Source organism: Quercus lobata, chromosome 5, assembly GCF_001633185.2.
Source record: "Quercus lobata isolate SW786 chromosome 5, ValleyOak3.0 Primary Assembly, whole genome shotgun sequence".
Classification (NCBI taxonomy): domain Eukaryota; kingdom Viridiplantae; phylum Streptophyta; class Magnoliopsida; order Fagales; family Fagaceae; genus Quercus; species Quercus lobata.
Window position 1 is genome coordinate 12701957 of NC_044908.1, and position 71924 is coordinate 12773880.

A 71924-nucleotide genomic window follows, 5' to 3' on the forward strand; every position below is an offset into this window, starting at 1 on the left:
GTTGAACTTGAGTTGATCATCTTCTTCCTCTACTCAAGTTATGAACTATATCTCCTTTCAAATCATATCATTTGTTGGGGAACTTTCTGTGCCAGGCAAGGACAAGTCTGTAGTTTTGTGGAGTATTCACGATCATATCTCGACTTTAGCAGCAGACACAGGGGCTACAAAGTCTCCGGGGTCTGGTGGCAGCAGCGCTAAGCATGCCTCTAAGGCTGGTGGGACTAATGATAAACCTGCAGACAGCCCTTCTATTGGTCCACGGGGTGTCTACCAAGGGCATGGGGATACCGTAGAAGATGTGCAGTTCTGCCCATCAAGGTAGCTTTCATCAATCATAGTCAAATGCATTGATTATGTATGGTTTTGTGGTTCTATATTCGTGATTTTTCCACATGGTCTATAACTTATTATCTGTCACATATTTGCAATTATGCATTTAATTTAGTGATTAACATGTTATTTGTTTCTTGTCATTTGACATCAAGTAGTGCTCTGGAATTACTTGGGAATTACCCCCATGTAGATATTTCAAGAGAAAACAAAGCTCTTCCCTATTTCCTGAATCTCATGTCTTTTTTATACTTATATTGCACAGGAACTGTAGGTGCTGTTTTTCCCTGATTTTCTGATACGCATTTATTATTTGTTATTTGTGTTAAAAGTGCACAGGAGTTCTGTAGCGTAGGCGATGATTCTTGCCTTATATTATGGGATGCAAGAGTGGGATCTTCTCCAGTTGTCAAGGTTGCAATTCTTCCTCTTTTGTCTATCAGTTTACTGTGCCATGGCAAGCTGTGGTACAATACCAAAGAATTTCTAAGTATGAATTACTGACATATAAAATCTAAATATTCATTTGATTATTCTAATAGGAATTTTATTTATTTTCCCGTCTTGATTGTTTTAGGGATCCTTTTTCCTTCTCTACAGTGCTCTTTATTATGCAAGTTTTGTGTTGTAGAATTGAAAATGCTGCTGCCTTCTCTTCTCATGGCTTTGCATTAAATGTTTGATGCAACTCAGTTATTTGGTTGTCATTTGGGCAGGTTGAGAAAGCTCATGATGCTGATCTTCATTGTGTTGATTGGAATCCTCATGATGTAAATTTCATTCTGACAGGGTATTTATTTCTCTCAGGCTTTGCATAATGAAATTGATCTCTTGGATGCTTCACAATGCAGAATGTGTCATGATCTGTGTGCTTTTGTTTCAATGTCTTCTGTTTCTGGACCTATTTGAATTGTCATTTTTTTTAAACAGTTCATACTATTATTTGGTTTACTTAAATTTGCTTTGCTTTTCCTTTAGGTCTGCTGATGCTACTGTTCGCATGTTTGATCGCCGTAATCTCACCTCTGGGGGTGTTGGATCACATGTTCATAAATTTGAGGGTCACAATGCAGCTGTCCTTTGTGTACAGGTGATAGAAAAGTTTTGGGACTATTTTCTTGGCTTTATGTTACATCATGCCTTTTGTTATATATTCAGGAATAGGACTTATTTAGTTATTTTTAACAAAAATATGCATTTGTTTTCAGTGGTCTCCTGACAAGTCATCTGTCTTTGGAAGTTCTGCTGAGGATGGCATTTTGAACATTTGGGATCATGAGAAGGTATGAAGCTATAATTTTTCTCTATACAGCCTTGCTCTCTCTCTGTCTCTCACTCACACACACATGATCATAAGACAACATATAGATCATATCAAAAAAAGAACCAACAATGCTGTGATGGTAAGAGATGGAAACTGATAAATATATGGTGAACTGACAGTAGATAAGGAAAGTTATTATTCCTATAATGATCAAATGCAGTGTATAAGATGGTTCTACATATGTATGGGTTGATTTGTTGGGGGGTGGAATATATGTAAAGCCTTCAAGCAGATTTCCAGCGTCACAATTTGCCTGTTATAAATGTGCCTTGCATTCACTATTTTATTAGCGAGCAAACTGATTTCCAGAGGTAGTTTTGATTATTGATATGTATTGAGGGTATTTTATTATTTTTTATTGTTCCAAGTGCTGTTTTTTGCTAATCTCAAGCTTCTCAGGAAGTTTTAGAAGTAATCTGGTTTTGTTCACTGGTATTATTCTTTAGTAGTGAGGATATCAAATTATCAATCCAATGGTCCCTACTACTATGACTGATTATAAGTATTATTCTGTATCACTTTATAATTTTTTACTTGTTGCGTGGATGATTTTAGTCATACATGGGTTTGGACTTTGAAGTATTTCTACTTCAGCGTTACACCAAAGCGATTCAGAGTGGTTAAGTGAGATTTAATTACGTCAACTAGATTTTCCCTGCTTTCACATCACTCTTGTACCCATTTTTCCCCTTTTAAGTTTTTTTTTTTTTTTTTTGGGGTGGGTGGGATGGACGATAGTTGTGTTCCCTTTTCTTTTTATAATTTTTAGTTGTATTTCTGTTGAATCTGGCTACAGGAAATTATCAATTTTGTTTATTAGGGTTCATCCCAATCTGAAACTCATTGCTCAATTCTTGCTTAGTTATTGTGGCATTTATGTTTCTTGTGTTATGCATGTAACTGATCCTATTGCCTTTCAGGTTGGTAATGTTGGATCCAAAATGCAAAATGTTCCTCCAGGCTTATTCTTCCGACATGCAGGCCATAGGTATGAATTTGTGTATCTTACGTGTGTGTGATTTGCTATACAAACAGGTTTTTTTTGGGGGCTGAATTTGGTGTTTGTTACTACTTGTTTATTGGATGTTAATGCACTTATATGCTTTCTGGATGCTTTTTTCTGAAGATTTTGTACACAATACTTTATTTCTATTTTATGCATGTAGGGACAAGGTTGTGGACTTCCATTGGAATGCATCTGATCCGTGGACAATTGTCAGTGTGTCCGATGATTGTGAAAGTACTGGAGGAGGTGGTACACTGCAGGTAATCAATATATATATTAACCCTGGTATCTTATCATTTAGAATGTGCATTTTTTTTCCTTCACTAGTTTAATAGTGAAAAATATCAGAGGGATAGCATTTTGCTTGAATAATAATCAACTTGCATGTAAAAATAAAATGTACTTCAAGATATGATAATATTTTGGGTTTATGCTGCTGTACGTTCCTTGATGAAAAAGTGATGGTTCTGGTGCAGATATGGCGGATGATTGATTTGATATACAGGCCCGAGGAAGAAGTTCTAGCCGAATTGGATTCATTCAAGTCCCACATTTTAACATGTTCCTCTTGATGCCTATTTAAAAAGTTGTTAAACTTTCGTTTTCTAGTGTGCTCAAGCTAAATGACTTCCACCTAAAGTTTCCAAACCTTGGTAGTTCAATATTTTGTTGGTTCCGAATTTGACTATTAAAATATCCTCTCTTTGTCTCTCTCTGTTCATTAAGAGCAAAACTGAGCTCCTTTTGTGTCATTTGGTAACTGGTACAGTTTAGTCATTTAGCTGGACCTTCGTTTCAAATACTAGTACTACCCCTGTGTGGGAGTTTTAAACAAATGACATAGCAATTAATCTAAACTGTTTTAACTCCGTTCATTAACAATATGTCTATGGATACAATACTTTTAAGAAGAAAAATTCACAACAAATTAAAAGTGGTGACTGGTGCATAATAAAAGTAGTATCAGTAGTGGACATGGATGAAAGTGATCTTCAATTACAATAGGCTATGTCAATAATTGTGAAAATATTATGTCCTTATTGCATTCATAACATTACTAATTGGTCAATGGGAAATGAGTACCAGTAACAAACATTAGGCCTTGGAGGGGGGTTTTGCATAGGAAATAAGACGTCAACCCTCTTTGGCCTAGTTATATGTATTCCATCTTTTGTTACCAAAATGAACATTTGATCTTCGTTATTTGCTTTCTAGACAACAATGGAATTTAAGTTATGAGTTCATCTCCTGTGCCCTTTGAATGGAACACAAAATGCAAAGGCCTAGTACATAAGAAAGAGTTCTAAGAAACTAAGGGAACTTGGGCAACTTAAACCATGATATGTACTTAAAAATCTTAAAAGTTTTGTTTAATCTCTCACCTCTTAGCATTTTTCAAGGTTAAGATTACAACTTTCATCGAGGTGGAAAGTATACCAAGAAATAAAATCCCCTCCCCATTTTATTTTAAATGTAAGACATCTCACGACTAGTTAAAAATAGGAGGAAGTATTTTTTTCTCTGTATTGCCAGATGCGAGGCACATGACATTTATTTGATTTTTAAATGTCATATGTCTTACATCTAAATAAAAATTTGAGTTATTTAAAGGATTCAATGATAGGGGGTCTTATCCCAATCCAATCTCAACTTTTGCTAAAGGTTGAAAGTGGATTAACTTAATCATTTTTGTAATGCATAAATCACATCTAATATTTATTGGAAATAGAACAAAATCCTTGTGGTCACATTTGGATATTTCATGCCCTGCAAGTGCCATTAGAATTCCTCGCATAGGGATAACTTGGGGTTGAAATCTTATCTTCCGAATTTTTTTGGGAGGCAAAAAAAAAACACCCTCCCCTTTCTCTCTTTTTGTTAAAAAAACATATCTAAAAATTAAAGACCAAAAAATAAGAAGATAAAAGAGGGAAAGGAAAAATGAGGATAGCATATTCCTTAATCCTTTACCATCTTGCAATAGAAGTATGAAATTAACGGTTGTTTAGCACATGAAAAAATTTATGTAAATCTCACATAAATAATATTAATTTTATTCAATACTTAAAATATAGTTGTGGGGTGTTCGAGGACCGAGAAGAGTAAGCTGTGGGATGTCCTGTACCCATTTATTTGTAAAATGCATACCCGAGAAGTTGGTCTACCCGAGAAGAAGATGGGGAAGGTGCAAAGTATCTAATGAGCGCCTGAATGAGAGAAATAGCATTCTAGGAGAGGATTAGCGCGGTGGGAGGAAGCTTCCTGAAAGGGTATACCTTCCACCCTTGCATTGAATGCTCTGTAATAATCTTATCAGCTGCTTTAATATAGAAGTAACCCCTAAACAGTGTCTTCATAGCTAGCAACCCCTTCTACCACCTTTAGCAGAACCTTGATGGGACAAGTATCCAAGAAAGAGCTATGGGGCGTACATGTGGAGGATATATAAGGGGAAAGAAGCTCTATAAGGAAAGAGGGGATTTTTCTTGAAGTGTAAAAATAAACTATAGAATGAACAGTGAAGGTTTGGTGTAGAATCTGTATCACCCATCTTTAAGAACAAGTCCTTGGATTCTTCTGAAGACAGTAAAATCCTGAATTATTACTCGAATTGTCTATCTCTAGAGCTTCTAGTTCCTCAGATTGGACCAGAACTTAGTTCCAAAATTATGCTTGAACTTTTTTTCCACTCTCTTTAAAAATTCTATTGTTTGGGCTTGAGTTGAGCGTACGAGGGACAAGGCATCACTGTTTTTAGTGGACTTGGGCCCCCAATTTCCCAGTACCTACAATAGTTCTAGAGGATGTTCTTTTATTAAATGGTTATCACATAATTGATATTATTTTAGTTAAAAAGAGGCTGAATAAAAAGACACTCTTTGAATTATCTCATCTATATATATATATATAAAACCGAAGCCTTTACTAGCTCCACAATTTTCCTTCACGTCTATGTGTTTCTTTTTTTTTCTTTTTTCTTTTTTTAAAATTCTTCTTAACGTTTTATTAGTATTATTTTATATTAGAATTATCAATTTAGAACCCTAATCCAAGTTACAACTCTTTCTTTAGCCTTCACGTCTAAACCCTACAGCCTCTCTGTTTTCTAATATACACTGGCACGCCAAAACTCGATCCCCCCACCGCCACCGCCACCATGGATCACTGCCATTGCATCGATTTCTCTTTGCCTCTCCATTGTCACTCAATCCAGCCTATCATGTTTTATTTTGAGGTAATTAAAACATGTTTTTTATTCTCCTTAATTTCTATATATTGCTCTCTCTTTATCCGCTTCAATTGTTCATGGAATTTTGTTAGTTTGTGGTTGTGGGTTGCTATGGATTTAAGTTTTTTTGTTTTTGTTTTCATGGAATTTTGTTGGTTTGTGGTTGTGGGTTGCTCTGGATTTAAGTTTTTCTTTTTTTTTTCTTTGCAGATTTCCACGTTTTCTTCTTCTTACTTTGTTGTCAAATCTATGGCAAAGAAGAATCACGAAATTTTTGTAATTAGATTTTCTTTTTCCCTTTTTTTTTGTATGCAATTTTTATTGGATTTTTGGTTTCTTGGGATTCTTCTATTTGGTTTTAATTCTGGGTTTGTTTTAGTTGATATATAGTGTTTTTCTCATCTTCATTTTACATTGGTTTGGATTTTCTTTTTCCCTTTTTTTGGTTATGCAATTTTTATTGGATTTTTGTTTCCTGGGATTCTTCTATTTGATTTCAATTTTGGGTTTGTTTTGGTTTGATATATAGTGTTACCGTCGTCTTCATTTACATTGGTTTTTCCTTTTTATAAATTATTATAATCTCTGGGTTGTCTTATATGATAGCCTACGGAATGTTATGTTAGGGCTACCGCTATTTTGAATTCTTTGGAAATTTTTTTTGAAGGTCGGGGTTGGTGAGTATAGTTGCTTGAGAGTTATATAACTCATTTATAGATGATTATGCAAGATGGACATGGTATTAGATATTATAAATTTGAGGCAGAGATTCAGAGAGAGGGTTAAGAGAGACTTAACAAACAGCAAGCTTTAACAAATACCTCTATCATTATGCAAAATCAAAAGGCATATTACATATTTTTAATCTGTTGACTTCATAATCGAAAAATACATAGGTACCTACAAAAACCTCATTTTATGTTTTCAATTTTTAGGCACAAAGGAGCCTGTACAAGCCTTGAGAGAAAAAACAACCCTTGGTTATATTGATGCTGGTGTTGCTTCAACATGGTACTCTCTTTTCTTTTTAAAATTCTCTCTTTTCATTAAATTTTTTTTTTTTGTTACACGTCGTTTGATAAAATTTGTAAGTGATTTTTTTGTTGTTGTTCTAGAAGTCATAATACATGGAGAGTGGTAAGGAGGAAGATAAGTAGGGAATGTGATGCTGTGTTGTTGATTTAATCAGGGTGAGATGTATTTGTTGGCCTTATTTTCTCAATGTCATTTTTTGTGTGATGTAGAAACATGACTGTCCTTTTTTTATGCTTTTTCAATTGAACCAGAATGGATTTTTTTCTCGAACTTAAATGAATGACTAGCTTTTATGTACTGCACCTACTCTTTGAACTTGCTTTCAAGTTTCATATGATTATATTCTTTAAGAAAACATGTACATACTCCAAATTAAAAGGTAGACTCTAACTATTTGTATTAAAAATTTGTTGTTTTTTTCCTCTTGGAATATACTTTTAAATCCTTTATGAGATTTTGTGTTACCAATATTTGCTATAGCTCAATTTGTTGTATAATTTATAGTGGTGGAACTACTGAGTGTGTATTTTGGTTTCTACAATGAAAATGGTTGGTTTGAGATCTCTAAAAGTGACAAGACTTATTTGCGAAGTTTTGTTTAATGGTGGGGAGCAGAATTTTGTGTTGGGTAGGAAACATAGGCAACCACAAAATTTCAGAGGGTGGTTAGAGATGATCACCCGGAATGGAAGTGGTGGCTGGATGGTATGGATGATATAATATATTAAGTAAATGTTTTGAGTTGTTGTGAGAGTGAATATTATTTTTTCACTTTAACATTAGAGAAATCGATGCATCAATAATGAAATTTATATATTTATTTTATTAATATATTTCATTCTATTTTTCTCCTCAAAATTTTGATAGAGATGGTAGTAGCTTCAAAGCATACACAAGTAATTTATTCATATTATTTTTTTCCTATAAAGTTTTATTCTCTCATCGTCACCATTATCTACTCATCAGTATATTTTAGCGTACCAATTACTTGCATTGGTACCAATTAATGAATTTCCAATAGGTTTAATTCTTTTTCTTAGTGATAGGTTTCAAATTTGCTACATAGAACATTTGGTCTTTGTTTTCCTTTTTGTTCTTGTAAAGATATAATAATTTCATCGTTAGATGATAGTTGGAAATATTTACAAATTTTCAATTAGTCCAGAAATTTGATTTTCCAAGTTCTAGGGATGAAGGAGATCAAGATTTTAAAGGCCAATTTGATGTAAGCCGTGGCTTTTGTGATGGGTGGAATTCAAGAAGCCTGCAATGATATTTAAATCTTTCAACGGTATCATATACATAATACCAAGTTTTGTATTTTTATATTCCCAGGTGATATATTGTTTTAACCAATCCAGTTGATTGTATTTTTATATTCCCAATATTTGATAATTGTTTTAACCAATTTAGTTGATTGTATTAGTTGCGGTGGAGGTTGGCTATTATGGTCAAATTGAAACCAAAGGCATGTGGATGAAACTTTGAAGTTAGTAGTGGATTTGGTGCAAACAACCTGTACACTTGCTGTGGAATATATGGAAGTTTAGAGAAATAATCAATCTAGATAGCCTGTTGAAGGGTGTACATGGCCTCTATGGATTTGGGGCTTCAAGCAGTAGAGATAGAGTGTGAATTTAATAGTCCAGTAGATGAAGTAGAGTCAGCTGGACCTACCAATTTGAGCATTGGCCACATCCTTAATGATGTTAGACTACTTGGTAGTTGGTTCTTCTATTAGGAATATATTTTTCTCTTGTGGCTTTCCTTGAACAAACGGACCAGCAGAGAAGATAGCATTTAAAGCAAAGAACTGACTGGGTTTGCTAGACAATGATGTATTGGATGGAGGAGCATCCCCCATGGTATTAAGACTCTACTAAACAGTAATGTACCTGCTCATTGAAAAAAAAAAAAAAAAAAACCCAAATGTATTTGTAGCATTTTTCAGTGGAATTTCTTGCTTCCTTTCGGCATTTTTAATATAGTGATACTCCAAAAAATTTTAAATCAATTTTTTTTTTCTATTAAAAGTTGTGCTATTACCCCAATCCATTAAAAATCACTACTCATGTTTTAGTTTTAAAGTTGTAATATCTATTGGACAATATAGTATTTTGTGTTTAAATGCATTAATATTGTTCTTTTTTTAGAACCAAAAAATTGTCATATTTGAATGATATCTTGAATAATCACTAACTATATATAGTATATTATTAATGTCATCTCTTATTTATAAGCATTTCATTAATTATATAAGTTATTCCAACTAAAAAAAAATGAAATGAATATTTGAAATAATATTTTAAACTACCATAAATAAATATTCGATATAAACTAAAATTAATAAAATTTTCTTTTTAAAATCTTATTTTCAATAATTTTCCCGTGCATCGCACGGGTTAGCGACTAGTATGTAAATATATGCAACCGTAATGTTTCATCTATTTTATATAATATATGTGATAAAGTAATACCCTATTTTAACCATTTAAATTAAACAAGTATGATACATAAAATAAATAAATAACTAAAGAAAAAAAAAACCATATTGTAAAATTCTCCAATATATTACTAGAAGCCAAATAACCATAAATTCTAATACACGTGGATTCAAGAGGACATTAATCATCATCCTTTACTTTAACATATAGTTTATTGTGATATTTTAAATACTTTTTATTCATTTTTATTAATTAAAATGTTAGAACTCGGTAGGATCGAAAGGATATTTTGTATCAATTGGAGTCTAAAATTCCATTATTATTATATTTGAAACTCTAGAGTGTTTTGGCTAAATATTGCTCAAATTCGAATTTATAAGCTATGTGTATACTGTTTAAAGTTTGTTTTTGCTAAATGAGAAGAGAAGTGAAATTTGGTACCAAGACTACTGAATTGCTTGCCAAAGAAAATTTGTTGCAAATATGGCATACTAGGGGTGTGTTTGGATACTGCTTATTTTACTGAAACTGAAAAATTATTACTAAAAGTACTGTAAATAAAGGTAAAAATTAGTTAAGATAGTACAGTGAGACTCGTGAATAGTGTCAAAAAATTCAGTGAGACCCATAAATAATAGTAAAAATAAGCTGAATAGTGAAATAATTTTAATTTTTCCACCTAATCCAAACGCACACTAGGTTCCAAAATAGGTGAGAGAAAGAGAGGAGATATACTTACTTTATTACTCAATTTTGCTTAAAGAAATACTTACTATGTTGGTCAATCTTGCATAAATTTGACATGTTTAATTTCTATTCTAATGTCATAAATTTTAGAGGCTCGCCAATCAAAGAATTTCCAATGGTGAAAAATTAGCAATTTAGTTTGGACATTTGAGGTCAAAAAATTTGTAAGTAAAAAAAAATTGAAGCAAATAACCATAGAGACTTCAACAATAAAAATTGACTAATGACCTCGTTTTTCACGGAAATCTCCCCTTATTTGAATCTCTTATTTTCATGTCCTTCATGGACAAACCAATTCCTATAAAATAAAATAAATAATTACACTATTTTTAGTTCAAATTCTACAGTTCAAAGTTACAAAATTACAAAAATAATGCCAAAGAAAAAAAAAAACTATTTGACACACGTGTCTTTACTCATAAAATGGACTAATACAACAAATAATAACTTCTAATGAGAATTAAAAGGATAAAAAAAAAAAAAAAGGATGAGAAAATGGTGTCATCCCTTGACCATTTTTCATCATTTGACTTTGATTCCATTTGATCCTTAGTTCTTTAGTTTTGCCCTCCATAAAACCAGATGTACAACAACGACAACTGCTCTAATAACCTTGAAAACAGTTATATACAATTTTTATTATTCCAGAAAATTTTCCTACAATTTTCTTAACAAATAAATCAAAATCTCACACAACAATCAAAATCATATGAGCAATGATTGAAAAAAAAGAAAGAAAAAGAAAACATAATTAAGAGAATGACCTGGAAGGGAAGGACTTCTTATGGAGAAAGAGAGAGGTTTTTTTTTCTAGGGGTTAAAGTTTCAAATTGTAAAGAAAAATTGCAACTATCATATCTTTTAATAAATTTTTTAAAAATAGTATCTATTACTGTATTTGTTTTTAGAAATAGTTATAGTATTTTGGTAGGATTTTTTTTTCGTTATATTTTTTGAGAAACTTTTTTTCCTTGTATTCAAAATGATAATTTTTAATTTTTGTTGTTGTTTTTGTTTTGTTTATTATTAGTATTGTGGGTCCGAGAGTTCTGCAATCCGGCCCAAACTCTATCTAGGCCTAGGGCCCGTGCCGAGGAGGTATCTTGCCGAAGACGAATGATCAGTGGCCGAGGTAGCAAGGGGAACGGCTGAGAACTTACCCTGTCCTCGGCATTCCAGAGCTTCAATGGGAAGACCAACACCATGGTGTAGGCAATCCCCAAACAGCCCCCTCAAGGGGATGTGAACGGAATGGGGCCCATAGGGAAGCAGGGTGTGAAATTGGACCAAGGAAAATGCGTCCCCTCTTCAGTAAATGCATCTGCCAATACCCAGAGCTGATTAATGAGAAAAGACGTTTGGACGGTGTAAACTTCGATCCATGCAACTAATAGAAAGTTAGACGGGACGGTTGATGAAATGGATACAGAAATAAGCTCCTGCCTGACCTACAAGTGGAGGGTCAGGATCAACCAAGACGGACTATATAATAAAAAGGAAGGTGCACCAATAGGGAGGTTGGGAAAAATAGCCAAAAACCAGAGCCTCCCAGCCCACCCTCCAGGAGAAAGACTCCAGGGGTGAAGGAAAACTTAAACTTGTACGAACACCACGAAAAACCCACCGCCTGTCGATCAAGGCCTAGCCTTCCAAACCCACGCTCTACAAATGATATTGTTAGGGCCTTTTCACGTGCGAACCCGACACTGTTACGGTCCGCCACGAATCGCGTCCTTACAATTGGCGCCGTCTGTGGGAAAGGCTTGTGTGTTGGTATAGGAAGTGGGTCGATAGAGTTTCTTCGTTATTTCTAACCATTGGTTATAGAGTTCTAGTATAAAGTTCTGCTAGGGACTACGTTTCTTGACTAGGGGCTTGGTTAAGGAGCTAACTCCCTTAAAGCCAAGGTCCCCCGTAAAGAGCAAACTAGGCACTTGGTAGCGTTAATCGTATGGATAAACTCTAAGGGCTTGGCTGAGGAGCTAACTCTCCTAAAGCCAAGATCCCACACAAAGAGAAAACTAGGTTTTGGACAGAACCAAGGCATTGCATGGTCCACGGACTCAAGCCTCTGGGGAAACCAACTACCTGGATGTGGAAAACTAGGTTTTGGACAGAACCAAGGCATTGCATAGTCCACGGACTCAAGCCTCTGGGGAAACCAACTACCTGGATGTGGAAAACTAGGTTTTGGACAGAACCAAGGCATTGCATGGTCCACGGACTCAAGCCTCTGGGGAAACCAACTACCTGGATGTGGAAAACTAGTTTTTGGACAGAACCAAGGCATTGCATGGACTCAAGCCTCTGGGAAACCAACTACCTGGATGGAAAACTAGGTTTTGGACAGAACCAAGGCATTGCATGTCCACGGACTCAAGCCTGGGGAAACCAACTACCTGGATGTGGAAAACTAGGTTTGGACAGAACCAAGGCATTGCATGGTCCACGGACTCAAGCCTCTGGGGAAACCAACTACCTGGATGGAAAACTAGGTTTTGGACAGAACCAAGGCATTGCATAGGACTCAAGGGGAAACCAACTACCTGGATGTGGAAAACTAGTTTTGGACAGAACCAAGGCATTGCATGGTCCACGGACTCAAGCCTCTGGGGAAACCAACTACCTGGATGTGGAAAACTAGGTTTTGGACAGAACCAAGGCATTGCATGGTCCACGGACTCAAGCCTCTGGGGAAACCAACTACCTGGATGTGGAAAACTAGATTTTGGACAGAATCAAGGCATTGCATGGTCCACGGACTCAAGCCTCTGGGGAAACCAACTACCTGGATGAGGAAAACTAGGTTTTGGACAGAATCAAGGCATTGCATGGTCCTCGGACTCAAGCCTCTGGGGAAACCAACTACCTGGATGTGGAAAACTAGGTTTTGGACAGAACCAAGGCATTGCATGGTCCTCGGACTCAAGCCTATGGGGAAACCAACTACTCGGATGAAGAAATTGCGATTAGCAAGACTTAGCTACTATGCGTGATGTCGAAAATGGTGCCTATATCTTCGTAAAACGAAGGTCAGAAATGAGTCTAAAGCCTCTGTGGGTGCAAGTAAATTAGGGTTTGGGGAGCATGATGATAAATGTATTGCATGCATAAATATTCGTACATGTTAAAATGAATCAGCGCAGAACTCATAAACAAATAGTACGTATCCACAAGGGCGGCTAACGATGTAACCAGAAGGAAAAAGGAAAAACACGATTTCATATATACGTGTTCAAATGCTTGCAAATCATCAATAAACTAGGAAGTTTGTGAAATAAGAAGAAACAAGTTGATCGTTCAAATAGAAACGAGTACAAAAGCCAAGCCAAGACTCCTACTTTTCTGCTTTTTTGTCGGTCACGTCCCGAGAGGAGGGAGCAGATTCAGCTTCGATGCCTGGAAGGATGGTCCCTTCTGGGGAAGGCTGAACAGGGCCAGCACGGGTACTCTGAGGAACCACAGCAAGGGGGGTGGCCTGTGGCGGCTGTGCAAGTATGGTTGGCTCCTTTGTATTAGGCACCTGAATGCTAACCACGGGCTCAGCAACCTCTTTAGGTGCCTCAGAATCCGTGTGCTGGGATATCACTGTCACATCCTGAAGTTCTCCTTCTTTGGGCGCCTTGTTAGAAGAACCGCTGGCCTGCAAGTCTTCCGACGGGGTGATCTCTTCCTCGGGTTGATCATGCGTAGCCGCGGGGCTGGTCGAAGTGGCCTCACGGATGGCCGCCGGGTAGAATATGCTCTCCGCCTTCCATAAATCAGATGACGCATCCACCCCAGCTCGCTTCAATGCTTCCTCCCAAACCTGGGAGCAATAAAACCTACACACTCCAGGAATCTGCGCCTTAAGGGTGGCCTGGGTTTCGGCTACTCCCATGTTGTAACCATCGTCCTCGGCCGTATTCTTGGCAGCCTCTGCCTCATTCCTGGCAAACTCGGCCTCCTGCTTTGCCCTTACGGCTTCATCGCGGGCATATTCTGCCACTCCTTTCTCATGCAGAGCCGCAGCCAGCTGCTTATTTAAATCCTCGATCAGATCTCTGGCTATTCGCAGCTGGTCTTCGGCTTCAATTGCGCGCTTGGTTTGGTCCTTGGCCTGTTTTTGGGCACTAACAAGGCCCGCCGAGACGTTATCCCTCTCGCGGGTAGTCATTGTTAAGTCATCCTTGACTTTGGCAAGTTCCTTTTCAGAAGCTTCGAGAGTCTTTGAGGCCGTTATGCGCTTCTTGCGTTCGTTCTTGGCCACCTTACTCCTGTCATGCACTTCTTCCTCCATCCTATAGGTTGCCTGGAGAGCCTGTCAAGAAAGATGAACGTGTAGTGAGTGACAAACCGGTGACAAGAATTAGTAAAGTGTTAGGTTTCAAGAAATCTTACCATGCCCAAGTATCTCTTAGTACTGAGAAAAACCTCCTGCATCCTCATTCTCTTCAGCTCATCCTCATTCTTGCGTTCGTTCTCGGCCACCTTACTCCTGTCATGCACTTCTTCCTCCATCCTATAGGTTGCCTGGAGAGCCTGTCAAGAAAGATGAACGTGTAGTGAGTGACAAACCGGTGACAAGAATTAGTAAAGTGTTAGGTTTCAAGAAATCTTACCATGCCCAAGTATCTCTTAGTACTGAGAAAAACCTCCTGCATCCTCATTCTCTTCAGCTCATCCATGTCATTAGGGAGTAGCATGGTTCTCCCTAATGCATCCGCCACGTATCCACCCTCGCCGTCTCCAAGGTCCCTCAGAGAGGCAGTTTCCAGTAATGGACTCCCGTGAAGCATTGGGGCAGGAAGCCAGGCGCTCGGTAGGGATTGGGAATCAATTCCTTTTCCCTTGCCTTGAGAGGTTTAAACTGCGGGTCCTTTGCCCTTGCCTTGGGGTCCGATCTTCAGTTGTTTTGTGCGCGGAGTCTCATCCTTCTCCTTAGGAGGTTGGGATTTTCCCTCGTCCACGATGTCCTTGCCCTTGGGGCTCCTCTTTCTCTTGAAATCAGCACCTTCAGGTCGAGGAGACCGAGCTGGTTGGGAGGAGGTGGGAGGTTCGGGGCGGGTGGATTGTGGTTGGGACTTGGTGGAGGATGACCTGGTTTGGATTGTAAGGGGCCGAGGTGGTGGAGGAGGAGCATTGGGTTGTGGTGCCTCCTGGGTATCCTTCCCTGGTTGGTCCTCGAGGAGTTGGAGAAGGGGGGTTAAAGGTATTCTCTTGACTCCCATCTCGGCTTGAGAAGAGGTGCCTATTAATGACAATTCCGCCTCGGACAAGGCTGGGTCACCTAGGTCACCAGGGGGGTCCTCGGATTGGTAGACTAAGTCAAAAACCCCGAACCCTTCCTTCGGCTGATCTGGCTCACCTTCGTCCTCTGCTGCTTGATGAGACGAAGAGGGGCCCACCAGGGGGATGTTCTTGGGGACAGCTGGCTCCTGCGAGATTAAAAATCCCTTCTCTACCACGGTAATTTTTGGAAGCCAAGGACGGCGGGTACTGATTACGTGCTTCGCGTCCCCGAATGACTTCTGAACCGGAGGGTACCCTAGTATTTTGTGAGCTGCACGGACTTGGCCATCACTGTCATTCACAAAAACTGCCGCTTGTAAAACGGTCTCCAAGTCTGCCCGATTGACTAAATGAAAATGCCGTGTATAGGCGCGTTCATCTACAAAAGCAACAAACATATACGCATGGTTAGTTATCGAAAGACGTTAGGTTAGAATGGTTTAAATGGTTATCCCTCTTCCATTCCTAATACCCCACCTGGTTCTCCTTCTACTACAGGGCATGGATCGCCATCATGCCACTCCCCAGAGACGATAAGGAAATCCTTATTCAGTCCCTTGTTGGAATCAGAGAGGCACTGGATCAACCGAACCTATCATCCCTCGACCTCATGTAGTAGGTTTTTCCTTTCAATTTCTGAAGGTTATAGCACCAGTTTACATCATGGTGGGTCAGTCTTAAACCCATCTTCTCGTTTAAAGCGTCCACGCAACCCAAAATCCTAAGAATGTTGCCGGCGCATTGGGTAGGGGCTAAACGGAAATGCCGGAGGTAACCCCTCGTCACTGGTCCCATAAGGATTCTCATACCTCCCTCTACAAAGGCGAGGACGGGAATTACAACCGCGCCCGTTCCCCTCTTAATGTGCCATTCCCCCATCTTACAGTGCTCCAGACTTACGTTGGGGGGAATCCTATAATCAACGATGAACTTATTCATCGCCTCTTCAGTATCGACCAACTTCCTCAATCTCAATTTAGTCGCCTTTGTCATTTACTAAAACAAACCTAACCCGCGACGGAAAAGAAAGGGAGCCAAAGAGAAATAAACTCAGAAAAGAAAAGACGCGAGTTAATGGAGGTAGGGAACTTACATAAAAGGAGAATTACGCTTCGGATGGGCTATATGTGCTTGAGATAGACTTGAATTTGGGCGGAAGTTCGGATGAACCCTGGATACACGCACTAAAACTCTTAAGTGCAGAACTGGAGAGACGGATCCATCTCCAAAAAATCTTTTATACTTTCTAGGGTAAACTGCACACCCTTTTTCCCGCCCAAAGAGGCCAGAAGATCACCACCGTTCGATTTTCATCACACCGTTGAACGTGGGAAGTACCAAGCCGCCCGTATTTAATGAGGCCACGTTTCGCCTTCCAACGGCTCTAGGAACGTGCCTTAGGCAGGTGAAAAACCTCGGGAATCGATAGATGACAAGGATTGATAGGCATTGGCAGATCCCTGATGTCATCAAAACCCTCCTATCCGTCCAAGGGGACGGATAGCAGGATTTTGAGGGGCTATTATGGGTCCGAGAGTTCTGCAATCCGGCCCAAACTCTATCTGGGCCCAGGGCCCTTGCCGAGGAGGTATCTTACCGAAGACGAATGATCAGTGGCCGAGGTAGCAAGGGGAACGACTGAGAACTTACCCTGTCCTCGGCATTCCAGAGCTTCAATGGGAAGACCAACACCATGGTGTAGGCAATCCCCAAACAGCCCCCTCAAGGGGATGTGAACAGAATGGGGCCCATAGGGAAGCAGGGTGTGAAATTGGACCAAGGAAAATGCGTCCCCTCTTCAGTAAATGCACCTGCCAATACCCAGAGCTGATTAATGAGAAAAGACGTTTGGACGGTGTAAACTTCGATCCATGTAACTAATAGAAAGTTAGACGGGACGGTTGATGAGATGGATACAGAAATAAGCTCCTGCCTGACCTACAAGTGGAGGGTCAGGATCAACCAAGACGGACTATATAATAAAAAGGAAGGTGCACCAATAGGGAGGTTGGGAAAAATGGCCAAAAACCAGAGCCTCCCAGCCCACCTCCAGGAGAAAGACTCCAGGGGTGAAGGAAAACTTAAACTTGTACGAACACCACGAAAAACCCACCGCCTGTCGATCAAGGCCTAGCCTTCCAAACCCGCGCTCTATAAATGATATTGTTAGGGCCTTTTCACGTGCGAACCCGACACTGTTACGGTCCGCCACGAATCGCGTCCTTACAAGTATTATTACTTTTTTTTTTAATAGTTAAGCCTATCTAATTGATGTGATAATTGTATGGAGTGGGATAAGAATGAGTAGTTTTTTTTGGAAGAAGTAACCGTGTATGTAATTGAATTTTTTTTCTTTTTCTTTTGGATAGATGTGATTGAAGTATTTGAATTCAAATAGTTAACAAATACATTCCATAAAAAAAATAAAAAAATAAAAAAATAAAAAAAAAATAAAAAAAAAAGAAGAAGAAAAAGAAGAAGAAGAAGAAGAAGATAACAAATACAAATAGCTAGGAATGATTTGGAAGAAGTAACCGTGTATGTAATTCAGTAATTGATTTTTTTGGATACAAGTAATTGAAGTATTTGAATTCAAATAGATAACAAATACATTCCATTAAAAAAAAAAAAAAAAAGGATAACAAATACAAATAAGAATCAAATTGTTTTTGGAAGAAGTAACTGTGTATGTAATTGAAGATTAAAAAAAAAAAAAAAAAGATAACAAATATGTAAGGACGCGATTCGTGGCGGACTGTAACAGTGTCGGGTTCGCACGTGAAAAGGCCCTAACAATATCATTTGTAGAGCATGGGTTTGGAAGGCTAGGCCTTGATTGACAGGCGGTGGGTTTTTCGTGGTGTTCGTACAAGTTTAAGTTTTCCTTCACCCCTGGAGTCTTTCTCCTGGAGGTGGGCTGGGAGGCTCTGGTTTTTGGCCATTTTTCCCAACCCCTTCTCTAGGTTCCTTATCTTTCCTTTTATACTCACCTGCGTCCACTATCCTTCATCCACGTATAGGGTCAACCTTTCCAAGGCTGATACTTGTCCCGTCAGTCCATACCTAAAGTCGTTGGGGATGGTTGTAAAAGCCAAAGAATGCGGCTCTGTCAGGTTCAGAGCATTAAATGGCAGTAACAGCAGCTTTCCCTGGATATTTTAGATCTTTCTTCCAAGTTTCAGTCCTATACCGTTTTTACCCTTCTTTTTGGGGGTACTCTGGGTCTGCCGAGGACTGAACTGCCCTCGGCGGTATCCAAAGGCTATCTTGTCGAGTTTGGGCCATAGCACTCCTCGGCTTGGGCCTTTGGATTCTCCCCGGGTAGATGGGCCTGGCCCATAAATCATTTGAGCCCCACAATAGCCCCTCAAAACCCGGCTGTCCAACCTCTTGGTTGGAAAGGGGGGTTTTGGTGATGCCGAACCTCTTCCTACGGCCCAATCAATTTGGCCTGTTAATAATGCTGGCGGCTCTTCATCTGTCCAAGAAATACACCGGTCTATGAGACAGTTTTTTGATTTCGCGCTTGATGCGTTCTTATCGTTTGGGTATCCCAAACGCGCTTTTAATGACCACTATTTACGAGACTACTTTAATTCGGCGGTTTGTTTTGATGGGGTGGAGGAATGGAACCGGCATGTTTGTGTTGGCAGATTCTTTTGGAGATCTGAACCCATTAAATGTCTCCCGCTCCACCCTCTGTATAAGAAGGAAGGGAGGAGGTTATTGTTTTTGTAAAGAATCCCTTTTCATCCTTCTGAGATTTGAAATACTTGGCCTCCCCTAGGGTTCATTTTACCCACTGGTTTATACACTAAATCGTGATACACTTTACCATAACAACGAGTGATGCAGGAGCCAAACCCCTCCCATAAACGCCATGTTCCAATAAAGCTCATTATGGCTCGATCGGGACAGGGATGGCGAAGACTCAAAATCAACCTCACCCTTCTTTCAGTCCAAATCTGAAGCAGGTTCTTGTCACGTCAAACTTTCGGCGTGACTAAGTCGAGAACACCCATCATCAGTACCAACCGCTCTCCTATGAGCATACCTAGTATGGCTCCAGTGTGTTGGGAGTCAGGATCGAGGCAGAGACTAAGTGTCTCTACTTCTTCCTCTCTTCCTTCACTGGTGTTATCCCCCATCTCCCTTTCTTAGTCTTCCCAACACCAGATCCATCCTGGTACTTTCACTTCTCCCTCTTTTGCTCCTTTTTCTTTCTTTTCATCTCTTCTCTCTTCTTCTCCTCCTTCTTTACTCATGTCCTCCATCTTCTTCATTCATCTCCTCCATCTTCTTCATTGATTTCTTCCTTACTATTTCATTCTCCTTCATTTTTTCCCAAAGAAGGTTCTTATCGTAATATGAGCAGTATTGAGGCAGAGATTGGAGAGACTTTGAAGACGAGTTTAAAAGACGCCTGATAGTTTACTTATCTGTACTACGGATGTAATTGTTGCTTAGGCAGTTCACATTTTGTATAGGCTCGTTTGAGCCCCTCTTTGTACGTTGTAATAATTTTTCGTATTAATAAAAATTGTTGTTATTTTATCTCACATGTTTTGTCTCTATGCCTTTTTTTTAAATTTACAAACGCTGCTTGGCACCATAATATAGCATCTAAATCAATGACGACTAAGACCAAAATACTTGATAATAAAAAGATGTCGCCATAACTTTAATAGAAATGCTTGGCACAATAAGGTCGACCAGTGAAAAGTAATACTTACCCCATGCTAGCCGAGAAGAAAAACGAAGGTTTGATGCCGTGTAAGGAATAACCATTTGAAGATATATCACCCACCAAATGAACAGCCTTCTTATACGACTAAATGCTGGGGCGTTCCACTACCTTCTTTACACCTTTATTGGCCTTAACCTTTTATGGCGTTTAAGCCGTGGATGAAATGACCTGACATTTTTATCAAGTAACCCATCTTACGAAATTCAAACCTTTTCTTATCCAAGTATTTGGTTTCCCCATTGGCTTGGGTCCGAGGACCATACAAGGCATTGGTTCTGTCCAAGACTTGTAATAATTATAATTTTTTGTACTTGGTTTCCCCATAGGCTTGGGTCTGAGGACCATGCAAGGCCTTGGTTCTGTCCAAAACTTGTAATTTTTTATGTACTTGGTTTCCCCATAGGCTTGAGTCCGAGGACCATACAAGGCCTTGGTTCTGTCCAAAACTTGTAATTTTTTATGTACTTGGTTTCCCCATAGGCTTGAGTCCGAGGACCATACAAGGCCTTGGTTCTGTCCCTGGGCTCCTATGCTGAACGAGCCTGGGCTGCGAATTTACTGGGCCCGCAAATTAAGAGGTATTTCCGTAGTCTTTGATCACGCGGTACTTTTTGGCGTCCCAGTGTTCGAGGTGCGCCTTCTCGAGACTCCTTTAGCCTCAGGGTTGCAGACGACGTTGGAAATCGAGCCAGAGACATTTTGTTTGTAGCGTTCCTTGGGACGCCGCGTGAGTAAAATGCCTCCACCTTATCTCTTAAATAAATAGGAGAGAAAGTCGCTTTACTTTCGCACAAATCCTTCAATCTTCTCTCCTAGTACATCATGTTCGAAGCGAGGGTTGGGGCAAAAGGGCTCTCTCCGCCACAAAGGCGCCGTGTCCTCCTGAGACTCCAGATAGTGAGGCACGGGCAAAGGAGGCACAAATTCAAGAGAATATTCCAGTTCGACAGAGGGGAAAGGGTGTTTCTCCCTCTTTTAGTCAAAATCCGAAGCAGGTTCTGGTCATGCCAGATTTTTGGTATGTCAGAAGAAGGAATTTCCGCCATCAGCGCCGTCTGCCTTGTAGCAGGCGAGTTTTTGCGGGGGCTCCCCAACTTCCGGCTCCCTGCACCTTTTCTGTAGATGGTGTTAGCCTGAGGTCAGGTTCCCTGCACCTTTTCTTCACCGGTGCAGGTCCCAAGTTGGGTTCTTTTACTGCCTGAGTTATGGGCGTGCAAAAGCATTGAGGAGGAATAAGGTCTCGAGGCAGTAGCCAACTTCTCCTCTGTGCTACCTCCTCGGCTTTATCTTCACTCTCTTGTATTTTTCGTTACTTACGTAGTTAGCTTCAATGTAAGCTTTGTTTCAGCTTTTCATTGTACACTGTACTGTTCCTTTGTCTTAATAAAATATGTGTCTATTTCTCTATACATATCTTTCTTCTCCGTAACAACTACTTTATGCATGAATATTAAATATAAGCTTGCCCTTAATGATATTCCAGGCAGAAAAACGCCTTAACACAGATTCCTACTAGTTTAAACTTACAAATATTATCAAGCATAACAAGGTTAATCCTCAATAAATTAAACTCTTGGAACTAACCGGGATAACCGCTGAGTGCTGCGCGATGCATGCTAGAGCGATGTCTGAGAACGATAAACTCTAAATAATTCGTCCGAAAGGGTAGCCGAGTAACGAGGGACTTTGGTTGTGCTTTTGGGTAATATGTTGCGCCATATTGCATCAACCCCTTTGATACTGGGGATCCGAGGGTAGACCAAGGAATCCGCGCAATCAAGATATTAACCCATCTGTTAACGCGGAGTTCTCTCCGGATGGATTTCGAGGTTCATGGGCCATAGTTTTTTTTTTTTAAATAGTTGGTTCCTCATCCAAGTAGTTGGTTTCCCCATAGGCTTGAGTCCGAGGACTATGCAATGCCCTGGTTCTGTCCAAAACCTAGTTTTCCTCATCCAGGTAGTTGGTTTCCCCATAGGCTTGAGTCCGAGGACTATACAATGCCCTGGTTCTGTTCAAAACCTAGTTTTCCTCATCCAGGCAGTTGGTTTCCCCATAGGCTTGAGTCCGTGGACCATGCAATGCTCTGGTTCTATCCAAAACCTAGTTTTCCACATCCAGGTAGTTGGTTTCCCCAGAGGCTTGAGTCCGAGGACTATGCAATGCCCTGGTTCTGTCCAAAACCTAGTTTTCCACATCCAGGTAGTTGGTTTCCCCAGAGGCTTGAGCCCGAGGACTATGCAATGCCCTGGTTCTGTCCAAAACCTAGTTTTCCTCATCCAGGTAGTTGGTTTCCCCATAGGCTTGAGTCCGTGGACCATATAATGCCCTGGTTCTGTCCAAAACCTAGTTTTCCACATCCAGGTAGTTGGTTTCCCCAGAGGCTTGAGTTCGAGGACTATGCAATGCCCTGGTTCTGTCCAAAACCTAGTTTTCCACATCCAGGTAGTTGGTTTCCCCAGAGGCTCGAGTCCGAGGGCTATACAATGCCTTGGTTCTGTCCAAAACCTAGTTTTCCACATCCAAGTAGTTGGTTTCCCCAGAAGCTTGAGTCCGTGGACCATGCAATGCCTTGGTTCTGTCCAAAACCTAGTTTTCCACATCCAGGTAGTTGGTTTCCCCAAAGGCTCGAGTCCGTGGACCATGCAATGCCTTGGTTCTGTCCAAACCTAGTTTTCCACATCCAGGTAGTTGGTTTCCCCAGAGGCTCGAGTCCGAGGACTATACAATGCCTTGGTTCTGTCCAAAACCTAGTTTTCCCTTTGTGTGGGATCTTGGCTTTAGGGGAGTTAACTCCTCAGCCAAGCTCCTAGAGTTTATCCACACGATTAACGCTACCAAGTGCCTAGTTTGCTCTTTACGGGGGACCTTGGCTTTAAGGGAGTTAGCTCCTCAACCAAGCCCCTAGTCAAGAAATGTAGTCCCTAGCAGAACTTTATACTAGAACTCTATAACCAACGGTTAGAAATAATGAAGAAACTCTATCGACCCACTTCCTATACCAACACACAAGCCTTCCCCACAGACGGCGCCAATTGTAAGGACGCGATTCGTGACGGACCGTAACAGTGTCGGGTTCGCACGTGAAAAGGCCCTAACAATATCATTTGTAGAGCGTGGGTTTGGAAGGCTAGGCCTTGATCGACAGGCGGTGGGTTTTTCGTGGTGTTCGTACAAGTTTAAGTTTTCCTTCACCCCTGGAGTCTTTCTCCTAGAGGTGGGCTGGGAGGCTTTGGTTTTTGGCCATTTTTCCCAACCCCTTCTCTAGGTTCCTTATCTTTCCTTTTATACTCGCCTGCGTCCACTATCCTTCATCCACGTATAGGGTCAACCTTTCCAAGGCTGATACTTGTCCCGTCAGTCCATACCCAAAGTCGTTGGGGATGGTTGTAAAAGCCAAAGAATGCGGCTCTGTCAGGTTCAGAGCATTAAATGGCAGTAACAGCAGCTTTCCCTGGATATTTTAGATCTTTCTTCCAAGTTTCAGTCCTATACCGTTTTTACCCTTCTTTCTGGGGGTACTCTGGGTCTGCCGAGGACTGAACTGCCCTCGGCGGTATCCAAAGGCTATCTTGTCGAGTTTGGGCCATAGCCCTCCTCGGCTTGGGCCTTTGGATTCTCCCCGGGAAGATGGGCCTGGCCCATAAATCATTTGGACCCCACAAAATACAAATAGGAATTAGATTTTTTTTTGGAAGAAGTAACCATGTATGTAATTGTAGTTTTTTTTTTTTTTTTTTGGATAGATAATTGAAGTATTTGAATTCAAGTAGATAACAAATACATTCCATAAAAAAAAAAAAAAAAAAAAAAAAAAAAGAAGAAGAAGAAGAAGAAGAAGAAGAAGAAGAAGAAGAAAAAGAGAGAGATAACAAATACAAATAAGAATCAATATTTTTTTGGAAGAAATAACTGTGTATGAAATTGAAGTATTTTTTTATAGATGTTGTGGGGGCCAGTAAGTCAGGAGGTACTATTAAGGTTGTACGAATCGGGTCTATGGCCCAATCTGAGAACATTAGCTAATCCGAGGATGGCCAAATTAGGTTATAATGGGAATGACATAAAAAGAGAAATAAAAATAGTATGAGATAATTCCAACACACGTCCGATGAGAAAAGTCGTCTCGGGAACAAGGATCCGAGGTCAGTAAGAGTGTCATATCACCCTAGACCTTCTTCAAAGTTACATCACAACTATGAGTTGGACGTTGGACAAAGGGTAAATAGAGGGAGGCAACAAATATCTTCTAAGGCTACTACCTCCACATTAAATGCCTCCCAACTAACTCTCTGGCCGCATTAATGTGGAGGTGATACCTAAACAGTGACCGAACAGTCTTACAGCTACTATTTGATGGTTCTAGGAGGTGTTAGATGAGACAAGTAGGAGCTCCTAGAATCCAACCTACACGTGTATGGTAGAGATAACACCAAGATTGTAATATATAGCACGAGAATGTGACCTAAAAGAAGGATCGGGAAAAAATCATAAAATCTAGGCAACAACATTGTGGGTTTTGGTAACTGTGTTCATCATTAAGACATTATAAAATAAGTTTCTTAGGCTGTGCCGAGGAGATAATTTCTTACTTTACTTATGTTTAATAAACTTAATTCAACAACTTTATGGACCATCTTTTAGAGTAGAACTAGTTCTTTCACCCACGCTCTATAAATTCATTGTTTGGGCTTGTTGGGCTTAAACCCAATCCCATACTGGGTTTAATCCAAACGCAGTCCTTACAGATGTAATTGATTTTTTTTTTTTTTTGAGAAGATAATTGAAGCATTTGAATTCAAATAGATAACAAATACATATAAGAATCAAACATTTGAATTCAAATAAGTGGTGAGAATGACCATTTTTTTTTATACATGAGTAGTATTACTCTTTTAACCTTTTTTGCCTTTTTGTATTAAAAAAAAAAAAAAAATCTAAAAGGTATGTTATTTTAGAATTTGTATGATAATATTTTGGTATGCCAAAAATTGAAAACGAAAAAGAGAAATCCTATTATTAATACCACAGTATAGATAAAGAGAAGTGTTATGTCTACAACAATTTTACATCATTTTTACAACATTGCTTACCTGTCACTGCCAAGTCACAAAACACAACTTAAATAATCTGACTAGGAAAAGAAAAAAAAAAAAAGAGAATTCAAAACAAAATAAAAAGATTAAGAAAACAAAACAAACAATCATATGAAATTCAAAACATCAGCATATTTAGGGGTTTTGTAGAAGGAAGAATCTTGCTCTCACACATTGGAGGCGGAGGCGGAGGCAGAGGGCAGAGGGCAGAGGCAGAGGTAGAGGCAGAGGCAGAGACGCTCACTTCTTCTCCCCGTCATCGCACATCGTCGCTTCTCTATCTTCCTCAAAACGGTGAGACCCACATATCTTGCTCTCACACATTGGAGGCGGAGGTGGAGGTGCAGATGGAGGTAGAGGGCAGAGGCGGAGGCAAAGGGTAGAGGCAGAGGCACTCACTTCTTAATCTTTTTATTTTGTTTTGAATTCTCATTTTATTTTTTTTTTGTTTTCTTTTCCTAGTCAGGTTATTTAAGTTATGTTTTGTGACTTGACAGTGACAAATAAGCAATGTTGTAAAAATATTGTAAAATTGTTGTAAACAAAGTATTTCTTATAAAGAAATAGACGTACTTTGGTAAGTACAATAAATTACGAGTCCCCATTAGTTTGTGCATTACATCATGTATTTGGAGAGAGATTTGAATGCTTGACTCCATTAAAAATACTAATAAATGCATTTAACCTAAAAGTCTTTTTCTTTTTTTTTGAGGGGACATTTTAGACTTTTTATTTTTTTTGGTGGGTGAAAGGGACACTTTAGACTTAAGAGTAGCCAAACGCTTCATTAATATAGGATAAAAAAATGTCCACAAGTCATTAGCCTCACTTGAGAGCTGGAACTAGGCAAACAATTCGATTAATATAGGACCAAAAATTTTCTCAACCGTTTAGGGTTATTTTATTTATTTTTTATAATAATTTTATAAATATTATTTATATATATAATTTTTGTTTGAAAATGATTAGAAAGTACTACTATTATAAAGCCCCTTAAGGCTTTGACGTGAGACGTGAGTGTTAATTTGGTTTGGATTTCTTGATTTGAACGATTACTCCCAATATATTAAGCTAGTAATAAATTAGACAACATTTCCTTATCACATTATGAATACACGATAATAAAATGGCGAAAAGCACATTTTGGTCCCTACATTTCGCATGATTCCTACTTTGGTCCCTAAATTTTATTTTTACCGCTTTTAGTCCATGTTTAAAAAAACGCATTCTATTTTAGTCCTTTCCGTCAGTGCCGTTAGGGCACTGACTTACGTGGCAAACGGAATTATTAAAATAATAATAAAAAATTTTATTTTGTCATTAAAAAATGCCAAGTCAGCATTTAAATTAAAAAAAATAATTTATTAAATTTAACTAAATAAAAAAATAAAAAACAGAAATAAAAATAAAAAATCACATTAATTAAGATTGAAGTGTGTCTTGAGCAAGAACAACAAGAACACATACACAAACCCATAAATTAAAATTCAAAAATTAAAATTTTCAAAATCATCACATGCCCATGAAAGTTTGGAAATGTTCCAATCGGGGCCACGTGAAAGATAAAATAAACTGCAAAAACAACCCAAACACACACTGTACATGACAACAACATAAAAGAAAAAAAACCCAGTAATGCTTTAAACTTTAAAAAGCAAACCCAGATATAGATTCAAAAAAAAAAAATTAAGTACCCAAAGCTTCCAATTGGTGCTTCTTGCTACTAGAACCAGGCGGTTTGCCCCTAGCTTTCTTGAACGAAGTGGGTGGCGCTGATCCTCCAGAAGGAAGCGATGTTGGAGCCGAGGGAGGAGGAGTTGGAGCTGGATGAGGAGATGAAAACCCACCTCCACCACTTGACTGAGTCTGAGCTACAGGTACGGGCTGAGCCGTAGGAGTGAGACCCAAAGCCATAGAGCCATCTGGGCCATACTTTCTGGGTCTCCCTCTTTTCCTCTTAGCTTGCTCGCCGCCAGTCATACTCCCCATATTCACATTCACATTCACAGCCCCACCACCACCACTTCCACCATCAAGCTGGTAAGTCGGTGATGTTGCTGCTACTGCTGTTGCTGTCGTCGTAGCAGCTGTGGTGTTTGTTGCGGCTGAGATGGGCTTGTAAATGGCGTTGCCGTCGGAACTAAAACCCAAGCGCATGTTCTAAACTAGTGGTTGTGCCGGCGGCAGCGACGACGATTGTTGCTGTAGTTTCTGCAGTTGTTGATGTTGTTGTTGTTGTTGAAGTGCACCGACGGCGGTGAAAATTTTAATTTTTGAATTTTAATTTCTGGGTTTGTGTATGTGTTCTTGTTGTTCTTGCTCAAGACACACTTCAATCTTAATTAATGTGATTTTTTATTTTTATTTCTGTTTTTTATTTTTTTATTTAGTTAAATTTAATAAATTATTATTTTAAATTTAAATGCCGACTTAGCATTTTTTAATGACAAAATAAAATTTTTTATTATTATTTTAATAATTCTGTTTGCCACGTAGGCCAGTGCCCTAACGGCACTGACGGAAAGGACTAAAACAGAAGACGTTTTTCTAAACAGAGACTAAAAGTGGTAAAAATAAAATTTAGGGACCAAAATAGGAATCGTGCGAAAATGTAGGGACCAAAATGTGCTTTTCGCCTAATAAAATCAAGTAAATCATGTGATCAAGTGTGTTAGTTTTTAATATAAAATACTAATAAAAGGCTTAATTTGTTACAAAACTAAAGTGCAACAACTATGCAAGGATTAATTGTTATTATTAGTCCAAATAACAAGATTAACACTCACATTAAAATTTATAAAAAGCCAAAAAAATAAAATAAAAAACTAATAGAAAATCATGCCTAAAGTTTATATATTGTAAGCATTAGATTTTTTTTTTCTATAATAAAAATATTATTGTAAAATTTTAATTTTATCAATTAAAGTACTAAATTAATGAGAATCAATAAAAATATTATTGTAAATTTTTGATTTTATCAATAACGTAATAAATTTATAAATATCAGCTCAATTTGAAGCAAAGAAAAATGATAAATTATTAATAATAAAAAAATATTGCGAAAATTTTCTGTTTTTCTAGATTTTCTCAGTGAAACCGTGCAAGTAATAGTTGCAAAATCCAGTCTCCTCTCTCTCTCTCTCTCTCTCTCTCTAAAAAACCTCAAACCCCATCGCCTCTCTCTCTCTCTCTCTCTCTCTAAGAAACCTCAAACCCCATCTCTCTCTCCCCGTGGCTCTGAGCACAAACAGAAGAAGAAGAAAATGGGTACACTGTGTGGGTTTACAGTGACCACAATTCTCTTGTTTTTTCTCCTCTTCGTCTCTCTATCTCACTCCTTCTACCTTCCTGGCGTTGCTCCTCGCGATTTCCAGACTGTATGTTCCCTTATAATCCAAACCCACTTCTCAAAATCTGTGCTTTATTTCATTCTTTCACCTCTCATTGCTTGCTTTCCTGTGTAGTTCTTTTTTGGGGTTTCTTTATTTTCTGTGTTTTTTGTTGTATTGTTTGAGTTCTCTTTGCTTTATGTGGAGCAGTATTGGATCTGGGTTTTTGAGTTTGATCTAATTTTATGTTGTTGTGGATCTGTGGGATTGTTTTTGAGCTGTTTTTGGATTATGGGTTTTGTTTGGATCTGGATTTTTGTTGAAATTTAGGTCAAAGTTTTGATTTTTGGGAATTGTGAATGTGATTTGGGTGTTTGTATTTGTTGCTGTTGTTGTAGTTTTTTTTTTTTTTTTCTAAAGGTTTTGATTGGTGTTGTTGGGTTGTTCTGGTTTTTGGGTCTAGGAAATGATGGATTGGTTTGATCTATGTGTATATTTGGGTTACACCCAAGGCCTTGTTCAATGTTTCTATTGGTTGAAAGTTAGATATGTTGGATAGCTCATGTGTGTGTATCTATGGGCATTTTTGGATTGCACTTAGAGGCTATGTCTAATGTTTCTATTGGTAGAAAGTTTGAAATTTTGAATAGCTTGTGTGTGCATGAGCTAGCCAATGTGATCAAGTATTCGATGTGAATTGCAAAGTGATCCAAGATAGGATATTATGTAGGTGGTTGGAATGTTTCACTACGGGATTGAATATAGCTTGGATTGCATTTTGGATCTCCTAATATGTTTGAAAGTTTTTGTTGAGATTTACATAATATTTGCTGCCATTCGGATTGCAAAGGTTTATAAAAATGGGTGCTTTAATCGCAATGGGTAATAATGATATTAGTTTCAGAATTTATAAAGATCTCATATTTTCAAGTGTTTACCATCTCTGTGATGATTAGAGGCCAGCTCAGGAAGTACTGCTTGTACAAATATATTACACACAAAAGTGTAAATGAAAGACAATTGATTCAAGTTACATGGACAAGAAGTTAGACTGTACATTGAGCTGAACTCTTGAACCATATTTTGTTTTCAACCTTTTGCATCACATAATGAAGTATCCTTCTTTGTAGAACAAGTTTGTGAATTTGGTAATGATTTGATTTGGTTAGAATGTTCCACTATAGGATTGTACATAGCTTGGTTTGAATTTTGGATCTCCTAATATGTTTTGAAGTTTTTGTTGTGATTTACATAGTATTTGCAGCCATTCTGATTGCGAAGGTTTATAAAAATGGGTGCTATAATCACTATGGGTATAATGATATTAGTTTCAGTCTTTATAAAGATCTCAGTTTTCCAAGTGTTTACCATCTCTATGATGATTAGAGGCCAGCTCAGGAAGTACCATTTGTTCAAATATATTTTTACTTTGTTGGAAAAGAAAAGGGCTGGGCTTATGTATTTGGAGAATTTGGTTAAGAAGTTTCTTCACTGTTTGATTTCTTTGCAGCGTTTTTTTTTTTTTTTTTTCCTCACAAATTTCTTATAAATTATTATTGTCTACTTTGAACAGGGAGACCCCTTGCCAGTCAAAGTGAACAAATTATCATCTACTAAAACACAACTTCCATATGACTACTACTATCTAGACTATTGTAAGCCTGGCAAGATTTTGAACAGTGCTGAAAACTTGGGGGAAGTTCTTCGAGGTGACCGCATTGAGAATTCTGTCTATACTGTGAGTATCTTTTACCTTTTTTCTGTATTAGAAATCTGAAATGGAAAAAACCTTTTCATTTACTTATTTCAGTTATTGTTTCATTGTCTATTGACTATTGTGTGACTAAATTTATGAATTTTATGACAGTTCCAAATGAGGAAGCAGCAATCATGTCAAGTAGCCTGTAAAAAAAAACTTAATGCTGAAACTGCTAAGAATTTTAAGGAAAAAATTGATGATGAATATCGAGTTAACATGTAAGTCGATGAACTGGCTGTATATTGTTCATGAAGTCTCTGTAGTTTTTCTTATTTCCATTAGTATCTTTTAGTTTTCCATTGTGGGTTTTAAGAATTTTAATTATTTTCCTAAGTGAAAGGCATTAATTTATTTGGAATGTTTAGTATATTCCTCTTTTTTCTGAAATCTCCAGAATGCACTTGCAGGATTTTAGATAACCTTCCAGTTGCTGTCCTTAGACAGAGGAGGGATGGAATTCAGTCAACAACTTACGAACATGGTTTCCGTGTTGGGTTCAAAGGAAACTATGCTGGGGTATGCTTCAGAAGCAACTTATTATTTTAGGATTTTTGTGTGTTTATTCTATCTTAAACATTTGTTTCTTTTACAGAGCAAAGAGGAGAAATATTTCATTAATAACCACTTGAGCTTTAGAGTCATGTATCACAAGGATCTTGAGACTGATTCGGCTCGGATTGTAGGGTTTGAGGTTACTCCAAACAGGTGTGAGAATCTTTTCCTCTTTTGTTTTTGATATATGGCACCTCCTCCCCTTGTCAGAGTAAAGTGGAGGGTGGGTTCGGTTCCACTTGGTGCATGTGTACGTACATAGAAAAGTGAACTGCTTAGATGATCTTACCAAGAGACAAATATTCAAAGTCAGCTACATCATGATAAAGAAGGGTTGAACTGTGAAGAGTTGTCTATGGATTGAAATGTTTTGATTTTTTCCTCTGCTTTTTTACACCTATGGTTTGAGCTAGTCTTACTCCCAGAACTTGTCAGATGCTGCAATGCTGTTTGCGTTATATTCCTTTGCTTCATTCTGCTTCTTTGGTGTAGAACTTGGACGTTTCTTCTGATATTAAAGAGTTACTGTGGGAAACAGGGAATTTTATTTTTTATTTTTTTTGATAAGTAACTGTGGGAATTTTATATGAGATGCATGTATTTGTTGCTTGTTTTTGTGCTACATGCTATAACTTTTTCTGCAATGGCCTGAAAATTATAGAAAAGATGAAATGTAGAAGCTCCCTTGTAATTTTATACATTGAAATTGATTTAAAAGAATGATACCAATTTAGATTTTAAAAGAATAATGCCAATAAGTTTAAAGAAAATAGGAATTTTTAGAAAATGCCCACAAAGTGCATTTGTAAGTTGTTTTTTGATAAGTACATTTGTAAGTGGTTACAACTAGCTTATTTATGTTCTTATGTACTTGGGTAGCACCCTTTCAGCCTTTTAATGAAATTTTACTTGTGTGTATGAATATATATATGTAAAGCTTATTTATGTTCTTGTCATCTCTTTTGACTCTTGTAAATACTGTAAACAGCATTAATCATGAATACAAGGATTGGGATGATAAGAACCCTCAATTAGCAACATGCAACAAAGACACCAAAAATTTAGTGCAAGGTAACGTCGTTCCACAAGAAGTTGAGACAGATAAGGAGGTTGTTTTTACATTTGATGTTTCCTTTAAGGTACTCACTCATCAAATCCTTGTCTATGTCTCTCTTCCATACTCAACTCCTTCCCTTGTATAATACATTTAACTAACCTGTGTTGGTCTTTTTCTCAGGAAAGTGATATCAAATGGGCATCTCGATGGGACACATACCTCCTCATGAATGATGATCAGATCCACTGGTTCTCCATTATAAACTCTCTGATGATTGTCCTTTTCCTTTCTGGCATGGTGGCCATGATCATGATGAGAACTCTGTACAGAGATATTGCCAATTACAATCAATTGGACACCCAAGATGAGGCCCAGGAAGAAACAGGATGGAAACTTGTCCATGGAGATGTTTTCAGGGCACCGATCAATTCTGGTTTACTTTGTGTTTATGTTGGTACAGGTGTTCAGATCTTTGCAATGACACTTGTGACAATGATTTTTGCGTTGCTTGGGTTCTTATCTCCTTCCAACCGAGGGGGGCTTATGACTGCCATGGTACTGTTGTGGGTTTTCATGGGCTTGTTAGCTGGTTACTCCTCAGCACGCCTGCACAAGATGTTTAAGGGCACAGAGTGGAAAAGGAATACCTTGAAAACTGCATTTATGTTTCCTGGCATTCTTTTCGCAGTATTTTTTGTTCTGAATGCCTTAATTTGGGAGGAGCGATCTTCTGGGGCAGTACCCTTTGGAACAATGTTTGCTCTTTTCTGCTTATGGTTTGGTATATCAGTGCCCTTGGTCTTTGTGGGTAGTTACTTGGGATTCAAAAAACCAGCCATTGAAGACCCTGTGAAGACTAACAAAATCCCCAGACAAGTACCAGAGCAGGCATGGTACATGAAGCCAGTCTTCTCTATACTCATTGGAGGCATTCTTCCATTTGGGGCTGTTTTCATTGAGCTCTTCTTCATCCTAACATCAATATGGCTAAACCAGTTCTATTACATCTTTGGCTTCCTTTTTATAGTCTTCGTTATCCTTCTAATCACTTGTGCAGAGATAACAGTTGTGCTCTGCTACTTCCAGTTGTGTAGTGAAGACTACCACTGGTGGTGGAGATCATACTTGACTGCCGGCTCCTCTGCCCTCTACCTGTTCCTTTACTCCGTCTTCTATTTCTTCACCAAGTTGGAGATCACAAAGCTGGTTTCAGGCATCCTTTACTTTGGGTACATGGTAATTGTATCCTACGCTTTCTTTGTCTTGACGGGAACCATTGGCTTCTATGCAAGCTTCTGGTTTGTTCGAAAGATTTACTCCTCTGTTAAAATCGACTGATCTAAAGATGCAGAAAGAGGGTGATGAGGATGAGGATGAGGATGAATTCCAGACCACGACAGGAAGCATAGAAGGGATAAAGATTAAATTGAAAACTATTTTGCAATCTCTTCAAAACCTTGTCTATGTTGACGGTAGCATGGTGCTTGGCCTGTTTGTTTACACCTTTGTTAATGTCATGAACAGTAGCTTAGTAGTTTTCCTGCAAGAAGCTTGAGCAGTGACTAAAGTATGGATACTTATATAATATCCATATGGTTACAACTGATCTTTGATGTGTCTCAAGTGGTTTGATTTCTTGTTATCTGGTTAGGAGCACTTACAATTGATATTTTAGAAATCAAATAATGCAGCTCTAGAGGCAATAGGTAATGTATTTTTGTTGCACCTGCATTGTTGTGAATTGTAGTTTGTAATAATTAAATATCCCTTGATTTTCTGGCCCTTGACCCCTTAAACTATGACTGGTGGCTGAAAGACCAACCTCCAAGGCTATATTTACAAAATATCAACCAAAAAAAAAAAAAAAAGATCATTGGTGCACCCAAAAATAAAGTTTTTTATTTTTTATTTTTATTTATGGTTGAATAAGTGATTTGAGTTTCCCCTCTCAAAAAAACAAAAAAGTGATTTGAATTTCAATTCTATCACAAACGAATGTTATAGGTTGAAATTCTCTCTAATAAAAAAAAAAAATGGCGAAATTATATTATTGGTTCCTAAATTTTACCTTGTGAGCATAATTAGTCACTCAAATTTCAAGCGAGCGCTATTAATTCCTCAAGTTTAAAAAATGAGTGGTACTAGTCAAATGATTAACTTTAGTTAAAAGTATTGCTTACGTGGTTAATGGAATACTGAGTTGTTATTTTTTTTTTAATAATGTAGCATTTTTAATAAAAAAATTACAAAATTATTTACAATTGGTGCATCTTTTACATTGTATTTACAAGTGCTTTTACAAACTATGAGGTGGCATATGAGTTATTATTTTTTTTATTTTGCTAAAAAAATCTTAACTCTCAATATCTTCTTGTGATCCAAGTACTTCATCTTCCATTCTTGCCATTCTCCCAACCATTGTGGCTGCATCTGTCATCACTATCATCACCACCGCTCTTCCTTTGCCGTAGCGACTCCTCCAAATGGCCTTCGTTGCCACTACAGCAGCCAATACAAGCTCTATCCTTCGCCATTCTCCATGAATGTCCATCGACTGCTTATCTCCTAAAGATCTTTATGTTTCTTTGTTCAGATTTGTTTCCAAAGTATCCATAAATAGCATAAAAAAGTGTTTAAATTTGTTTCATTATAAATCTTCAAATGTTTGAAGTATTATATTCAAGTTTTATTTTCCTTAAAAAAAATTTGTCTTTTTTCTTTCTCTGCCTTGAACCAATGGTAGTCACTGTGGGAATCTTTGTTGTCTATCACTGCTCTCAAAATATTTGTTGGTTTCTTGGTCCTGACACTAGACTACTCTCGTTAACAAGAGAGGATTTGTGGCCAATCAATTTAGATTAGAAAGAGAGTTACGTAAAAGATTTTGTATCCTCAAAGGTGGTCCTCTTCAACTCATATCTGGATTTTTGTTAAGAGAGTTTCCAGTAAATTATTGTTGACTTTGAGGTGGTCCGGCCACTTGATTAGAAAACTGGAAAATGGTGAAGTAAAGAAAGGGAAAATAGGGGAGGAGAGAGTGAGGGGCTGAAGCCAATCCTATCTCTTTTTGTTTTTTGTTTTTTTGGCATAAGAATAAATAAAATCCAATTAAAGATTCCATGGCAACTTCATAATTAAATAGCTGATATGGCATAGGACACTTAAGTTGTCATGTCAGTTTATAAGTACCTGCAGTAAAATTATAAATGTTACGTAATTTTTCTGTTAGCTACATAAGTAATATTTTTAACAGAAGTTAGTTGAAGGACTAGTACCACTCATTTTTTAAACTTTAGGGACCAATAGTACTTACTTGAAACTTGAGGGACTTATTGTACTCACAGGATAAATTTTAGGGATCAATAGTGTAGTTTCGCCAAAAAAAAATTGCCATTTATGTCAACATCAACTATCGTGAGGAGGTTCAGGATGAATCTGTTGTGCGATTTTTGAAGGAGACTCAAGCTCCATGGCCACAGCAATCTATGCTAGCCCAGTCTGAAGTGAATTGGGCTAAGTCCAAACAATGAAACAATCATGGTTGAAATCAGACGTATACACTTTTTGTATGTTGGGTTTTTTGCTATGTAAATGGATAGGATAATTACCTAGCCCATAACTAATTTCTAGGACTGCCCATTGGGCCATTGTAGTGTGGATGGGCTGATTTCCCCTCCTCTATCCCCTTTGAATTTTCTCCCCCTAGGGAGGGATGAACTGGACCCATGCCCCTCCTTTCGATGTAATAAATTTCTCCTTCATTCCAAAGAAAAAAAGAAGTTAACTCTGGGAGAGGAAAGTGCATAGTAGGACAAATTGGTGACCAATTTGAAGTTATCCTAAAAAATAAGATAAGGTTTGTTCCTTTCACATAGGAGGGCTCATGTATGTAAGTCTCATAAGGTTATCTACCTATAAATACGGGCCTGGAGATGAGGTTGTGGGCGTCCTTCATATGAGTTGAACCATAACCTAATCTCAATCCCACCTAGTGCACCAATTGTTTCAAACAGTGGGAGGAAATAGACCTTAAGTCAAATTAGTATTTCACATCGTTGTACCCAAAAATTTGGAACTTGAGATATATGTACCATGACAAGTCCAACCTTTAGATGGTGAGTTTAGGATTCTGCTATGGTTCAAACTTAAGACCACCAAATGGAGATTACATTGCATGTGGATAACAATATAAGAGGATAAGGATGCTGGTTTTCAAGTTGAATTCAAATAAAGCTCTTGAATTTCATATAAGCTTCAGCAGTAGATCTGCAGTAGATTAGGATGAGAATTTCTGCAATAAATTGGGATTAGGATTAGTATTTGTATTTCAATTCAAATAGGAGTTGGATCCTATGTTTTAGGAATTTGTTGTGATGAGTATTATCTCCTCACTAGTATTTATGTACGTAAGAATTATGAATAAAACAAGAAGAAATTAAACCAAAAATTCTATTATCCCTCTCAAGTTCAAGATGCTAGTCACCTTGAAATGACTAAGGTTTTTTTTTTTTTTTTTTTTTCAGTTCATAACTGATGAAGTTATTCTTCCCTTTTTTGGGCCTTGGGGTCTAGTTTTAAACACTTTTTGAATATGTTTGGAGGTTTCCTAAAACTCAACCTCACCTAGAGCACCAAAAGTTTTTCAAATAGTGGGAGGAAATAGGCCTTAAGTCAAACCAGTATCATGTTGTTGCCCCTGAAAATTTGAACTTGAGATCTAACCCATACTTAATCATTGGGCCATGACTATATATGGTAAGTATCAGATTCACCTTGTTAAAACAATAAAACTTATTCTCCACATGGTCGTGAGTAAGTTTTAATTACGCTTTCAAATATGCTTAAGGTGTCCTAAATCTCAACCAAACCTAAAGCAGCAATGGTTTCAAATGGTGGAGGAAATAGATCTTAAGTCCAATCAAGCCTCATTGTCATTTAGCAAAAAAAAAAAAAAAAAAAAAAAAAATCAAGCCTCATTGTCACCCTCAAAATTTGAACTCGAGAACTACACCATATCAAGATCTTAATCGTTGGGCCACGACTTTGGATGGTAAATGTAGGATTCACCTTGTTAAACTTATTCTCCCCTTCTAAGTTTTCAGTCCTTGAGCTAGTTTTAAATGCATTTTCAAATATGGTTTTAGGTGTCCTAAATTTGTACACGCTGTTGAGCGTGACATACTTGAACTAGTCATTCTGATCTGCAAAGCTTTACCATCTTACGCATTCCATACTTGATATTTCAATAACCATTTAGAGCCATACCTTCTACATCACAAAACGTAAACAAAAAATGATTTCTTTTTCTTGATAAGTACTACCTTTACCTGGTAGCACTCTCAAACAACATGGTGTTAAATGCTTGCAATAGACAATTTGTTTGCACTTGCCTTTGAGATCATATCTTATCTAGAAGCATGATATCCACTATGATTCTGACCACCCACCTTAGCACTTAAAAGCTTACTTGATTTTGCAAGCACAAAGGCTAGTATTTGTCTAACATTTTATACACAATAGTCACATCCTCAACTACACAGTACAAACATATTGCTGTGCACCATCTGGTAAAGCTTACAGGGTCAATCACAATGTTTAAGTTATAGCTAGAAAAAGCTCCTAATAAAAAACATATATGACTCGTGCGACAAACCGCATAAGATCTACAAGCATCTATTGCATTTCAAATCTTAAAAGGCAATGTTAGTAGTTAGCAAAAATGCCAAATTTCAGTAGAACATGGTATGCTACATTCAAAATCCATATTGATGAACTAGTTTCCATAGAAAAATCCTATAAAGAAAATTTGAACATATATTAGCAATGGTTATATTCCTATTTGAAGAAGCACCGGCAGCCAAAAAAGTTCCCGTGACAGTGCAAGACTTGGGTATTGGATATACATACAACTGAACTGAATTACTGAAACTCGTGATTATGGTTAGCAGAGCAAATATTGTCATCAACTTGAGAATGATCTTGATTTGCCATTTCTTTGCCTACACATAGCAATGGAAAATATGATTATATAAGCAGGGCACAAAAATAAAACAAACAAACAAAAAAGTCATCCTACAAATGAAGCATACCAAAATGAATCCTTCTTTTCTTGTGCTAAAAAATCTTCAAATGAAATGTCAGCAAAGTCTGTGTCCACGCTTTCCACCAGCTCCCCAGATTTTGCCTTCAATTCCATGGAAGCGCTAATTTCAACCATCTTTCATAAGAGATAGGATGTTAGAATCATCAGCATATCCTATCAAAGACTGGGTGCAGAAAGAGATACTAAAGACTCCATCTGGTTTGATAGAAATGAGGGAAGAGAAAGGATGTTTTGGCAGTTGTTTTTCTTTGTTTTGTTTTGTTCATAAGAGAGTATTAGGAGTGGAATTTGACAAAGTTCACTATTTTCAGTATTCAGTAAGACTTTAAGAGTGTGCAAAGAAAATGTTAATTCTGTAAATATAAGAATTAGCAATTACTTTAAGACTAAGTGTTGTGTAGTGGGGGGATACAAACTTCATGGATGATTACTTGTCTATCCAATTAGCTTCTATAAGCAGCTTCTACAGGAACAAGAAAGAGTATCCCAGTCTCCCAGACCAAACATCTATATTCAAGGCCTAAATAAAATATTTATTCAAAAATAAGACTTAAATTTGTACCTTTTTGTATGCCGGTGAGAGTTTTAGCTGTTGTTGAAGCCAATTATAAACAAATGCATCCTCTTCTAGTCTCTTTTGTTCTAATTCTAGCTTGTATATCTGAAAAATCAAATCAAGGAATTAAATTTAATCCACTTATGGGGGTGGCAAGATACTTGAAAACACATCAGCTTCCTACAAATCCAAGAATTTAGTACTAACCTGTTGGCGGAGGCGGTCAAAGGAAGATCTGTCTGCCTTGAATAGTAGAGCCTTAGTAATAGTGAACCTACGTTGGATGACATCAGCCCTGTCATAGAAAAAAGGATAATAGAAATGTATTTGAGAAAAGAGAATTGTGCATACCCAAAAAATAAAAGGAGATACTAAATTTGCAAGGCATATTTCGGAAATCAGAAATTAATTGGAAAACTATCAGGTGAAATTACAGTAGTCAATGCTTTTAAAAACTCCATATCTTAAAAAGAAACTCAGAAATAACCAAGTTTTTTGGGGTCAAGTGGGAAATTAGGAAGAAAATTTTGCCATTAACTAAACAATCAAGAAACTATTCCTAATATTCACTGTAATTATCAATAAGTTGTGAGCTTCTGAATGGCACACAACAGTATAGGTTTATATACTTGAAGAACAAGTTGCAACGTACTAGGAGAGTCCTAAACAATGATTCCAACCCAAAAACATTTATAAAAGAAAACAAACATAATGGACAAACTTAGCTTCCTCAAAATAATTTAGAACATACTTATGCTGTAGCTCATTTCTAGCCTCAATCAAGCAATTGGCAAAATCTCCAACCTGCAATACGTATATACAGAAAGTCATGACAACCACAAATGCTTGGTGATACATGTAAAGTCATCACAATTGCAGATACTTGGTGTTTAGATAAAAAATCAGTCAATCATCCAATTCAAAGAAGGGAATGTATCTCACAAGTTTCATGAACTATAAATCAGAAAGACCATGGGATTAATCTTATCTTTTGAATCAAATTTTGTGAAATTTATCCCTCTCAAAGATGATTACATTACAACAATAAGAATAGAATTAACATACACACAAAAAGAAAAAGAATAGAACACCTGTCATGTATGATACATATCCAAAAGAGGGAATGAAAATGAATAGTATTGACCTCAGATATTCTGTAGTGGTAGATACATGCAGACAAACATAATTTTATAAATTGTGGTTCTTAGCAATCAAATCAAAACATCAAGGGCAAATAGAATCTGATACAATGTTGGTGAACCATCAATTGTCTTCAGGAAGAGAACAACAACATATCTTGAGCTGTGAGCAATGCAATAATATGTGGATGTGTGTAAAAACTAGTTATAGGCATTAATCTCATAGTTCAATTCTTCTACACCTCATTGCTCTTGCAACAAAACATCTACAAAAACTTCTAAAGTGCATGTGTGCTGTGCATAAGGAGATATTTGCAGCCACAAGGACCAGTTCCCTAGGAAGACCTGAGTTTTCATTGAATTATGATTCTGTGTCTCAAACATGAGCTGGGTACAAGGCAAATGTATACTGATTTCAACCTCAGCCTTGAGACAACCTTCAAAATCCTTCATTACCTCTCCTTGAACCAAGACATGGTGTAAGGCTCACAAATAAATCACCCTGGCACAAGTTATTTACCTCAGTTGATTATTTAATTTAAAGAAGAAAACTTTGGAAAAACACAAATGAAGCTACAAAAGAATGAAGGATGTTTCCTAGAGAGAGAGAGAGAGTATGCACAATCCCACCCAACCCCACAAAAGAATGGAGAATGTTTCCCAAGATCCTCTCAAGTTCACAGAAACGGAAAATTCTTAGGTACTCCCGGAACATAAATGGTGCTCCCTCCTCTCACATTTATGGTGGATCCCACCATGAATGTGAGAAGGGAACATCATTCTCCATGCTCCGGGAGTACCTAAGAATTACTTGACAGAGACCCCATATACATTTGATAAATCTGCCACCACCTATTTTAGTCCAATAATCAAGGTCTTGATATCAACTCATAAATAACATGTAGCTAACTATCGCATTCTCCACCCGGCCTAATTCCTCTTTATTTGATTGAGCAATCTCTCTACCTGCATTGACAACCTATCTGGTTGAAAGTTTTAACCCATCCCATCAAAAGACTCATTCGAAAGCTTGCTGTATTATTCAGGCCATGTCAACTATCTCCCTTCTTGTTGAAGTCTATCACAATCCAAACATATTAAGCTTACATTTCCATGATTAAAAGTTTGCAAAAGCTAGAGCTTCACCCCAACCCTCACCCCCCCCCCCCAACCCACCCAACCAACCAACTAAAAAAGAAGGAATTACTCATATCCCTGGCATGTATTTATCTGCCATAGCACAGGCAAGAAGAGTGAGTGAAACAAGCAGCAAACCAAAGCCATTAAGAGTGTTCCTTGTCACATTACAAAAATTTTAAATGGAATTTGAGTAATTCAACAAGCCTACAAGTATTAAATTTTTTGCTATATAGAAATTTACAAACTGATTAATTTATTTATTACGTTGTTGATAAGACACCAATCCTATCATCAGTTTCAAAGAAATTTATTTTTTTAATAAATTCGCAGTATTTTCCATAAAAATGCACAAAGATCATAATAGAACAGAAAACAAGACCAACTTCTAAGTCACCCTCATCAATAAGAAAGTCACAATTTTTTTAACATATTGGGTAGCAAAACAATAAAATAAAATAAAAAACCTGTGCCAGTGTCAATCCTTTGGTCTCATTGCACTTCACAAGCTCATCATACTGCTGCTTGATCCTCCTCTGCATGGCACTACTTGATGATGTAAACGGGTACAAACATACCAACTCCTGCTTGACCCGAGAACCCTGACCCGAGTTTCCTCTCTCCACACACGGCCTCTCTTCACTACCACCACCTTCTTCAGCTAGTGAATTCATCCTCTTCTTCTTGGCCCTCTTCTTCTTTTTCTTCATCACCCTCTGATCCCCACCGTGATCCACACCATCCACATCCAAACCCGACCCGTTCGAATCCGGGTCACCACCTTTTTCTTCCCCAAACAAACAGTCCCATTTGGGAGAATCAGAGGGCAAGATCTCCAAAAGAAGCGAATGGGTCAAATGGGTCTGGTCATTTTCACGGGCCGCACCCGATGTTTCATCCAAAGCACGCTCGAATTCCAACTGGTCGCTCCGAATTGGCTTCTGGGTATCCTCCTTTTCTCGGTTCTGCTCAGGTTTCTTCAACCTCTTGTACGTGGAGTAGGAGATAACCAAGAGAAAGAAGGTGAAGAAGAAGACCAAGAAGCAAAAATACAACATGGGTTTGTATATTTGCGAGTGATTCTCTATTGAAAACGGAAAACTAGGCTCAGAATTTGACACAAATGAAAGCAGCACAGCCGCCATTGAAACGAGAAAGAGAGAGAGGGTTTATGTCTGTGATTGTGTAACTAACTAAAAAAAAATTGTTGTACTTCGAGGTTCTGTTTGTGTGTTTTTTTTTTATAGTGCAGTACAGTGTTTTTGAAGGTTCCACATTTGATTTGATGATACTGCAAATGATGTTTTTTCTATGTTGTTTCTCTCTTTTCTTTTGTTGGTGTTGCTTTATCTGTGGGACACAAAAACAAGACAAAACAAAAGTGAAAAGAAAGATTGAGAAGGCTACGGTGACGGTGGGCTTTGATGTGTGTGATTGATTTTTATTTTTTTATTTTTTTATTTTTATTTTGTGTGTGTTTGTGTGGATAACTGACTGATTTACAGCCGTGTGAAATGAGCTTGGAAAGGTCAACCATTCGTGAGGTGTGGTCCTCTTGTTCAAATTCAAAAAAAAAAAAAACACATATGATTGAGAAGTGAAATTGGAAGAAAGTTTATTAATATTAACCCTAGGCCCACTTCTAGAATAAGAATTCTCACTTTTATGATACTCTTTAAAAGCATTTTATTATAGCTTCCAAGTAGTTTAATTATTAATTTTTTTTGTAGCCGAGTCTAAATTCATTTTTTTTTTTTTGGCCCACTTCAACAATAAGAATTCTCACTTTTATGATACTCTTTAAAAGCATTTTATTATAACTTCCAAGTAGTTTAATTATTAAAATTTTTTATAGTTGAGTCTATTTTTTTGGATTCCAGTTAACTCAACTGATAAACTCTCTGATGGTTGTATACGAGATCTGGAGTTCAATCTCCACCTATACCAAAACTTAATTGATGTCTTGGTTTGATGATAAAGAGTTACCATTAGTAATAGATGCCATAAGTTGAAATTCTTTTAAAAAAAATATTCATTTTTTTTTTTGTATTTATCAGAAGGACAACAATTAAGGTTTATTTAGTTTGAAATACAACTCTAAAAGAGACTTTTAAAATTTGTTTTTGAAATTAAAGATTACTATATGTTTTTGTGTTTTTAAATTAGAAATTTTTTTATAAATATTTATTGTCAAATAATTTTTAGAAAATAACAACATGAAAACTTGTTTGATTATTAAAAAAAATAAAAAAATTAAATTTTTTGTTGTTGTTGTTGTAATGGAGCCCTTTCACACTGGCAACCAACACCAAAGTGCAAGACTACAACTAAACTTCAGTTACAACTAGCCACATGTGAAGGATCACAACCTTTTTTTCTTTTTTCTTTTTTCTTTTTTTGACTAACTCACGTGTATTGGTGAGGTCATTTTAAATTCTCTCTCAAAAGAAGCAGTTCTACTTATTATTTGTGTTACCTATATCAAAGGTTTTATATTTGGGATTGTTGCTTATTTTAATTTATGAAAATAATAAGAAGATATTATATAATAAGTTAATTTTATGGTTTTATTGATAAAAATGTTTAATTTATCTCCATTCAAATGTAATAAGAATATGACACACACATTAACACATATGATGTATAATTTACATCCGTTCCTATCAATTTACTCTCTCTCTCTCTCTCTCATGCAAACACACATGCAGGTTATAAATAGTATTTTTAAATTCATCTCTCCCTAACAAGTATTACCGAAGTTCATGACTTAAGCTTTTTAAGTGGTAACTATATATATTCAGTTTTCAATATATGTGTAGCTCCATGTCATATACTCAATGTATACATATTTATTTTATATAAATCTTTTTGATGAATTTATTTTTATATAAATTAACTAATACCTTTGCTTTGGTGCTTACCCAATATTATTATAACCGACAGGCTTTGAATTTTTATTAGAATTTAGATAGTATAAAATTGTTTTCTTCAAAAAAAATTTCCCAACATATTTGTATGCTTTTTTTCTAGTATATACATATATAGCTAGCACACAGCCAAGCAATAGATTTTGGTTTCTATATAATTTGATTTTAAAATAGGAAAAATATTTATGATCTCAGTGTTATAACAAAAAGGCGCACTTTGCGCATTGATTATCTGTGGAAACTTTTTCCTCGGACAAACCTTCAATAATCAAAGTTAAATAGATTAATGATTGGATTAAATTTTGTTGTTAAAAAGGTAGTTAAGAATAGGATGAATTATTGTATACTTTCGGAGTATCATAAATATGTATTCCTTCCTCTCACATGAATGATAAGTCTCACTAATTAAATTTATAGTAAGACCCACCATTTATGTGAGAGAGATGTGTACGTATTTATGATATTTCGGGAGTACCTAATAATTTTCTTAAGAATATATATATTATATATATTTTTTGATGGGAAGGTTTTTTTTTTAAGAATATAGTTGTACTTAAAAAAAAAGATTGAATTAAAAAAAAAAATGCTATAAAAATAAGTATATTAAGTATTAACTAACGGAAAATACTTATTTAAACAGACCATTAAAAACTAATTTTACACACCTCTCAGAATGGACTCTTTCTCTTTCTCAAAAAGAATGGACTCTTTCTTTTGGAGAGAGGGAGAGAGAGGTCTTTATTGCTAAATGGGTCATGCACTCAAGATTTAGAGACTGTGTCTTCATCTTTTTAAAAAATATTTTTCGCTCAAGAAGGTTCTTTTTTTAAAATATTTTTCAAGGGTTGTCATAAGGTTTTAAACTAAGTTTTTTAAAGGGGTCGTGAGGTTTTAAGCTTGGCCCTTTGAATGTGTCACATATTTGTATAATTATTTTAAAATTATAATAAATATAAAAACACAATTTTTGTATAATTTAGTGATTGATTATGAGTGATGAAAAAAAAATGATATAATTTATGTAAAATGATTGATCATTTTAACAAATTGCGTATAAAACTATGGAAAAAGTAGTTTCTATTTACTAAAATAATAAATTATTATGCTAAAAGTTACGTGCTAGATTTTATTGTTAAAATAAATGGTTGATGTTGAAGGTGGAGTCTACTTTTTTGACGGTTTCGAAAGAATTAAATCCATCCAGGTTAATGGTCAACTGGAACCGACCATCTGATGTAATGACTCTCCTAGTTAAGGTATATTAGGTCAAATTGTAGAGTGAGCAACAAGTAATCGTAGTTCCAAATCACCCATTCAAAAACCTTGTTAATCTACTGCCTTACGTAATCTTTTGTGTCAGCTAAATTGACCATCGCTGTGATCGAATGGTCTAACCCCAAGTAATGGTTAAAGTTTTTTATTTTTTATTTTTAAATGAAAAAGGGTAAATGATATTGTTAAAGCATCAATAAACAAAATATAGAGTTTATTATGAAAATTTTTTGGTTAGAAACTTTAGTTGTAGCCCAAGAAAAAAGTTTTTTGAAAATCTAACAATTAGATTTCATATTATTTATGTTCTTCAAACGGACGTCAAATTTCGTACTAATTAGATAATATTTACCATTCGATCTATAAATTTATTTTTTATGCATAATTTTAGAATACAATAGCTTAGTTCATAAAAAAAAAGAATAAAATAGCTTAGAAATTTAAATATTTGATTGTAACATAGTTAATGTTTTTTGAAATTTTAAAAATTTTGCAAGTAAGAATGATATAAAAAATATATATAATCCAATAGTAAATTTATCAAAATTCATATACAATAAAAAGATATTGAGCAACTAAGTTTGTTATCAAATTTTGTTCAATTATTATTGTAAGGACACGAATCGTAACGAACCTAATTGTGTTGGGTTCGCACGTGTAAAGGCCCAAACAATATCATTTGTAGAGCGTGAGTTTGAAAGGTTAGGCCTTGATCACCAGGTGGTGGGTTTTTCATGGCGTTCATACAAGGTTAAGGGACCTTCACCCCTGGAGTCTTTCTCCTGGAGGTGGGCTGGGAGGCTCTCCTTTTTCTGGCCATTTTTCCCAGCCCCCTAATTTATGTACCTACCTTTTTATTATATAGTTCACCTTGGTTAATCCTAGCCCTCCACTTGTCGGTCAGGTAGGTGCTTATTTCTGTATCCATCCCATCATTCGTCCTCTCTTACTTTCTATTAGTTGCGTGGATCGAAGTTTACACCATCCAAACGTCTTTTCTCATTAATCAACTCTGGGTATTGGCAGGTGCATTAACTGAAGGAAAGACACATTTTCCTTGATCCAATTTTACACTTTGCTTCCCCGTGGGCCCCATTTCACTCACATCCCCCTCAGGGAGCTGTTTGGGGATAACTTTCACTAGGACGTTGATCTTCCCCTCAAAGCTCTGGAGTGCCGAGGACAGGGTAGCTTCTCAGCCTTTCCCACTTGCCTTGGCCATTGATCACTCGTCCTCGGCAAGAGACCTCCTCGGCACGGGCCATGGGCCCAGATAGGGTTTGGGCCAAATTGTAAACTTCCAGGACCCACAATTATTATAATATAGAAAAGAGTAAAATGATAGTTAAAGAAACAGTAAACAAAACAAGACCCAAAAAAAATGAGTTAAGTGTCAAGAAGATACTCTTAATTTGGCCAAATCAAAGCAAAAAAAATTGACCAAATCAAAGGACATTTCAATGAAACAAAAGTATGGTATCTACGAACTTGGTTTCAATTTGAATGGGGCTACTTCATGTTGCAAATGTAGAATGTTGAAGTGCTCACTCATGTGCAAATACAAGCCCAACACCCATCCATGAAGTAAACTCTAGCGTGACCAACAACTATGTGCCCAAAGCTCTTGTTTGGGACAAAGCCCATTCCAGCATTGCAAGTTTTAGGAATTCTTTTGCTACTCTTATGGGTCTTGTGAGATTTGGGCTAGTAATATGGTATTTCTTTTCCATTTGACCTTAGGATTTGATATTGGAACTTGAAGAATTAAACAAGGGGGGATGAGTTTGGGCCTTTGGGACGGTTGCCACTACTTGGACTAATTTGGATGGGTTATTATTAGACTAGCATGAATTTTTACATTGAGATATGGGCTAATATTAAGCTGGTCTATATTTGGGCTGAGCTATGAGCTTGAGTTAAACCTAGTCTTTCTAGACCATATGGAGACCCATATTCAGAAAATCCTTCAGTTCGTTGTTCCTTCTGCTTTGCAGTGTAACTCCAAACAAAATTCTCTCTTACTCGAATCCATGCACTGCATGGTGAAAATTACATTGAAAAAAAAATATATATTGCTAATTTTTCTAATCTCCTGTTATGCCATGTCAGCAAGTGTTCTAGATTCTTTTTTTTTTGTTTTTTTAAATTTTAATTCCCATATATGATTTCTGTATTACATTTATTTAAGATAAGAAGACACCTACATTACATCATTCATGTGCACCTTTTGCAATTTACTCTTGAGAAATTTGGGAATTGTTTTTAGCAAAAAGATTGATTACGGTTGGACCTATTAGGTAATTTTATTTCTTTCATTATAATTTTAGTTTTGTAGTTGCAAAAACTTGACTACTTTTGCAAGATTTGGGATAAGTGATTAGTAGGCAAACTTACGAGTACAAATTGTCAAAATTTATCATATTTGTGTGTTGAAATTTTTTTACACTTGGCATGGGTTGCGACCACTGTTGTTAATAATAATTGATTATGTATAAAGAAATTATGATGAAAAAGAAGCTCATATTAAAAGAGTGACACAACTTGTGTCCAATGCATTAGTGCACTAGACACGTTGAAATATGAATACGTGTCCAGTTTTGGACATATATCCGTATCTTAATATATCCAGTGTAACTGATACACTGGACACAATCCCAACCTTATGAAAGAAAGAGATGACAAATTGGGTCTGTGACTAAATTTCAATATTATTTTCCTTCCCTTTTTCTGTTTGGATAGCTTATTAAAAAACTTAGGCTTTAGACATTGTTCAAGGGTGTATGTGATTTGGTTCACAGAAAGTACTGAATAATTTCCCTCTTTCATCATAAATATTATGCTAACATAACCAATTGTTGAAAAATATGTGGTCTATATGACTCTCACTAAGTCAGTAAAAGGTCGCCACAGAGTACTGCTTTAAAAATTTTTCTATTGCATTGCTTAAGGATATTTGCAGACGAGGCCACAAAAGGCTATCACATTACAAATTTTCTTTTGATATAATAAACTATATTGTAATACTTTTGTTTTTTTTTTTTTTCGTTACTTGAAGGTTCTATGATGACATTCCCTTCTTAATAATATTAACTCTCACAACCATAACTAAAGTTTAGATTTATTATTATGTACAGTCTTTTTGGACAACTACACAACTTGTTGCCCATAGGGCTAATGAGTCTTTAATGGGATAAAAAAGTTGGTTTCTTCATTTATTATGAATGTATGGTCTAATGAGTCATCAATGTGCTAAAAAAAGCTGGTTTCTTCATTTATTATGAATTTCACTGCTATTTGCTTTTCAAAAAACAATACAAAAAATTTTAATTAAAAAAAATCCAAATTTCCTTTTAACACTCGAAAGTAGAGTTGCATAAATACAACCTACCTTGGATATCTCTTTCATTGCGATTTTATAATTGCATAAATACAACCTACTTTGGATATCTCTTTCATTGTGATCACTGATCAAATCATATAAAATACCAATATATTATTTATATAACAGTAAATAAAGGTGCATGTCTACTTTAAGTAGGCTCATAAATTTTTCCATTTGTTAGGTTTTATAATTTTTTTCCATCAATTTTACATTCCATGGCAGAAGAAGGTAGGAGTAATTTTTAAAGAGTTAGTACCTTATATTTCAGCTATTGTTGTCAATTCTTATTGTAAATTCACTAATTCAGTGCATGCAGAAACAAGAAAAGCACCATAACAAGGATTTTGTGTGTGTGTGTGTGGAAGAATGCAAAACAAATAAAAAAGCTTGATAATTTTTATTAGATTTGAAACCTTTCTTACAAGAAAATGAAACATAACATTACAGGAACCAGAGGCTTCCGAATTCTAAAACTAAAAAAAAAAAATTGCACATGGACTCAATCAGTATCATCTCAACGTGCTCTGACCAATCCTTTCACTTCTACCTTCATGTAACATGCTGGCCACCAATCAAAACAATGGCTAGTATATACATATAACTTATCAACTATCATTTTCACAATCCGTATATGCTTTTAGCCAGTCAGTGTGTTGTATATTTGTACAACTTCACCCTGGAAAAGCCAAAATGAATGGTCATGATGCTCTGGACGTGTAGATAATTTATCCAAAAATATATCAGCTGAAATTTCTGTATTGGGGCCTTGAGAAAATCGATGGAGGACCTTTATTCACTTCAGCTACAAACAGCCTCCACTGAGAGTTTCTTCATGACATTTGGACATGGATCTCCTCCAAAATTTTCAGGCTCTACAGTGACTGAGCAGGAGTTCTGCCCAACACAATTCTGCAAGAAGAACTAGTTGTTTAAGGAATCAAGTACGAAAGCATAAAAAAGTGTGAACACAGAGGCCAAAAAGTTTAGTTGGCCTGCAGGTTCAACACTTTAGATTATTTAAAAGATGAAAGTTTTCAAAAGTTATGCCTTATATAACTCAGCTAAGTTGGAGCATCATCCAAGCATTAAAATTAGAAGTGGGCATCTATTATAGTATGTATGGCATTATTGACTTGGTATATATTTCTCTGGAAGAGGGCATGAGGCTATCATTTAGCATCTTGACTTGGTATAGCAATGGATTATGAAGAAGCAAGGGCAAAAAAAGATGGCATAAGTAAAGCAAGATTGTAGTATACCCTTTGAAAAGCATCATATGATTTGTGGGCGTGACAGCTTCCCTCGCGGAAGCTTCCACAAGCACCTTCTGGTGTTCCAAAGCTAGCAAACTTTATTGAAGAAATTTTCTGGCCAGGGCCACACCATAAATGAGCTTTAGGTCTAATTGGTTTACTAACTTTACCAGTGGCTTGCATGTGCCAACTCATGAGGTTTGGCTGCCACTCAAAGATATCAGCACATACACTATCAATTTCCTTTCTAACTAAAGATATCCCATTTGGGTCTCCTGCCAATTCTTCGAAAACAACCAGCAAATTCCCTGCTGGTTTTAGCCACGAACGAGGAACGTGATACCTGAAATTTATTAGCATTTGTAAGTTCCCAATAGTTCATTATCAGCACAACAAAGCTCTAAAGCAATATAACTTTTCTCTTACCATCTTTGGGAAGCCTCACCACAATTACTTAAGCATTTCTTCTCATCATATGTTCCAGCGTAATTACATTCACCACAAGTACCAGATGCTTTATAAGCAGGCCAGTAGCGGCCAACACTCTGTCCATTTATCCATACTTGACCTTTACCCATGCTGCCCATATCCAAGGCCAATGGTGTGTTTCCAGCTGGAGCATTGAACGTAGTCTGAAACATGACACAAGGATGTCAGTTCTGGCCTTAGCAGAAAAGTGCCGCTTAAATGGGTTTGCTTGCATATTCCTTATTATATGAAAACATGTCTGATATAAATTTCTATCTAAATTTTCTTTTTTCACCCAAGAAAAGTTGTAATTCAGCTAAAACTCCAAACATAACTTATGTTTCATTTTAAGAACTAAAAACAAGATATAAGAAAGTGCCAGACCAAGAATACCACAATTATGTCACTAATTATATCTTGATGGAACCCCTAAGCAAGACCTTACAAAGTTCACTAATAATAAGAAGCTTTACTTAAGGTTTGAGAAACTCACTTTGTACCATGTCAGTGGCTGTCTTTGGGCCACTAAATATCCCTCAATCCACTCAACAGAGGAACTTCCACTAAGTGAATGAAGGCTCAAGTCTTCTCCTTTAAGACCGATCTGATGGGAAACAAGAAATTAAGTGATTCTGTAGCGTTTCAGGGAAAGAATACAGAATATATGTTTGAAGACAAACCTTGTAAGACCACTTCTGCCATGACAAGTCTCTTCTCCCCTCGTTAAGACCACTCAATGAAATTGGACCAAGAACACCGGCATTCCATGTTTCAAAATGTGGACCAACATTCTGAACATATCACAGACAGCAGGAAAGACAGGTTAAATTGAAAATGGCCATGCACATTGTTCACAAAAAATCAGGTGTGTGTGTGTGTGAGAGAGAGAGAGAGAGAGAGAGAGGACAAACCGGGAGACCAACAGCAACACTTAGAAGTGAGATTTTATTAATACCAGCTCTCAAATTCACACCTTCGCTAAATGTTAGTTTTGGGCTTTCTAGACTTCCGTAGGCAGTTCCTGATAAAAATCAAGAAAGTAGCGTGTTAAAGAGGGCAGAACACAAAGTGATTAAGTACTATTAGTTAAAGTAACCTTGCTTGAGAGCATACAGAATGATACGACTATAAACAAGCACTATCAATGAAAGTGACTAAACAAAATTCCTTTCATCATTGCCGTGGCTATTGGAAGTTACTATCCACAGAAGTTGGTTAAGAAAATGCCTGAAACAGGCAATATGCTGCCTACCTGATAGTCGACCATTGATGAAAACATGCAAAGCATGGCCAGCAGATAAGACTGTAAGATAAGGATAATATTTGCTCTTCAGAAATTCTTCATTGGCGTCAATCTTAACACTGGGAAGGGAAAATATTACATTTAAAAGATTGAAAATCCAAAGGGCATATGAAATTTATAAGAAAATATTTCATTAACAAACACACACAAACCCCCCCCCCCCCAAACCCCCCTCAAAAAATAAATTACTATGTATGGGCTTATGTTACTCACTCTGTCGAGTACCACAAATAGTCAGAGGCATCTCTTGTTGTATTTATCTGCTCCAACAACCCAGCCATTGTGAAAGAACTGTCATCAGAGGAGGTTGTCTCATCATTGTATGACTGCCAAGAGAATCCTCCATGAACAGGAACCCGAGTCATCTTCATTAGTGAACTTTGGGCACCAACCTGACAGAATTTTTGGTATAAATTATCGAAGTTTGTTTACCAGGAAGCTTCTGACAGGAAAATCCTCTTTTTTCGTTTTTGAGGAAGATCAATATATAAGTTAAAAAACACAAAGCAGTGAGATACTAAACATAAGTATCATGTGGAAATATGAACGTATCTTACAATACCCTCTAATAAAGATTCAAAGAAATCAAAACTTATTTGGTAGAGCTAACATTTGCATTCTTTGTAGTAAATCACAAATATTTTTTCAAGGTAGCGTGCATATGCTCGGACCAGAGTAAGTCTCGAGTACTGACAACCATGACCAATGAAATTCAACAGAGTATCAAAAGCCTTTTTTCTCACCCTGGCAGTATTGTATACAGTGTTCTTGCAATCTGGAAGAATACTGATAGACCAAGGAGGAAGGTTGTAATGCATATTCCCAAAAGCCACTTTTGCAAAAGTTTTTGGATTATAATTGGCAAGGAATGCAGCGCAAGCTCCAGATTTTGATTTGAATACATGAGCCTGTACCAGAAAAATGAAATTTTGTGAGTGAGTTTTAGTTGTGAGGCAATCTGAAGTATGACTGAATGAGTAACGATTCTTAGTAAACAGAAATTCATTTAACCTCTTGATAATTTCCAAGTGGTGTCACAGTGGGATCTCCAGATACTAAAGCTGGTTCGCTCAGCTTTATTGCTCTATGCAAATCTTTCAAATGACCCCATTTAGGTTGTCTCAGAAGTCCTACATAGAGAAAGAAATAGCAATTCTTAAAATTCATGAAGTGCAATCCTAGTTTTAGGGGAGAAAAAAAATTCTGGAGAAAGCACAGTTGATAATTTTTCAGTTTTTGTGTCAGTGTGAGTGTGTTCCTTAGGTGGAAAAACTGTTAAATAGTCAAAGAACTTTTACTTCACCAATGAAAATATATGAATTATCCTAAAATTATAATGATGATAGATTTGATTGTTTGACAAGGGAAGGAACCGCCAGATGATGAGCTACATCCATCCAAAATCTTTTCATTCATATCATGGTAATGTATTAAGCTATCACAATCTGCATACAATGAAAATGACTCTATATGACCAAAGGTCTAAAAGATACTATAGCTAGTTAGGTTGCAGTCATCTTTAGTCAATCTTTAGCTTGTTAGATACATGTGTGTTACCCATCAAATGATGGTCAACTGTTTTCTTACCAGATATATTGTATAACTAATCAAATTATCAGATTTTCCATAGTCATTAGAATAATCATGATATTTCCATCACAAACTCACCCCGTGCATAATAAGGACAATATAGTCGCTATTACACCAGAGTCAGAAATAAATGGGGGGATTTTAAAATAATAATAATAATTGCTGCTTGCTTTATGGTGAAGTGACAGCGGCAACCACTCCACTATGATGTGGCACAGGGCGCCAAGTGACATTTGAAAACTAATGTAAGTGCAGCAAAACTGGATGATGAAAAAATAAATTCTATTAAAACGAATACAAACAATTGGAAAACATATAAGTAGTTATGGTTCTATACTACTAAAACTACACAAATGAAATGTTTAATAACATAACTCCTTTGTGCATACCATATTCATCAATAGGAGCATCATAATCATAACTAGTAGCAATGAAAGGACCACCAGCGGTTCGGCCAAAATTGGTTCCCCCATGATACTGAAAACATGAAAACAAACAAATAAGGCTCAGTTCAATCAATTATTCAGGATATAGGAGTCACTCCACACAAACAATGAAGTTACCATATAATAATTAATGAATGATCCCCCTTTCTGTATAAACCTTGCAACTGAAAAGGCCAAGTCTTCAGCTGGTCGATATGGAACTGGACCTCCAAACTCAGTAAACCTGTACATGTGACAGAGAACAAAGGATAATTAATCAGAAAATAACTTAAAGCAATCTACTCACTTAGTTCTAGGTTAGTGGTTGAATCATAATAAATTTATATATTCAACAAAGAATGACAGAATCTAGTGCCCAGTTCAAGCTAAAAGCACACATATTTACCAGCCAGTCCAGGCTTCTGTCCACATCTTGGGTTTATAAGCTTTGTTGGGAGAGAAGTAGTCACAGTAGAAACCATTGCAAGTGTTAATCTGTTTGGATACATCTTTGAAATTAGAAAGAGAAGAAGAAAAAAAAATAAGGAAAGAAAGGATAAACCACCAGAGCACAAAGCAATAATAAAACTATAATTCCAACAGCCAAGAAGTCAACCAAAGATACATGACTCACACCAATTTTTTATTTCTATTGGAAAGCACCCAACGTAATATACACGACTCACAACAATTAACTTAGGATTACAAGCTTAGAAAAGCTACAGGTATTATTTACCTGTGCCACTATAGAAGTTAGAAGGTGTATGTATGTGTGAATAATTAATTAGAAAACAGTCATAAATCTCTGTTACAAATCTCAATTGCTAAAGTGAATTAAATAATTGCAACAGTCACAGACAGGACAGAGATAGAATAGTGTTTAGCCATGTGCAATGAGGAATAATTATTCATTTCCTCGATGATTAACATGGGGACATCACACTATTGAGTAGCGACCCCACTAAAAGGACTGTGGGAACATAGCATCAGCATGTGATCATCAAGGGTTGGTTTGAGTTAATTGAACATGCTAAGTAAAGGTAATCACATCAAGGGTTGGTTTGAGTTAATTGAACATGCTAAGTAAAGGTAAAGAGGTAATGACAAAAGGAAAGAAAGTTAGGCTGCACTTACAACAGGATCAGGGGCATCATCTTGCTTGCACATTACCCATGGGACACCGGTGCCGAGCCCCACAGCCATTTTGGCAGCCCATTTGGTGTAAGCTTGACCGGGTGTACCGATTTCATATTCCTCGGGTCCATATTCATTTTCAATCTGTCACAAACATCGGCAGAGAAAGATACTTCTCTTAGTTTACTACCTCTTATTATTAAATGAATACAAATTTAAGTTCTATTGGTAAAAAATTATAGAAGTTCATTGGATTAAGTGAAAAAGTATACAGTGCTGTGCCAACCTGGGATAGAATTATTGGACCACCTTGAGACTCAAACAACCTTTCAGCCTTCATCATATTGACAATCTTTGTTGTGAATTTTTGCATTTGATACTTCATTACAACAAATTGAAAATCAAAATCCAGTTGAAAAATAAATCAAATCAATGCCATATGAAAGAAACTGAGATACATGAGGGTATTTCAGATGTAAGAATCAGAAGTTTCTAACCTTAAAAGGCTCATTATCTGTTCTGAAATTGATCCCCGGAATGTACTTGAGCCAAATAGGGAATCCCCTGAAAAGAAAATATATTCTCACACTCAGATTTTCAAAACTTACAGTAAATTTATGTACATATTTCTATTTTTAGAATTCAGATAAATTTAGTATTACCCAAAGTTCCACTCAGCACAAACATAAGGACCAATCCTGAGATGAACATAAAGGCCAGCTTGCTTCACCAGCTTGATAAATTTGACCAGATCATAGTTCCCCCCAAAGTAATACTATAACAAATAAGAAGTATCAGTACACATAATTCAAATACTCTATTCCATAAATATAACATTGATTCACATAAAAGAAAAACAGCTGCCATTATTCATTACCTTGCCAGGTTGAGGCTCATGCCCATTCCAGAAAACATAAGTCTGAATCACATCCAAACCTCCTTCCTTAGCCTTCTGAATAAGATCTGGCCACATCTGCAACAACCCCAAAAAGACTCAAACTTTGAAAACAAAAATAAGAAACAAAAATAAAGCTTTTTTTTTTTTTTTTTTCAAAAAAATTGAAAAAGCGATAAAGGGGGGAATTTTAGAGGTACCCAGTTAAAGAAAAACAACAAAAGACCAGAGAAACTGAGAAAAACCAGAAAATAAAAGAGACCCAGAAAGCACATTTGGAGCAAAATACCTCAGGGGTGCTTCTTGGGTAGTGAATGGATCCAGAAATGAGAATCCTTCTCTGCCCATTAATGGTGATAGCTTTAGAATCATAAGACACAGAAGCTTTAGCAATACCAACACATAAACCCAACAAAACCACCACTACCACATTCCACATTACAAGCTTCAACCCCTTCATGGAAGCAAGCAAGCAAGTGATCCTCTTTTGTTTAAGCAGCTTCAACTTAACAAAGCAATGGCCTTTTTATTATTCTTTCTCTTCTCTCTCTTATATAAACACTTTATTCTAAGCTTCTTTTGGGGAGAGAAAGTAAAAGAAAACCAACACAGCTGGTTTTTGCCTTTCCTTGTCTTTCCTTTTCCTCTTCTTTTGTGAGTGAAAGAAAAATAATTAGTGTGAGAGAGAATTTCACACCCACTACAACACAACACTACAACACTGCTATAATAATAATAACAAGTTTGTCGCGTGAAATGGTTTTGCAACTCTTGCTTAATGAATGTGCTGTATGACTCTGCTTAAATAAACACACTGACAGAGTATTGGGGGTGTTTGTCTGAAAGTGAAAGGTGAAAGTGGGTCCCACTTTGAAGGTGCTTCGGGACCCACAAGTTTGGCCTTTTTCTCATGTAATCTTTTATTTTATTTTATTTATATTTTTGGATTTACTCAAAATGACTCGGAGCTTCATCCAATGAATTTATATAATTTATTTTCCTATGTTTTTTTTTTTTTTAAATCCTTATTTTTTGTTTTTTGTTTTTTTTATTGTTAAAAAGTTGTGTAGCACTAGCAATAAAAAAAAGTACTTGAGGTAAAGGTCTGTTTGGCTGTTTGATAAAAACACACAGATGCTGAACTCAATCCCGAAATGGTCGCTATTTCTACTTTATTGGCTGAAGAAAATTGTTATGTTTTTCAGAAAAAATGAAGTAGCCACGCGCTAGTAAGCCCGTGAGAAGATTAGTAAATAAAATAAATAAATTTTGTACGGTGGAAAGTACTTTTAAATGTTAATCTTTTAGGCTTTTTTGGACTTTGCCATGCAATTATGGTTGTAATCAAAACCGGTCTTTGGATTTTGTATACAGATTTCAGCGTATAAATTCTAGGTGCGGTTTAGGCGCGTAACTAAAGTTTTCTAGGTAAACAAATTGTAGGAGTAGGTTTTTTTTTTTCCTATTATATCATGTGTAGAAATAATACATTTTTGTCACGGGTAAGTCTGTAATCTATATGACTCAGACACTACTACAATTTGTCATGGCATACGTACAATCTCTAGAGATTTTTAACAACGTTATTATTATTTTGTAGAAGTATATGTAAGTGAAAAAGTATATAAAAATATATGTAATGTTATTTAAATAATAGTAACAAACACCCATTTAATGACTCTAAAATTTAGGCATTATATTTATATAAATTATAGAGTTGATAGAGTTACTCACTACTTCACTAGGTTGTTATTATTATTATTTTTTAGAATTAAATAAATGGTAGGATGTTGAGGCTAGTCACTTTCAAGTTAGCAAGATAAATCTTCACTAGTTTCTTGAAGAAAAAAAAAAAAAAAAAGATAAATCTTCACTAGGTTGCTTTTTCAGGTTAACCTTAGTTTTAGGGTTGTAAATGAATCAAATCATTCATAAATAGATCTGCTTTAATTCAATCAAAAAAAGGTTTTTTTAGTTTGTTTTTTTTAAATAAGTCAAATTTGATTCTTAATTTTAAGTTTGTTTAATAAACGAGTCTAGCCTAAGCAAAAGAAGAAGAAGAAGAAGAAGAAGTTCGTGAATAAAAGGGCTTGATAAAATACAAGTCGAGCTTAAATTAGGGTTGAAACCATATGTCTAAACTTAATAGGTTTGAAAATGTGCTTAATATGGGGTTGATACTGTATTTGTATTGGATTTCGAACTCAAAAATTTGATATTGAGCTTTAGTTCAACTTGACTAATGAATCAAGTTGAGCTTGAGCTTGTTAGATAGTTTGGAGGTTTAGTTCAAGATTAAGCCAAGCTTGAACATTTTATATTTGTTGTTGAGGCGAGCTTAATCATTCAATAATTGACTAAACTCAGCTTGTTTACAGCCCAAGTTGGCTTGCTAACTCTTATTTAGATTTTTTACTATTTCAAAAATTGGAAAACTATTTAATATTGTTTATAACCATATTAGCTAGCTCTTGAACTCTCTTGTCTCTTGTCTTTTTTTATGGGGAAAAATACTAAACTACTCTTTTTTTTTTTTTCTTTTTTTTTGTTGTTGAACTAGTTAGTAATATTTTACTGCACAAATACCACATCCCTCTCCCAAGGGAGTCCAAATCTTCTGTCCCACTTTTCCTACTTCACTCTATGTTCCACCAATAAAAATTTGCCACATGTTCACCTCACTAATTAAATACTACCATTATTGGCTTATTAATATTACCATTATTAATTAATGGTAGTAATTAATTAATTAGGTGAATGTGTAACAAGTTTTTATTGGTGGAGTATAGAGTGGAGTAGGAAAAGTGAGACAGGAAATTTGGACTCCTCCCAAGGGCTCAAAACTGAAGTAATTGCATTCTCCCATGCACTTCAGATATGGGGAGATACCATTTGGCTTAACTCACTTGGTAGTAAAACTAAACTACTTTGACATATAGCAAAAGTTGGAATGATGCACTCCCTCCGCCCGCCCCTCCCGCCCAAAACTACCATTGAAGTCTTGTGATGACATATAGATACACCCTTCATTAATATCGGTTGTACCCTATAGGCATTGATCTTGGCAAACATCTAATGTACTAACCCTTAGATGTGACTTAACATAACTAAAGCTTTTATAGTCTAGTGATACCTTATCTCTTGTTTAGCATTTTGTATGGGAAGAAGGGTGAAAAAGAATGAAATAAAAAGAATAATTTTAGGATATTTCTTCCATTTGAGGAGTTTAAATGGGAGAAAATGAAATTGGTATGATGGAACACTCATTTCTCAATTTTCTTTCAAAATTTCAAATTCTTATTCCACCCAAAATTAGGAGTATTCAAAGGGAATGAAATTAAATTTAATGAAATTGTCACTAAAACTCCTAAAATATCCTTATACTTCAACATTTTATTTTTTAAAAATAGGGGGTGTAAGGACCTGATTTAGACTCCTAACCCAACGGGTTTATGGACTCAAGCCCAAAACAATAAATTTGTAGAGAATAGGTTGAAAAACTGGGCTTTCGTGAACTAGATAACAGAAAGATAGGATTTGATACTAGAAAGAGAAAGATAAAAGAAGTTTGTTAAGGAATAACATTCTCGGATTGGTCTGAGGACAATGATTCTTTAATATTTACTCTTAAAGCTTTATTACAGATTTTGTTTACAAATTTTTTCCTCTCTTCTTCATGGAGGGTCTTTCACATTATATAGCCCTCCTCGAACCATCTTGATCTTACACTTGTTGACCATCTAAACCCTTACTTGAGTACCTGTTCCATCAGACACCTTCCTTGGATTTTTGTGAGTTACGGTTGCCAAGACAACACTGTTTAGGGGTCTTTTCCACATAAAATGAGGCTAGAAAAGTAGCTGCAGTGCATTTAATGCGGTGGTAGCAGCTTTCCTTTAGATAATTTTTTTTGGGTTTTCTTCTCTCTTGCACGTTTCTGGGGTACGTCCTTGTCATTGATGCATCCTGGGAGGTCACCTTAATCATTAGGTTTGGTGTTTGATCTATTCCTAGCCGGTCCGAGAAGACATTCCTCCTCGAACAACCTTCCTGTTCCATGTTCTGTCGTAAAGTCTGACTCAAAAAAATTTGTACAACTTGCTTGTCTTCGGATTACTTACCTTCTCGGACAGGGCCCAAGGCCCAGTATGTGATTCGGGCCCTTAACCCCATAGGGGGTATAATAGTAATGTTGCTATAAATGATTTCATTTTATTTCTTCCAACGTTAGTTCCAAATAAGGTTACTTACATTTCGTTCATTTTTATTCTATCATTTTAAAGGGTCATGTTAATGAGTGCCCTTAAGATAATTGTTAATAAACCATATTAAGAAATTTTGACATCACTTTTATAGAAAATATAAAAAATCATCAACAAAATTAATTGCTTTATGATCATTTTTCCATAAAATATTTCTAAAAATAATTTTTAAACCAATATTTTTAGAGTATTCGTTAACATTTCTCTATTTTAAAATATCCCATCAAGATAAATTAATATAATTTCATTCCTTTTTTCCTTCTCATTAATTAAATATATTCCATTTCATTTATTTATGAACTCCCAAACAAAGTATAAGAGTAAGTTTGAAATTTTCACCATAAGAATATGGTAATTCTCATTACTCACCTCATTTAGGAAGAAAATTAGGGCAAACAAATCAGAGAGAGAGAAATTAAAAATATAGTTTATTTATTTATTATTATTATAGAGAATGAATCATTTCCTATATATATATATATATATATATATATATTTTTTTTTTCCCTATCAAAACAGACGTATTGTAAATTTGACAAATGACAACTTAGTTATTTAATGCTTAACTGCAAAAATTTTGTCTTTTATATAGTTTCAAGTACAAAATTTTTTTGTCTTTTCATCGCTCAAAAAAAAAGTACAAATTTTCAACTTTCTCAAAAAAAGAAAAAAAGTACAAATTTTCAACAAAACGTATAGACATTTATATTGCTTATAGTTAGAGCTCAACCTTTTTAAACTTTTTTTTCCACCTTCAATGAAGCGAGCAAACAACAATGTCAGGTTGTTTAATGGGTAGTATTCAAAACAAGTGAGAGCCCATGAACGCAATAAAAGGAATTTATGGGTGATTATTTGCAGTTAAAACTCTTAAAGAGTCTTAACGTAACATCATCATAGAGTTACTAAAATCATATTTAGCTATTTTAAAATTAGTGAATAGTTTTTACCAAGTTATTTCTAATTTATATAGATGAAAAAAAAGTGATAACCAATATTTATTTAAATAATTAATGATATAACAAAATTCAATCGACTCACTCCAAGATAGATAAATTGGATCTTAGAAACTCCGACATAGTTACCCTAAAAATTATAGAGATCCTATCATGATTGTCTGCATACGGTGATTGGTATTCTTTTATAATGTAAATCCCTCTCCCCTAATTATGCATTTCAATGTTTCCAACAAATCTGATTACGTATTATATTACTTTGATGATTAAGTTAAGTATTTGATAAGTCTCTCCCCTTTTTGTTGTGAATGTTTGGACGTTTATGTTATAGTAACCTCTTGGTTCTTTTGTCAAAGACAAATTTTGGCTTTAAATTGCATTCTTAGGTCATGTCAAATTATCTTAAATTACTAGTTCAATACCGTTAATCACCGTTGCTCTCTCTTCCCTTTCAAGAATCAAAAGGAATAAATATAAGCACATAATAAATAGAACATCTTATAAAATCTAACATGAAAGAAAAATCAATGTAATCCACTGGAATTTTTTAAATCTTTATTATTAAAGAAATAGATAGGAAAATAAACAATCAACATTCATAAATTTATCCTAATTTGGTTTTTGATGAACCGGATATTAGGGTTTGAAGAATCTTTTTTATGTCTTAGGTTAAAATGATTAATGAACTATCAACTGAAGTAATTAAATATGATAATTGTTTATCTATTTTACCTTATAAAGATTACCAAAAGACACGATGGTATTGTGCTTTAAAGGTATTTCTCCTCCTTATAAAGTCATCCCCCCTCTTTAGGGAAAGGGAGAGAGATGGATTGAGTAGTATCCCCTCCTTAGAGTAACGTTTCTCTCTAAACTAATTTGGAGATAAATCCTCTAAACTCTCATTATAGATTTTTCTTAAATGTGAATTTTGACAAATCCACTGTTATAGTACATTTTTATTATTATATTATATCCTCCATGTTTTTAAATTTTTAAAAATATCAAAGATTAATAACCATGTCATCAATCAAATTAAATGTTTAAATTTTTGTAGTATTAAATTATGCATAAAAAAAATGTTTATGGATTGAATAGTAATTAAAATCCGTTTTAAACGAAATTTGACATGTATATTAAGAATATAAAGAATATGCAATCCGATGGTTAAAATTTTAAAATATGTAGTCATTTTTTTTTTGTCCTTTATCCTGGATACACTACTTAAAAATAATATTTAGATTCATTTTTATGTGTTGTACCTTAAGTTATCTAATTAAATTCAAACATGTGGATTATTTGGCTAGTAAATCATGTAATTGAATTTAATTATCATTAATAAAAGATAACATTATTTATGTTGTATTGACTAATGTAGTTATACTGTTAAATTTAATTGAAAACTTAAAGAATTGTACATAAATTTTGTCCAAATCTTTTTTCTTTTATATATCTATACTATATATAGTGACAATAACAAGAAAGGCGATATTTAAACCTTGATTATCTTAGTCATCTTAGTAAAAGAGAGTAGACTATGCCACTCTAATGGTGCCTCCAAGTTAATTTCCCTTAAAGGGTTAAGCTCGAATTTACCTTGCCGACTCCAATGAGGGTGAAATTTATGACTTTCTCCTAACCCATTTTTTTTAAGTGAAAAAGTTAAAGGGTCTCAACAGTGAAAGAGATAAGGAGTGAAATTATTTTGTTTTGTACTCTAACTAGAATATCCCTGGTTAATAATTACTCTAAAGTCTAACTAATGTCTTTTGTTACCTTGAAGGCTTGAACAATTAGTATTAGGTAGAGAGATTCGAATTTGTTTGTCAATTAATATCCAAATAAAATATTCATGTGCCGTAGTTGGACTTAATCAAAAAACTAAAAATAAAAATGTGTCGTACTTCAAAGTTGGAACTAAGACATTCTGATCTTTTTTTTTTTTTTTGAGAAACAAGACATTCTGATCTTTGAAGCCTGTTAAATAGTAATAACTAACTTAGTAATATAAAGTTGTAACATAGCAAGAAAATTTTAGGTTCGACGTCACACAGAATTAGTTACTAATGGGTCCATTTGGATTGAACTTATTGTTGCTGAAACTGAAAACACTGTAGCAAAATAATTTTTAAATGTGTGAATAATATCATGGGACCCATTTTTAATATTTTTTAATATATAAACAGTGCTGCTACAGTGATGAACAATACGTGAACAGTGATGAAACAGTGTGTGAACAGTAAAAATTGTCTCATGAACAGTAAATTTTGCTCCCTTAAACGCGTGAAAGCAAAAAAAAAAGAAAAAAAAGGAAACGTGAGACGCGGGATTCAGCGAAAATGCTGAATCCAAACGCTCACATTATCTAAACTACTTTCTGTTTCTTAGTTATCTCAATTTAATTAAAGATTTTTATGGAAACAAGTGGTGGGAAATGTATCAAATTGGTGAAATGTTGTGACAAGACGAAGCAATAATCAGGCTACATTGCTTTCAATTGAACAGGAATATTGAGACTTATTTGGGCATTGCAATTTGATAATCAAAACAAGTATTTACTACATGTTTTCTAGGTAGTTACACATTACACATCATCCGAATGAAAGAACAAATATCTGAATATATATATATATATATATATATATTTTTTTTTTCATTTTACCCAAGATACTATATCTAGTAGCTAACTTAATTATAAAAAAAAAAGTATGTCATTATTGTGTGGGAAACAAAATTGCTTTAAATGATTTTAGTTGCTACATTAAGTTACTTTAAATGATTAAATGAGTATTAATTAGTTGTTAACTTGTTATATTTTATGAGAAAATGATCGTATAAATAATACTACCCTTTCTTCTCAGATAAATAGCGAATTTCAGTACTTCACCATGGATTAATTTATAAAACACATGCGTGAGAGAAAAGAACATTATTTTTCAAGTATTGAATAATTAGACATATTCTTTGTTTTATGTATGATAACTTTAATTTTTATCCACTAAATCTCCATATCCACTAAATCTAGTTGATTCTTTTTCTTTCTTTTAGTTTGTTTCGAAAACTGAAAGTAAATATTCTTGTAGGCAATGTGACACACGTTATAGGCTTATAGCTAATATAAAAGGCTACATATATAACCAACCATTCAAATGATCGATCATGACCCTTGGATCTCTATGTCTCTCTCATTCACTCTCAAATACACATATATAACCAACCATTCAAATGATCATGACCCTTGGATCTCTACGTCTCTCTCTCTCTCTCTCTCAAATACGCATATAATAATGCATGTTTTATGTTGTCATAGAGCAATTAGAAAAATGGAGGAACCTTTCACTTTCAGAAACCAAAAGGGAATGGAGATGGCTTACTTGCCGGGAGGAGAAAGAGAAAGAGAAAGAGAAAGAGAAAGAAAAGCAAAGCAAAACAAAAGAATGCTTATTAAATAGTATCTCTTTTACTCTTTAGTATATTGCTGTTACACTTGCAACGAGCCCCATTATGAAAGCAAAGCAAAATAAAATAGCTTGCATGCACTCCTCCCCCACTTAACCCATGCATGATTACAAACACCTAACTTATCCCTATATTTCAAAGATTTTTTACAATTATCATTTATAAGTGAATAAGACATCTGAGATTCAATCACCACCTATATAAAATACTAATTGATATTTTGATCTAATAATAAAGGGCAAAAATTACAGAAACAGACGCTATAAGTTAAAACTTTATAAAAAAAAAAAAAATCATCATTTCTCTTTTTTATTTTATTGAAAATTGCTACAAGAGTAATTTACTAATCAAAAGGGCAATAATATCTTCAAAAATTATATTTTATGCTCAGTACAATGAAGGGTATCTTCTTCTTCTTTTTTTTGCTTGAAAAATAGGTATCTTTGACTTCTCACTTCCATATATTGGATGGACGTCGTGCACCGTCTGTTGAATTTTTTTATTATTTTAAATGCCCATATATTTTGGTCATGTTTTATATTATACATTGAAAATTTGATTTTGTCTCTGGGTGTCATGCAAAGTAGGACTCATTAGTCAAACATGTTAGCTGTTGAGAAGAATCAAGCATGGACAAAAGAGTAGGAAACTGTATAAAGAACGCGTTTAGATCAATCTCTATGAATAAAATATATGGTAGGTTAATTATTATTATTTATAATAGAAATAAAATATATAGGCAAATTTGAAAGCTTGTTTACATGCAATTATTAATATCCAAACAATTCAAGAATTTCCACAATAGTTCAACATATGGGGACACTCAGATACTGTAGAGATTTTATTTATTTTTTAAAATTCTTATTATAGGTTAGATGTAATCTTCTCCTACCAATTCTATTTATGTGTTGAACTTTTTAATTTTTTTAATTTTTTTTTGTTTCGGAGATAACGTTTTTTAGAAAATGAGTCATTTTCCTAAAAAGTATTTTTTTTTATAAAACTATTACATCTTCCAATGTTTAGTAGCAACCTAAAATGAGTTGAAAAATAATTTCATAACTTCTCCTGTTTAGCTTGCTATGAGATATAATTTTTTTTAAAAAAATTTAGTAAAAAATAATCTCTAAAATTAAGTCATTCTTTTTGTTTTCCATTAACTCAATTTTTTTGATACTACCAAACAATGTAAAATACAAAAAAAAATTATATTTTCACAATATTTTCATTGAAACAAAACAGAGCGTAACTAATTAGTAATGATTTTTGGTTTATTTCCTTTCCTTTCCCTTTTCTTTTGCTAGATGAGTGAACATTTTAGGAGTGTACGAAAAGTGAGAAAAAAAGAAGAAGCTAAAATTAGCCAATGAAATAAGGAAATCGTATTTTGAAGCTTTAGAAAAGTGAAAAAACTGTATATTAATGTAGTCATTAAAGTCGGAAAGTTAATACATATCTTACAAGGGAGAGCGCTACCTACAAATTGTAAAGTCATCATTGCCTTTAATGTCCCCAACCGTGACATTACCAACTGCGGCATTATTAGTTATCGACTTTCAAGTAGGGGTTGGCATCACAGTCGCTAACCTCAAACCTAATGGGATGTGACTGAAATTTGCCACACGAAGTACTCTTTGCCCTTTAATTTGTTTTACCTTTGGTTAGATTTTCTTTACTAAGAAGATAGATTTGTTGTGAAAATGAAAGTCTTATTATACAAAAAATTTCATATCATTTGTAAGATGGTATATTGGGATTGATATATAACACAAAGTTATGTTATAAATGAAACTATGTAAAAGTAATGTTGTAATTTAGTAACAAAAAGGAAATGTGAATGCACTGAGTGACTTACAATTTGACTTCCAAATATTTTAGTGAGCGTTTGGATTTAGCGTTTCCGCTTAATCCTGCGTCACGTTTTCCTTTTTTTTTTTTTTTTTTTTGCTTTCACGCGTTTAAGGAAGCAAAATTTACTGTTCATGAGACAAATTTTATTGTTCATGCACTGTTGCATCACTATTCACACACTGTTCATCACTGTAGCAGCACTGTTCATACATTAAAAATATTAAAAATGGATCCCACGGCACTATTCACACATTTAAAAATTATTTTGTTACAGTGTTTTCAGTTTTCAGTTTCAGCAATAATAAGTTCAATTCAAACGGACCCTTAAAGTAAAAGAATTCATGAAAAAAATCAAGAGTCTCGTCAACATTATCATTGACACTATTTAATGTTTTTAATAAAAATATTTAGAATTTGAAACTCATTCCCCAACTACTAAATCGTTCAAAAATTAATGATAATGATAAGTCGTTGAAAAGGCTGTCACTATATTTTTTTTCTAGTTTTTGTTTCAAACTACTCTAGTTACAAAATTAATTGTCTTGATGGATTGATTCTATCTAGAAACGTGTCTGGTTGCATCTTCATCAAGATGAGGAGCAATATCCACCAACAAAAAATGACAATAATTTATTACTAATTTTTTAAAGTCCAATTAATTTTACTTACATTTTAGTTTTAGTAAATATCAACAAATATCTTAAGAGTTTTGGTTTATAAAATATTTTTAGAAATTTTTTATAGGAAAAGATAAGAACGACTGATTTTTATGATAATTTTTTTTATATTTTCCATAAAGTGTTATTAAAATTTTCTTAAAAAAAAATTAACAAATACCCTAAGAGTAGGTTTAAAAAAAAAAACCCTAAGAGTATAATCAATTCTTTATTTTTTATATAATTAGTAACACATCATTTATTAGCAATGAAATTTTGAGATTTTGAGGAATGTGCATCAAAATGACCTAACAAAGAGAGAAATAGTAGGGAAATAGAAATTTTCTTGTTGAGATGACAAACATAGTTTTTACATAAATTTATTATAAACATCATTTTTATTATACATCAACTATAAATCGTATATTCGAAAATGAAAATAATTAAAAAAAATTGTCTTTTTTTTATATTTTATTTTAATAAAGTGAAAAAAATTACCAAATGAAAGTACCAATGTGTTGTGTTATCAACCAATATTTGTTGTCGGTATTGGTTTCGGAAAATTTTTGGCTTCCAGCCAATTATGCTCTGCTCTGGACTCTGGCCTGGGTCCCGACTCCCTACACCGGGCAGTGTGAAGCAAAATTGACACAAATACAACAAAGGTTTCAGTTCTTGAAATTCGAAACCATTGTTAGCTTCAGTACCACTCGTCTCTTTACTACCTTTTATTTATTATTATTTTTTTTAATCCAAAGAATCCACTCGTCTCCAGTCTCTATTCTCTAGTGTGCGTATCACAACTAGTCAAATACTCAAAATTAATTTAATTAGAATTGGACTCTAACTTCCTCTCTCTCTCTCTCTCTCTTAATTTTTTTTTTTACTCAATAAATTAGAATCTAACATGTACCTTATTCCTCACTATTGTAATTAGGGATTCAAAATATCTTCAAATCTGTCGGAATTATCTTGAGATGACTGTCTTTGCCTCGAAAAGGGGATAAGACACTTATGATCCCATTCTGTCTTGCTTCGTTGTCATCATTAATTTTAATTCAATCTTATTGACATGCATATAATTTTTAATTATTCAGTATTTTGAGAATATAATAAACGCGTGTTAAAAAAAAAAATTGACCATCTTTTTCTATGAAAATATCAAAATATTTAAGGCATCGTTATATTCCAAAATGATTAATCAAATTATAGTTGTTACTCATCATAATCACTTATATAATTCAATTTGATTAAGTAAACATCTAATGTAGGACTAAACACGTGTTCACACAACACACAATTATCCACTCCGTTCTAGACCTTATATTCCAAAGTATCTCAATAATTATTATTTTATTCCTTGAACATGAAAACCAACAACTTTCACCAACCACAACCCCCCCCCCCCCAAAAAAAGAAAAGAAAAAAAAGAAAAGAGGGACAAATACAAATCATCTATTCACTTCAATCTACTAATTAAACCTACTTGACAAGAATAGAGTGTAGCTAATATGGTATCACGAAAAATGAAAGTACCAATTTTCAAACACATTGTAACATTTGCAGCTGGCTGCTATCTATCAATGTCACATGAAGCTTACAAACATTAAAATTACAATGGGCACGACAAAGATTGTTTTTCGTAATTCACAAGTTTCAAGGCTGCGTGTGAAATTAGTATATAGTACTATATACTATATATATAGGTCAAAGATATGGGACACGAATCGTTCACGTGCCCAGTTTGCTTGAATTGAAATTGAACCTTGAAGCAACGTACACATTATTTTCATTCGGTTAACAGTGATTAAAGTCAATTAAAATGGCGGCGCTTTGACCTTTGAGGGCTTGTCTGTGTTTATATTACTTCTCAAAAAAGAAAAAAGAAAAATAATGGTCCTTTATTTATTTATTTATTATTATTTTTAACAAAGGATGATATTGAAACATTTTTGAAAATTTGTTTCAAATTTAGGATTTCATAAATATCATGATATCTGAGAAATTACCAAACCAATTCCTTTTAATGAGAAGAGGCAATTAACAAAATTGTCTGTCAAAATTCAGAAGAATGTTTATAACTTCCAAATATGTTTTCTTGTATTAACCACTCACCTTTTTGGGGAGAGCTTGATTTGAATGAGATTATGATGATTTTTTTGGGTGGAATTAAACCAAGGTACTCATTTTTTTATTTGCTTACCCCAAAGCTAATTAGCTATGTACTACATTATTTTACAACTTTCACATCATTATATTATGTATCCAAATTTTGTGGGAATTATTTACTAGAAGAGCATTTATCACAATTAGTGCAAGACTGGGAGGTGTCATCAAGGAATCAAATCATTTGAATTTGATAATGTGGTTAATAATAAATAAGGTGGGTGCACATAGGGGTGACAATGCAATGGTGATAGAGAGCTAAAAAATGGAAGTAAAGGACGAAGGCGACTAGTATTACGAGTAATAGAGAGAAGTGAAGGACAAGGGTGACGTGGGCTTGACACCACAGTGATAGAAGGGTGAGAGGTGGCCATGGAGCTTGGGAGAATGCAACTAGGAAAGAAAATAAGTTTATATATTTAGGATTTTGAAGGAAATATTGATAAAATAACATTTAGTTAAACGAGTCAAACAGGTTTTGTAAGTTGGGTATGGACATACACATTTATTAAATAGGTCAGTCATGTCAACCCGAATATGACACAAACTTATTAAGCTTCAACCAAGAATCGGCTAACTCAAGTCGTGTCTTGTTGTGTTCGTGGATTGTGTTGAATTTGGCCACCCAGGTGCATGCGTGATTTATGCTTTAAAAAATTGAAAGGATTAACAGCAAGTTGCTAGTAACAAAAAAGTAATACTTGATTGGGCAATCTTATAAAGATGTGACAGAGATTGGGCAATGTCGTCTGTCTCACTCTCAGTAGCTAAAGACTCACATTCATGTAGTTTTTTTTTCTTGCATGTGGGCTCACGGGGGCAATGTAACCAAATTATAAGCTTAAATATTGTATCATAGTCCATAGAGCTGACCCAACTTTTGGGTAAGAAATTCGAAATGGTGTTATGATATGAGTTAATTTATTTATTTTCATGGCTTCAAAATTTTAAAAATATTGATATAAGTTTTTTAGAATTATGGTTAAGTGATTAAACTCACAATTTCTTGATAGCTTAAATTTTTGGGACAATCGGTAATTTAACACTGTATTAGAGCAGGAGATCTTGAATTCGATCTCTGTCTTCACTCTATCTCTCATTGGGAGTGTTAGATTTTCCCACTTGTTAGGCCTCCACTTATTAAGGGGAAGTTTAGGCCCACAAATGAGGGAGAGTGTTAGAATTATGATTAAGTGATTAAATTTACCATTTCCTAATAGTTTAAACTTTTGGGACAATTAGTAATTTAACAAGTCACAAAGTGTTAAGTTGCTAACTAATTTTTTTGAACAACTTTCTAACTAATTTAATCTCAAAGGGTTATATAGTTGGTTCTCTCTCTCTCTCTGGCTAAAAAAAACTTACTTGTCCCAAATAAAATAAAAAAGGGTAAATTATGTTTTTGGTCCCTATTCTACACATCATATTTCAATTTGATCCATAACATTTCAATTGTGTTAATTTGGTCCCTAACCTCTCAGTATCGTGTTAATTTAGTCCCTACCATTATCTTTTGAATGAAAATTGATGACGTATCTAATGGCCAAAATAAAAAATTAGCTTTCGTTGGTGTCAGAATAAACAAAATTTTATTTTGGCTGTTTGTCATGTTAGCAATTTACATCCAAGATATAACGGTTGAGACTAAATTAACATAACATTGAAAGGTTAGAGACTAAATTGACACAATTAACAGGGTAGGGACCAAATTAAAATATGGTGTAAAATATAAAGACTAAATATGTAGTTTACCAAATAAAAAATCTACCGATTCAACTAATATTCTAATATTTATTTGTGAAATTTTTTTAAAAGTTGGGGCCAAATAAATGCTCACCTTTCAGTCATTTTTTTCTTTATTTATTTTTTATAATTCACGTTTCAATCATTATGGTCCTCCCCTAATAAAATTAATCTCTTTGACAATAATTTGGGACTTGGGAGTGTCACTTCAAAAATATTGAATATGAAATTCTTTTAGTTATTTCAATTTGATACGACAACATCTAATGCAGCGGAAAGCACTTTAGCCTTTATCTTCAAACATGCCCCCAAAAAAAAAAACCCCCCTTATCTTCTAATGGTTGATTGAGAACCTCGACCTAGAATCATCAACAGTTTGAAGAGTTTCGAACTGTTTAGCCTCTCTCTAAATTCAGTTCTTTTTACTACTCCACCTTCTGCTATTAGACCCCATAACCATGAATATGATCATCATATTTCATGAGCATAATAATTATTGTTTTACTATTATCATTGGACATGATTTCTCTTGGATGTAACGGGATCAAGTTGTTTTCCACCTGCTTTAGTTTTTAACGTGGTGTAATTGACAAACAAATATATCAATCATGTCAAAATTTTTGCAAAACCCACTTGAATTAAAAGCAAAATTTCCTTCTTTTGTTTTTGTTTTGTTTTTTTAACTCTTCTTGCCCATTTACGTAAGAAGGCTTGAAAGATCACAATGATATGAAAGCATTAAGATTTGTCAATGGAATTTCCTGAACAGAAATTCTGAAAATAGAAAAAAAGAAAAAGAAAAGAAAAAAAAAAGGGAGTTTCAATTAGCTAAAGTCCCACTTTGAAAAAAGAAAAATCCACAGGTATATTGGCTATACCTTTTTTTGTGTGTTGTTGGCTATTTTTATTACCTATTAATAAAGAGTAATTATCGAATTTAACTTGCACAAAAAAAAGAGAAACATATTGGTCCATTTATATCACCCGGAAAATAAAAATAAAAATTTGTTGATGTATTAACCTAATAGTAAATAATATTATTTTCCTAAAAAATAAGTAAAGAATATTAACTTAATGATAAAAAATAATCATCACCGAACAACACCATTCACACAAAAAAAAAAAAAAAAAAAACATTGATCTGCTTACACAAAAGAAATTCATTATAGACTTGATCTGATGGTAAATAATAGTCATTTTATAAGCTCCAAATCTTAATGGCATTATGAAAAAAGAAGAGAGAGTGTGTAGAAGTTAATATAAGAAATTATTTTTATTTAGCAGGAAAATACGCAACTTTATAGACGGGTCCTGCAAT

General features: G+C 35.3%; 5 protein-coding genes across 6 annotated transcripts in view; 2 read left to right on the top strand and 3 right to left on the bottom strand.

Annotated features, from left to right (window-relative positions):
- LOC115992760 (WD-40 repeat-containing protein MSI4-like) overlaps positions 1–3520 on the top strand; it is a 7971-nt gene extending 4451 nt beyond the window's left edge. For both annotated transcript variants that reach the window (XM_031116981.1, XM_031116980.1), the window contains exons 9-16: positions 96–321; positions 666–747; positions 1050–1123; positions 1312–1423; positions 1542–1616; positions 2578–2645; positions 2824–2923; positions 3140–3520. In XM_031116981.1, coding sequence (XP_030972841.1) covers positions 96–321; positions 666–747; positions 1050–1123; positions 1312–1423; positions 1542–1616; positions 2578–2645; positions 2824–2923; positions 3140–3235 — 833 coding nt within the window. In that variant the 3' untranslated portion in view covers positions 3236–3520. The remainder of the gene's footprint in view (positions 1–95; positions 322–665; positions 748–1049; positions 1124–1311; positions 1424–1541; positions 1617–2577; positions 2646–2823; positions 2924–3139) is intronic.
- Positions 3521–26918: 23398 nt separating this feature from the next.
- Positions 26919–27389, bottom strand: LOC115989973 (AT-hook motif nuclear-localized protein 10-like). Its single transcript, XM_031113836.1, has one exon. The coding sequence runs from the start codon at positions 27387–27389 to the stop codon at positions 26919–26921; it is 471 nt and encodes a 156-aa protein (XP_030969696.1).
- A 959-nt stretch (positions 27390–28348) lies between these two features.
- LOC115989679 (transmembrane 9 superfamily member 7) lies at positions 28349–33707 on the top strand. Its single transcript, XM_031113490.1, has 7 exons — positions 28349–28609; positions 30135–30299; positions 30429–30538; positions 30728–30836; positions 30913–31025; positions 31861–32011; positions 32110–33707. Exons 1-7 carry the CDS (start codon positions 28496–28498, stop codon positions 33265–33267), a joined length of 1920 nt encoding a protein of 639 aa, XP_030969350.1. The 5' UTR covers positions 28349–28495; the 3' UTR covers positions 33268–33707.
- Positions 33708–37578: 3871 nt separating this feature from the next.
- LOC115991896 lies at positions 37579–42258 on the bottom strand. The gene is made up of 6 exons (XM_031115876.1): positions 41332–42258; positions 39340–39392; positions 38796–38883; positions 38595–38693; positions 38019–38146; positions 37579–37928 (listed from the first exon to the last, which is right to left on the bottom strand). The coding sequence occupies exons 1-6, from the start codon at positions 42007–42009 to the stop codon at positions 37892–37894; spliced, it is 1083 nt and encodes a 360-aa protein (XP_030971736.1). The 5' UTR covers positions 42010–42258; the 3' UTR covers positions 37579–37891.
- A 6792-nt stretch (positions 42259–49050) lies between these two features.
- On the bottom strand, positions 49051–56275 carry LOC115989438 (beta-galactosidase 1-like). The gene is made up of 19 exons (XM_031113121.1): positions 55803–56275; positions 55496–55591; positions 55281–55393; positions 55116–55182; positions 54905–54997; positions 54619–54762; positions 53891–53979; positions 53623–53728; positions 53449–53536; positions 52481–52599; positions 52213–52377; positions 51683–51861; positions 51419–51528; positions 51078–51187; positions 50847–50957; positions 50660–50770; positions 50125–50330; positions 49705–50041; positions 49051–49354 (listed from the first exon to the last, which is right to left on the bottom strand). The coding sequence occupies exons 1-19, from the start codon at positions 55971–55973 to the stop codon at positions 49244–49246; spliced, it is 2526 nt and encodes an 841-aa protein (XP_030968981.1). The 5' UTR covers positions 55974–56275; the 3' UTR covers positions 49051–49243.
- Between the last annotated feature and the right edge of the window lie 15649 nt (positions 56276–71924).

Bases quoted from the DNA above. Each gene is read 5' to 3' on its own strand.
- LOC115989973 (XM_031113836.1), bottom strand. From the start codon at position 27,389: ATGCGCTTGGGTTTTAGTTCCGACGGCAACGCCATTTACAAGCCCATC.
- LOC115989679 (XM_031113490.1), top strand. From the start codon at position 28,496: ATGGGTACACTGTGTGGGTTTACAGTGACCACAATTCTCTTGTTTTTT. The intron at 30,539-30,727 runs GTAAGTCGATGA...ATGCACTTGCAG, and splicing joins GATGAATATCGAGTTAACAT to GATTTTAGATAACCTTCCAG. The intron at 30,837-30,912 runs GTATGCTTCAGA...TTTCTTTTACAG, and splicing joins TCAAAGGAAACTATGCTGGG to AGCAAAGAGGAGAAATATTT.
- LOC115991896 (XM_031115876.1), bottom strand. From the start codon at position 42,009: ATGGCGGCTGTGCTGCTTTCATTTGTGTCAAATTCTGAGCCTAGTTTT. The intron at 39,393-41,331 runs GTTTTTTATTTT...TACGTATTGCAG, and splicing joins AAGGATTGACACTGGCACAG to GTTGGAGATTTTGCCAATTG. The intron at 38,147-38,594 runs GTACAAATTTAA...CTCTTATGAAAG, and splicing joins TCTCACCGGCATACAAAAAG to ATGGTTGAAATTAGCGCTTC.
- LOC115989438 (XM_031113121.1), bottom strand. From the start codon at position 55,973: ATGAAGGGGTTGAAGCTTGTAATGTGGAATGTGGTAGTGGTGGTTTTG. The intron at 55,183-55,280 runs GTAATACTAAAT...TTTTCTTTTCAG, and splicing joins TGTGCTGAGTGGAACTTTGG to GGGATTCCCTATTTGGCTCA. The intron at 50,771-50,846 runs GTTTGTCTTCAA...GTTTCCCATCAG, and splicing joins GGCAGAAGTGGTCTTACAAG to ATCGGTCTTAAAGGAGAAGA.